Source organism: Cheilinus undulatus, linkage group 16 (assembly GCF_018320785.1).
Source record: "Cheilinus undulatus linkage group 16, ASM1832078v1, whole genome shotgun sequence".
In the NCBI taxonomy this organism is placed as follows: domain Eukaryota; kingdom Metazoa; phylum Chordata; class Actinopteri; order Labriformes; family Labridae; genus Cheilinus; species Cheilinus undulatus.
Window position 1 is genome coordinate 14,201,746 of NC_054880.1, and position 60,948 is coordinate 14,262,693.

The window sequence follows — 60,948 nt, forward strand, 5'->3', positions numbered from 1 at the left end:
TTTTTTTCATTTTGGTACGTGTTTGCGTTTCCATAGAGAAAGGGTCCCCAAAAACCAACCCGTTTTGTCCTAATTATCGGCACCCTTCCGTAGGGGTGCCAATCTTACCTAACTGTACCAAAAAGGTGGAGCTACACACACAACAATAGGGGCTGCACTGACATCACGTCAGCGTGCGACTCAGCTGCTCGCCTCCAGGCTTCAAACACGGAAGGCTGTGCTGTGAGAAGTGGGCAAAAACGGGAGAAAAATGGGCCAGTATCTGCCTAAATGGGAAATATTTGGACTCGACGGAAATCCAAACTGTCTCCTAGTCTATGGATATTGGTATCTGGCCACAACTCAAGTTTCCTGACGTTTATCTGGACCTGATTTTAAGTACACAAAGCAGAGCCCAAAGGCTCACATCAGCCTGATCCATCCGCGATGGATGAGAAACTAAATTAATGCAGAAGTTTTGTGAATACAAAGCCTTTGAATAGTTCATTCTCCTCTGTAACTAGTTATTAATCTACGTCTTGCGTTAGATAACTGGATTTCTGACTTAATCTAGCTTGATTTTAACACCAGCTGAACTTTTACTTTATTTTTAATGCAGTGAAATCTCACAGTACAGCTCTAAACTTTCATATTTTGTCGTATAAACTGTTCTAGACTAGATATATTCACATATTAACATAGCGTTAGGACTCAACCGTCTCTGTACACGTATTCCATCAGCTGAGGATCTGTACTGACAGCGGTTAACATCATTAAAATGTAGTTATTTTTTTAAAAAGCTCTTTCAGCTGAAATAAAGTTGTTTACTGCTTATTCCCGACTGATATCTGTCACTCATCCTTTCTATAACTCTGCAGCTGGAACAGCTGACTCGTGCTGTCTGTGACTTCACATGCATGCTTTTACAGCCCTGCCCACCCAAGTGAGAGCACGGGTGTCTGTGGAAACACAAACTATTTTGGGGTTTAGCGTACCAAACCATACCAAACCGAACTGAATCAAACCGGACCCCCTGATGGAAACACGGCTTTAGGGTACTGTCAAGGTGGGTAGTAGGGTTACTGAGAGCCCCTGGTCACGCTGTGGATGTCCCAAGGGCCTAAAAACTGCTGGTGGTCTCTAGACGTGTTACAGGGTCTGAAAAGGTTCGGACAAAAGAGATACAGTCGAGCTTGACCTTAGCTACCAAGTGACACGTGTCAACCCTAGGTTGTGGCACACTGAGCCTCATGTTGAATCCTTAGCACCCGACATGCCTAAAACTAATGCACATGACTGTAGATGGGCATGCTGTAGCTGTTTTCCAGGAGGCTTGAGGCCTGCTTAAGTTTCCCCTCTTTACATGTTATTACACTGACTGATTTTAAGGTGGAGATAGCATTTCGACATGGTGACTGCCAACGATAGGCTTCAAAATGCTTCTCTAGAAACCAGTATCATCACCAAGACTATGCCAATTGTTTACATTGGTTTTATAAAGTAGTGGAAGTATGCTAGAGCTAATGCTGAATGCTAACAGTATTTGTTGTCTAGAGGCAGCTGACTGTAGCTTACGTCTACAATATGTAAGAACATTTTGATGAAACTCAAATACCTCCAGGTGCCAATCTCACAATCTCAACTACCATTTTGTTTCTGATGGATTGATACTGATTAGTATAATTTCCTATGTTTAGGATGTACTATTTGAAGCAGAGTAGTAGGTGGGGGAGGAAAATGGATGCTGTGAATCTGGTACAACAGTACCACAGCATTCACTGTATAATCAAGGTGGATACCACATTACAAAAACACACTAACTCATGTTTATCTTTTGCCGTCTTTCCACTGAAAGACGGGGTTTCACACCGGTTCTGGACTTCATCTCAGTGAACCATTCTGACTTTGCAGCACAAGGATCTCTGCAACCAGTTTCTGTGGATCCAGCTGCTGAGGAAACATGTCCATGGCTGTGTCCACCAAGTTGGCACTAAAGATGGCAAGGAGCTTCTTACGGACCACTTCCCTCTGCTTCCTAATGTCACTGGGATTAGGCTGTGTCCCCTGTGGATGCTCCCAATGTGAGGGCTCCTCACGCAGGTTACAACCTGCCAGAGGATGTGCCCCAAGTGGATCTGACCAGTACTGCTGCTGGCGCCCATGGACTCTGCTGTGCTGGAAATTGGTTGGCTGACTGTAAGCCGGCACGCTGACAGGGTACGTCCCATAGCCCGCATAAGGCTGCAGACCATAGGGTGTCAAATCAGGACTGTAGTGTGGGTGGTGATGCTGAAAAGCTGCTGTAGACCCAGGACCATGAGAGCAGCAGCTGCATGGAGCACAGTACTGCTGTCTTACATTGTGGGAATGCTTGGAGCTCCCATACTTGTCACTCATACTCCATGGAGCCTCAAATGGCTGACTGTCTATAGAGCCTAAACCAGAGTCCAGCTGCTCCTGAGACCCACTGTGCTGCAGCGAACTTTGATCAGAAGATGACTTATGACTGCTCTTCTCCTTTCTGGATGTGGACCTCTTCCCAGAGCGATGACTTGTCTTCCCCTTAGCTACAGTTTCATATTTATGTTCCTTCTTTAAGGAAGTGCTCTCATGTCCCAGAGTTAGTTTCTTTGCCATATCCTCCACCAATGAGAGGCTCTGTCCAGGCACGGGACTAGAGCAGGCTGAGGGTTGTTTCTGAGCGGTGGAGGGGTGCTTAGCGTAGTCCCGAAGCTCATCAGCAACAGAGCGGTTAGACTGGATGGCACGATTAGGATGGTGAAACTTGCACTTCATTCCATAAGTACATTTCTTCCCTGAGATAACAAAACAGAAGATTAGCATCACTGATCACATCTAAAACTGACGTCTAGAGACAGTCAGCAGGTTTAAATGCACAGTAAGGTTGAGCTACGGTTGTGGCTTTTTTCAGCTTATTAAAGAATAGCTTTCATTTGAGTGACCATCTGGAGGCTATGGGCCATAAGAGCAGAAATCAAAATGATATAAATAATGTTCTCGAACTTTTCTGACCATAAGGGCATGGCTTTTTCTTCTGATTCTTTGGAAACCTTCTCAGGAAGTTCTCCAACGTTGGTCCATGTCTTCCCAGAGGATCATCAGGAGGCATAAACCTGGAGGATAAAATTCACACTTTAGACCAAACGCACGCCCACAAACACAGCCAAGAGTGCCGAGAGCAAAACTCACTTGTTATTGACAAAGGAGTACATCAGCAGCCTCTCCTCGATGAAGCGCTTCCAGTTAGGCTTCTCTACCTGCAGGTCCCGGTACATGTCGTTGGATACGATGATGCCGTCAGACTCGTAAGCCTCTTTGACGATGAAGCAGTCATCATTACAGACCACTCGTTTACCTGCGACACGCCGAGACGGGGTGAAGACGAGAAGCTTCTTCTTCTCCAGGTCTCGTAGGATGTGCTGATCTGTAAAAAACATGGAGTCACAGTAGGGAATCAATGACATGTAAAGATGGATAGCTTTGGTCACTTAGGGGCAGAATTACAGCTTTGCCATATCCTTGACTTTTAAAGCAAATAGTTGTCTATTTAAAAATCAATCAATCATGGTGGATAATTATAATGAAATTAGAGACGTTTTTGTTTGTTTGTTTTTGTTTTTAGTTTAATCAAGGAAAACTCAAAAACACTACAGTTAAATTTAAGCCAACAAAAAGTAAGTACTTTTAGTTTTTCTCTCTAAATAAACTTAATGTGCCAAACTGTAGCATTAATGTAAAATACTCAGATTAATGCACTATCCATACTCTAACTATTATACAATACTTTTAAATGTAGAAGACTAGTTTCATGGAAGAGAGGGGGATCATTCAATTCTACTGATACTGATCTGCTTATTCATATAAATATCATTACTGACAACCAAACCTTTGCTTATAACATCAATACTTAACTATTATTCAGTGGAAAGATGAGACAACAATCTGTTCTTAACAGAACTTGTTTTACTGTTTTATGTTTCAAAGAGAGCGTGCATATCTCTTCTCCAAACAACTATATTTATTTTTAGTTTGTCGCCACAACCACATTTTTCTTTTCTTTAAGTTACATTTGAACACAACATGATATTTTATCTACATCCATCTAACTGTCATTGAACTTGAATGCATCATGGCATATTACTGTTCTCCTAGCCAGGCCTGCCCTTAGATTTGGCCGGGCCCCTGAAAAACCCAGAGAACCTGTCCTCTGTTGTTGTGATTTATTTATATTTATGTGCTGGATTAGTAGCATTTGGAGCTAGCATCCCAGCTAACAGTTGCTTCATTTTAAGCTGAAAAATGTGTCAAGCCATTATTGGGTTCTGATGTTGAAATTATTTATTCAAGCAGCTTTCTTTAACCCCTTTATCATTTTCTTCCACCAATTTTTTGCCACTTTTAACCATTTTTCCTCACTTTAAACTCATTTGTACTGCTTTTAACCCATTATGTCAGTTTCATGTTTTCTGCGCCTTTTTTTGCCAGTTTTTAAACCATTTTCACCACTGTTTGCCCATTTTTGCCACTTTTAGCCCCTTTTCACTACTATTTCTTCCTACTTATTCAAACTGTAATTGCATTTTACTCTTTGTTATGCCTACTTTTTGCCATTTTAAACCCATTATGGCCTCTTGTTACTGCTTTTCAGCACCATTTGTTCCTGCCTGTTTTGGTCCCTATTAACCCATTTTTTTGCCAGTTTAAAAAGTTTTTTGCCACCTCTAACCCATTTGTGCTTCTTTTAACCCATTTTTACAACTTTGTAATCCTATTTCACTAACTTTTCTTCCCATTGTTGCCACTTTTAAGCTATTCTGCCACTTTTTAAACCTTTCCATCACTATGTCTGCACGTATTTGCCACATTTAACCTATTTTTTCAGCTTTTAGCCTATTGTCATCTTGGCTTACCCATTTTTCCACTGTAAACCACTTTTCAGCACTTTTTCTGCCCATTTTTCCAATGTTAACTGCATTTCACTATTTGTTACACCATTTTTTGCCACTTTTAACCCATTATAATTCTGTTTCAAGAAAAAGGGTTTACATTTAGAAGAAGGCTATATACTATGGCATCAATATATAAAAAACATTTGTTGCTTTATGGGCGGCCTTGTTTCTAGCTGCAGCGATTATCGTGAGTCTGAATGTTACCACCAGCTTGGGAAGAGCTGAGTTTAATCAACCAGGTAGAACATTTTGGTTTGATTTAATGAAATAAAGCCTGTGGCATATACAAAAGAGCGACAGTTTTAAACTCCCTAACAGCCTGTGCTCTCTCTGTCAAACTGCTTCATACAGTAGTGTACAAACATGCAGGCTCCTTCTGCCTTCTAAGTTTATCACAGATCTATTCTTAGTTAATCAAAGTTTTGTCTTTCTCTTGGGGAAAGGATGATTGATGAAAACTTTGTCACAGTTTAGTCACCAAACCTAGAACTGAGCAGGTGTCTAAAAACTCCTAGAAAAATATCTTGACCCTTGTCAGCTTTGGTTACTTTCTTTGTAGCTGACTATGTCTGTCTGCTGTTTGGTAATATAGAGTTGAATTTTAACCAAAACTCTAAGCAGTGTTAATTTTGTCGACTAAAACTATGACTAAAAATGTTAGTCGACGGCCTTTTTTACCATGACAAGAACTAAACAAAAACTAATAAAAATAAATTTGTGATGACTAAAACTGGCAAAAACTAAGTTTAGTTTTCATCAAGATGACTAAAACTAGACTAAAATGTAATGTAATTTTCATCAGACATTCAAAATCCATGATATTGCTCTACTGGTGGTATATCTGTTAAAAAACAATGCATCTGTAGCTATTCTGCCTCTCAGCTGTAGAAAGCAGGGACCCCAGGTTTAGCAGGGTGCAGAGAACGCACCACCATGATTTGGTACCAAATTAAAGCAGGAAAATAAGTGCTTGGACTAAAAGTAAAGACTAAAATGTGAGGACTTTTTATAGACTAAAACTAGACTAAAATGTTTTGAGTTTTCATCGACTAAAACTGAAAAGGGTAGAAATGACTAAAAGGTGACTAAAACTAAAAGACATTTCGTCTAGAGACAAAGACTAAAACTAAAATTAAAAACAGTTGCTAAAATTAACACTGACTCTATGGTATCAGGGGTTGCAAAACAATGAGCTAAAAGTTACTTTTGAACTATTTGTACCGAGAGAGAACTGCAAACTAAAGAGATAATCCTCTGTAGGTTTTGTTATTTTCTGTGAATCCATTAAATATGCATTTCAATAAGGATATTTTTATTCGTTTGTACCAAGCTGATTGTACTCTCAACGTCAATGTAATGAGGACATGTTCTTGATTACACCTGAAGATTAAATAAAGGTTCAATGAGTGAATAAACTATGACGAATCATATCACAGTGAAGCACATTTCATTTCAGGAACCACAGATGTATTTTAATTTGGGCCTTTCCCAGAAGATGAATTCAACATGTTTAATTATCAACCAGAACATCCTGCAACAAAAGCAATTTACCAGCATGAGCAATCTGTTCATCTACATAATGCAAACAAGCAGTCTGCAGTCAAAAACCACCTCAAAAATAGGCCACCAATGGCTGGAAGAGTCACTGACAGCTGGAGTCTGAATGGTTATCTTCTACCATCAAAAAAACATCGGAAAAACCCCTGTGCCTTTATCTTTTGAGCTACAGCCTCGGAGATCACGGAGTGAACAGTGAATTTACAGAGCATTTGGAAAGAAAAACCTCCATGGGTATTTCCCATGTAGAGCAGTGCTGCTGAGTTTGAGAAACAGCAGCTTCAGAGGAAACTATCCTGATTTCTTTTTAATTTTGCACTAGCTAGATGTTTATGCAAAGCAAAAACTTTTAGATAAGGCTGCAAATGCCTAATGTTTTTAATCATTCAATATCATTAGTCTATAGATATTTCTTTAAAATGTCATAAAAAGGAAGCTGTTGTTTAAGCTTCCCAGAATAACAGTTTACATATTTAGACATCATTTTGATTTTCCCATACTTTACTCAGCTTTTCAGTAATTTCTGTCATAACTACTTTTAATGAACCCTACTTTGCCTTAATTAATAATGACAGCAGTGTTGTGTGATCCAAACAGGAAGCAGAAACTAACTTTAATTTCTCATTTTCCCACCTGTGATTGGAACATCTGGCCTCGGCTGCTCCTTTCTCCATGAGGGAACAAACACTGTGATTTCAGTGTGGCCTCTTTCCAGGAAGAAGTTCACCGCCAGCTGGATTCCCATACAGGAGAAAACTTCCTTGTTCCCGTGACTGAATAAACAGAAACCATTGACAAAGAAGAGTGAGCAAGGTGTCTTAATGATGTAACTATGAACGTTAAAATTACATAATAAACACATAATCAGAACATGAGTGTGAATTTTACCATCTTAGAGGAACTAGAACGAGTGTAACCTTCTAGATCTGAAGCCCTAGACACAAACAAATAATTCCTACTGACAAGCCTAAACAAGAGAATTATTTGCTTTAAAAAGCTAAACTTGCTAGAAAATTCAATGGCTCTTCTTGGAAGGCTTTCCACAAGATTTTGGAGTGCTTCTGTGGGAATTTGTGCCCATTTATTCTGAAAAGCATTTATGAGGTCAGGATGAGAAGGCCTGGCTTGCAATCGCCGTTCCGGTTCATCCCAAAGGTGCTTGATGGGGTTAAGGTCAGGGCTCTGTGGGGTAACACTGACTTCATCAAACCATTTTTATATAGTCCTTGCTTTGTCTCGGGAACAGTAAGAATAGAAAAGGGCCTTGCCAAAACTGTTGCCACAGAGTTTGAAGCATAGCATTAGGATTGCCCCTCACTGGAGATAAGAGGCCTCGCTCAAACCCTGGAAACAGTCCCATGCTATTATCCCTCCTCCACCAAACTTCATAGTTGGCACAGTGCAGTGCCAATTAGCCTGTTTTATAAATAAGATCAAATAAACTGATTATTATGAAATGATCTTGTTCCCCTTTTTTACTTATTTTTGTTAAAGCAAAAAGTTATTTTGATACTATAATCTGATTGTACCGGATCAAAACAGACTGAACAAGACCGAATCGTTCTGTGTTTTAATGAATCCTCAGTGAATCGAATCGTAGTCTGTGAATCAAGATTCAAATCGAACTGTCCAGAGAAGGAGAGATTCACACCCCTACTGAACAACCACCAGACTGTCTACTTCTCCACTCCTCTCTCAGCTTCTTGTTGCACCACAGACGCTTGGTTTGTCTTGGAAGACTCGTTTTCATCCGCTGAGGCACTTTTCATGATGTGGAAAGATGCACTGGTGAAAAGCACCATGAGCTTACACATGTGGGTTTGCAGTGAAATTAAAGTGCCCTTACGTGGAGTTTTGAAAATATGGTCACCCTTTTCCTGGGGGCAGTAACTTCCAGGAATCTCGTCAGGAAACTAGCACAGACTGTCGGAAAAAAAGTTATCTCTCAAATGTCAAACTATTCCCGCCCTCTTCCAGGTGGAATGTATTCATTAGTTTTAATAGGTCTAACCAAGGGCTGATTTTCCTTTTTCAAATGTTTTTGTAGGCCTGAAGGCATACGTTTTACTATTCAGGGTTGTCTTGAGTATTGCTTTATGATATATGCAGTCATGTAAAAGTCTCTTTTTTCGGGGGGTTTTGTTGCAACTTTCTCATTGGCCTCCACTTTGTCCCAATTGGTATGAACAGTAAATGCTTCTTTGAAAGCATTTAACCTGAGGTGCACATGATGACACACTGTCTGTGCATATGTACAGCTGCAGAGCTGTTGAAAATATGACACTTGTCAGCTTTCAAAGTGCTCAGGGGGATTTTGAATTTGTCAAGTTTAAAGTCAGGAAAGATGACAAAACAAGGGAAGGAGAAAGCTAATGAGAGACAGGCTGTAAAATGCAGTTCAGCCTGTTCCTGATTTAATAAGATCTTTCTCTTTAAGTAGTCCTGATTTCAAGGAAACAAGGAACTCGTATACGTGCGAGCCCTGATTTGCATACAAGTTGCCTGTCTGCAACGTGCCTGAACGGGCGTGCCTCACTGGGAAAGGCAAGATGACAGAGGGGTGTGTAAACTCTGAGTATACATGCTGTACTTTTAGGCTGTCTCGCTCTCTCTGTGCTGCAAAGTGTGTGTGCTTGTCAAGGTGTGAGAAGGTGAATGAGGGAAAAGGTCGAGTGTACCCAGAGGCAGAAGTCCTCAAATTGTTGTTAATAAATCAGTTTAAGTGGCACTGAAAACCTGAGCAGGTAACAAGTTCCTGCTCAGGTTCTAACTATGACTCCATTAATGTGACAGAAAGTGGGAGAGACTTGGCACAGATGCTGCCTAAGAACGCTAAAGAGAAAAGTTAGGTGAAGCTGTAATCGTGCCTTGAATAAATGACACTAATGCTCAACAGTTCCCTGAGGTTATTTCAAAACAAATAGTGACACAACTTGCACTGCAGTTGCTCTTGAGCTCAGACAATTTTGTCAGAGAGACTTGTACTTTGGTGTCAACCAGTTATCTATGTCTGGACAATTTCTAATGGGTAGACCTTAAAATAAAAGCACTCAATTTACCTTGAGAGTGAATTTAACTACCCTTTGACCCTCTAGTTTCTTTATCAGGTCAAAGTTGACTTTGCTATAACTTCATGTTAGCACACTTCTGTTAGTATTAAGGCTAAAGCAGTACTGAATGCCACCGTGTTTGTAAAAAGGTGTGTACTTGTATTTTTTGTTTGTTTTATATCTCTGTCTACCTCTAAGCTAACCAAACTGGATTGTTAGCATGCTGCTAACAGCATTTAAATCAAAGCAGCAATGTGTGTAATTGAGTCTGAAAAAGTGAGAGGGATCTGGCTGCAGACACTGTCTGTCAGAATTGAAATACATGCTAAAAATTTCTAAATTAAATCAGATTAAACTTCAGTTTAGAGTTAGGGTTAAGGGTGAGCCAGTGAGTCACAGTAACTCTGCATTGAATCCCACTAAAAGCTTATTACACAGCTGACTGGGAACATATGGAAGAGCATGGCCTGTTCTTACCTCAAGTTAAACAAACAGTGATCCATACAGCTATTGTGGAAGGGATTACTATAATAACTACAATAACTTTGAGTCTTACATGCAAATCCAGAGCTAACACAAAGAAAGGGTTTCACTTGTTGCTTCTCAACCTTTCCTTAGGTAACAAGCACTCTAACTGGGCTGAATTCAGATAGTATTTATCATCAATTTATACCCAAAATACCATTTTTAATCAATTAGCAGTAGTTTGGTTCATAAAACTTGAGAACACCATAAAATAAAACAAAAATATAACATAAACTACATATCACTATCCTTAAGTCATCAATAAAAATTCCCTTTTTGCATTTTTAGTGAGGCACAACTGGCCAATCGCTCAGCTCCATTATCTATAGCTAAGTGATCTTCAGCAACATGGGCTTTAGCAGACTTAGATAAAGCTAACTGAGCTTGCATATTACACACGTGTATCTTACATAACTGCTTTGTGAGCTTGGCTTTAGCGACATTAGTTACATAATCTATGGAGCTATTGTAGCTATGTAACTCCGTTATCTGTAGCTAAGTTAGCTTTATCAATGTGAGCTTCAGCAAATGTAGCTAAAGCTTACATAGCAACACAGATAACGTAGATATGTAGCTTACATAATGGCTTTGTAAGCTTGGCTTTAGCTATGCTAGCTACATTAGTTACATGTCTCCATTATCTACAGCTAAGTTAGCTTAGCAATGTGCGATTTAGCAAATATAGCAAAAGCTAACTAAGCCATATATATAACATGGATACCTAGCTTACAAAGCTGGAAGCTGCACTAGCTATGTCAACTACATAACTGTGTTAGCTGTATAGTTCCATTATCATTAGCTAAATTAGCTCAGCACCATGAGCTTTTGCAAGCATAGCTAAAGCTAAGGTAATGTAGATATTTAGCTTATGTAGCTGCTTCATAAGCTAAGCTTTAGCTCTCATCTACGTTGTTTATGCAGCTAACGGAGCTATGGAAGCTACGCTGGCTGTGTTGGAGTGTTATCATGGAGGAAGAGATGTTTTCCTGCAAGCTTACTGTTTACTCGGCTTTAATAAAAGTTTTGTAGTCAGGTCTTGAGGGTCAGTTTTTTGACTTTTGGTATCCTAATTGTTACCCTAACCCTAAACAGAAAGTTAATATGATTTTATTTGTTAAGTTTTAGCAGGTATTTCTGTTCTGAGGTATACGGTGTCTCAGATGAACAGGCTGTGAGAGATGTCGTCAGAAATGAATGTTCTGCAGCCAGACTGTCGGGGCAAAGTTTGCTGCAAAGTTAAAGGTATAACCTGAAACATGTCAGTAACATCATGTTTAACATCAACTGGCATCAACCTTTGCTATGTAACGTTACTATAACTTAGTCAACCAGCTCCATTTGTTTGCTGATTACATCATCTTTACAACTTAGTACTTTAGTTCTTTGATGATTAAAAACCAGAGATAACTGCAGCTAAAGCCAGTCAAAATAGTTTTAACCAATAACAAAGCTTCAGATTTATCAATCATTCCCACTTCAGTTCCTCACCTCATGGCCACATTGCTCCCATCTATAACAATGGGTCTGAGAGCGTCTTCATCCTCTCCACTCTCCTCTCTCTGAGGAGATGATGAAGTCAGAGGAAGCTGCATCGTGGGGCCCCCAGCCTGCGTCTCCCCTCTGGGCACCAGTACAGACATGGTGGTCACTGGCCCCTGCCGGGCTCCGATCCTAACCAGCTCACCGAGGACTTTATCCGTGTCCACGTTGGGGCCGAACTTCTGGTGAACGGCCTTCACCTGAGCAGTGGAGTACCCGAGCTTGAGGAAGAAGTCCAGCTGGGTCTCTGGGTGCTGGGGGTCCGAGGATGGGTCGTGTTCACTGGGATACATTCGCTCACAGGAAAGACGGGGGTAGTATAAAGCTGTGAGGAGTGAAGGGAGGATCCATGCAGAGGTGTCAGAGTTTGTAAGGTTCATGGAGGTGTTGAGCGGGGTTTTACTCCAGGGGTGTACGACTGAGAGGGGAGTAACTTGAACATTCATCTCTTCTCACCCTGTGTAGTCCAATCATGTTCTTCCTGCTGTGACAAAATTGTAATCAATTAACAAAACAAAAATTACAAAAACCCTTGGTTTCTGTATCTGAAGTTTAAAGATGTTTTTTTTTAATCTCTCTGAAACACAGGATAGTCAAATAAATAAATCTGTGTTTGTTGTTTGGGCTTAACGATTTGAAAAAAAGGTCCTTATTGTAGTTATTTTTTCCAAAATTGCGAATAGTTTTTGAGTTCCTTGTCTAATGTATTTTCAACAAACAAAAGCAATAAATCATTCTGTACATAATACTGAGCAGATTAAACTAGGGCAGGACCATTTTAAAAATTTAACTGCAATTATTTGAACTCAAACTGCAAATTTGATATGAATTGTTGTGTTTAAGGGAATGACATTTTTTTAAGTACTTCTCATTTTGATTGAGAAAAACACCTACAAAAACAAGCCAAATCAGATTTTTTGTTCTGAAAAAAAAGCATTCATGTAACCCATTAAGTCTGTACAGTACATCATTTTTGATATTTTACCAAATGAGTTAAAACTACTGACAGACACTAAGGCTGCCCGATAGCAATAATTAAAAATGAATCTGTGACAAATGGAGGTTTCTTCTGTCTTAATATTGTTCATCTCTTACACCTTTAATGTGGTCTTTATTTACACTGTTACTTATTTCTCCTACTTCAACTAAATTTACTTGAAATTTAGTCATTATCATAAGTAATAATAACAATTCATACTATTTTAATACTGGTCTGTCAAAAGGAAAACAGTAAAAAAAAAAAGTTTGTGAAGATGGTATGGATTTATCTGGATTAATATTATAACAATTATTTACTGTGCAGCCCTTTAATGTAAGGCTAATGTTTTTGAATGTGCTATAAAAAATAGACTGTATTATTATTGTTATTATGTGTCAATATAAAATATCATTATTGCTTGTTCTTCATAAAGTCTTGAGAATATTTAACTGCTCAACTTAAATAAATTCACTGTGATGAAGATGTTATAAAGCCAAAAAGCCAAAAAGCCAAAGCCAAAAATGTTTAAAATCGTGATCTATGAAAATAATTGTTATGATTACAATTATGATTTTTGTCAAAATCGAGCAGCCCTATATAGTAGTACTTTGGTGAAAAATAAACGTTATTTCTCTTGTAAAATTAATGATCATGTCCATGATTAATCTGTTGATTATCTGATTATTATATTGTTCAAATGACTTTTTATAAGGGACTTTTTAACCTAAATTCAGATATAGTCACTTTACTACAAATAAACACACAGAAATATTGTTAATTTTCCAAATATTTCAAACGTTTTTAAAGGGTATGTAAGATGATTAGAGCTCCGAATAAGTGGCGTTTAGAAGGAAGAGATATGAGAAGTGATTCAACGATGTACTGTCTGTGATGTCCATAAATCGAGTATCGTTTCTATCCTGATCACTACTGGCTTCAATGTTTTCTCATCATTTCCCAGTCTGACTGGATTTTAGCCTCACTAATAATGTTAAGTCGATCCCTGGCTGTCTAAACTACCTGGATACAAACAAAGTGAAACGTTTACTACTTTTCTGAGCTGTTTCCCCCTCGCTGCCAGTCTGACTGAACTTCATACAAACACGTAAAGTGAAAACGCCTACCTTGAACTGCTCCTTACTTTGCTGTATGTCGTCTTTTCTTTGAGTTAAACGAGCCGGTAACTGTCACAGCTGTTCACTGCGGACACCAGAAGGATCTGTGTGAATTCTGAGCCGGTGTTAAAGGAGGAAGTTGGGTTTTTGTTCCTTTTCTTGACATTAGCAAACAACCACCTACGTCGAAGCTTGGCCAGGTCACATGATGTCGAGCCTCCTGTAGGTAAATACAGCGGTGTGACACCGCCTCTTCAGCCACTGCCTTCAATCAACTCCAGCAAATGAGGACTATCAACAGAAGCCTTAAAAAAGTGATGAAAACTTAAGTTATCTCTGAACTGAAAGAAGCACAAGGGTGCAAAAACTCCCTTAGTTTTATATGTAGGGTTACGTCTAAGACGATAGGTCTACTGAAAATGTCAAAAGTTAAGTTAGTTTTATGTGGTGTTACTCACTTAAGAACAACACATTATTGATAAATATCCTGAATTACTTGAATATACTAATTGATTCATGCATGTAGGTTGCTACATAGGCAGAGGCGGATTTAGCAATCTTAGGGCCCTATGCATACACAGGCATGGGGCCCTCCTCATCCATTGTTCTTCCACTTTTAAATTCTTTTTTTTATCAAAGAAAGTCCAAATGTAAAATTAACCAAATGACTGTTTGGAGATGTTTTTTTGTCTAAAAATTTCAAAACAGATTTCAGAATGCCCATTTGGACGGGCTATATGGACATCTAGTAACCGAAGTTTTAATATTAATTTCAATGACAAACAATTTACTCTGGTCATGGTCATGTTTTACCAACCAAAACCACTTAAAATGTGATCAAATATATTTATTTGAGCTTTAATTTATATATATTTATTAGAAAATATTTTTTTAAAATAACACAGTTACATCAAATGACTTCTTTTTGGTGTTTTTCAAATAAAAAGGTAAAAAAAAGATGTCATTATTCCCACAAATATTTACATTTCATTTACATTTTCTCATTCACAGCTGGCTTTTTTATGCCCCAATACCATGACCAAGGTTACTTATGATGTTGCACTTTTAATGGGGGTCCTCACCCCTTTTAATTCCATATGGTCAGGGAAATAATCTGGTGAAGGAGAAAAGGTTGAGTTAACTAGGTGTTCACGGGCCCCTCATAGCCCAGGGCCTCAGGTAATTGCCTTCCTCTGCCTTCACACATAGTCGTATATACATCCCGTTTATTTAGATCTCTAGAAAAGGTTACTTCTCAATATCTATTTTTATTTTGAGCACTGCAGTATTTCACTTTTTGAGGGAAAAGAAACCAACACTCAGTATGTTCTTTTAACTTTTTATTTCACATTTTAGGACAGGATGCCTGTCCCAATTTTCCATAATTAGTGAGGGCAATATATTTTACATTGGCAACACATTTTGTCTTGATTTACCCTCTATGGCAATTAGGCCTTCTCAATGGTGGTTCTTGTTTAGGATCAGATGGAAGCTTTGGCAGCAAAGGAATATGTATATCAGGTACCTCTGTTGGGAGCGGGACTGGTGGAATTATCAGGTGTGGGATTTGGTCTGGTTTCTTTGTTTCATCATCTTTATCAGTGATGGGAAGAGTTGGCAATTCTATTGTAGGTAGAAACGCTGGTAGAGTTGGTAAACCAGGAGATTGACCTGAAACCTGTTCAGGTGTTGATGTCTCTGGTGCCTGTGTTGGTTCTGGTTCTTGCCTAGGTGTTGATGTCTCTGGTGCCTGTGTTGGTTCTGGTTCTTGCCTTGGTGTTGATGTCTCTGGTGCCTGTGTTGGTTCTGGTTCTTGCCTAGGTGTTGATGTCTCTGGTGCCTGTGTTGGTTCTGGTTCTTGCCTAGGTGTTGATGTCTCTGGTGCTTGTGTTGGTTCTGGTTCTTGCCTAGGTGTTGATGTCTCTGGTGCCTGTGTTGGTTCTGGTTCTTGCCTTGGTGTTGATGTCTCTGGTGCCTGTGTTGGTTCTGGTTCTTGCCTAGGTGTTGATGTCTCTGGTGCCTGTGTTGGTTCTGGTTCTTGCCTAGGTGTTGATGTCTCTGGTGCCTGTGTTGGTTCTGGTTCTTGCCTAGGTGTTGATGTCTCTGGTGCCTGTGTTGGTTCTGGTTCTGGCCTAGGTGTTGATGTCTCTGGTGCTTGTGTTGGTTCTGGTTCTTGCCTAGGTGTTGATGTCTCTGGTGCCTGTGTTGGTTCTGGTTCTTGCCTAGGTGTTGATGTCTCTGGTGCCTGTGTTGGTTCTGGTTCTTGCCTAGGTGTTGATGTCTCTGGTGCCTGTGTTGGTTCTGGTTCTTGCCTAGGTGTTGATGTCTCTGGTGCTTGTGTTGGTTCTGGTTCTTGCCTAGGTGTTGATGTCTCTGGTGCCTGTGTTGGTTCTGGTTCTTGCCTAGGTGTTGATGTCTCTGGTGCCTGTGTTGGTTCTGGTTCTTGCCTAGGTGTTGATGTCTCTGGTGCCTGTGTTGGTTCTGGTTCTTGCCTAGGTGTTGATGTCTCTGGTGCCTGTGTTGGTTTTGGTTCTTGCCTAGGTGTTGATGTCTCTGGTGCCTGTGTTGGTTCTGGTTCTTGCCTAGGTGTTGAAGTCTCTGGTGCTTGTGTTGGTTCTGGTTCTTGCTTAGGTGTTGATGTCCCTGGTGCTTGTGTTGGTTTTGGTTCTTGCCTAGGTGTTGATGTCTCTGGTGCTTGTGTTGGTTCTGGTTCTTGCCTAGGTGTTGATGTCTCTGGTGCTTGTGTTGGTTCTGGTTCTTGCCTAGGTGTTGATGTCTCTGGTGCCTGTGTTGGTTCTGGTTCTTGCCTAGGTGTTGATGTCTCTGGTGCCTGTGTTGGTTCTGGTTCTTGCCTAGGTGTTGATGTCTCTGGTGCCTGTGTCGGTTCTGGTTCTTGCCTAGGTGTTGATATCTCGGGTTCATCTGTTGGCTCTGTTTCTTCCCCTGAATACAAAGGCTCAGTTGTGATTTTAGGCTTGTCTTTTTCATTTTTTTGCTCTGTTCCCACACCTATACCACAATTACATGGTGCAAGTTGAGTGATTTCTTTTATAAGATCAGCACTGGGGAAGTCCATTTGCAAGACACCTAAGCACCCTTGATTTGAAGAGGTCCTTTTATGGTACTTTACAGTGTTATAAATCTGCGTGTTGATTTTCTTAGCCAGTGCTTTAGGTTTTTCATGAGTTCTTGCCTCTTTGCCAGTCAAAACAATAAAGTCAGAACAGAGATGCTTCTTGATTTTCTCTATTTTGTCTTCAACATTTTCCAGCTTATCATGTTCGAAGAAGTATGATTTATGGTTTACTGTCCCTACAGGGTATGTCTTACTCCGGAGAAAGACAATCTTTCCCCGTGCCTGTTTCATATTTGGTACAGACCACTCAGTCCATATTCTATTCTTGAACATTTTGATAGATTTATCCACTAGTTTTACAACTTTGTTCCTGAAAAGTCCATGTAGCTTGAGCTTCAAAAGCACTGTTTCACTCCCATGGGCTTTCAAGAAATCAAAAATGATCTTCAGGACTTCATCAAATTTAATTCGCTTCCACAGATTCCATTTACTATTCCGCACGTACACGTGCTCCTCTTTGGGCTTCCAAAGAGCAGAATGCAAATCAAAATATCGGATTCCCACCTGAAGTTGCTTCTTTAATGTCCAAACTTGACATTGAATAAGTGGTCCCCCGATCAATGATGAGCTGTCGTGTGTTCCAGGAATGGAAATAGCAGATACTGGAGTCTCATCATGTATAGACTGCATCCAGTCTTGGTTGTAAAGTTTGCTGTCTAAAGCTGGATCATCATTGAAACCTGAACCTGAACAGGAGGCAACTCTGGTGGGAAGACCAAAGAATACCAAATTTGACAATTACTTTAAAATTTTCAATGTATCAACATTACATTTCCCACATCCAGATTAAAACAGGAAAGCCACAAAGTTATACAATGCAAAATGCTAAGACATGTGGTAGAACATATTGCAGAAAAGGCATCCATGGTGAAATAAAGATTAACAATAAGTGGCCAGTGCTAAGTTCAACTTACATAGAGAGAAGCCAGAGATAATGGTGAATCATCATTATTGCTGTGTTGGTCGGTCTTTCATCCAGCGAGTAGAATCAGAGTAGAATCTTTCTATTTTATAGTTTTTTTGTCTTCTTTTCTTTTCAAAATGTTTCATATACCTCTGAAGGCTGTTTCCTGTAGACACACCGGTTGTAAAGGTAGCTGATGTCTTACTTGAACTGAGCTGGTGTGCTCATGAGCATAAAGATAAACTTTAATTTGCATGTGTCTGTTATCTTTAATTTGAAATCAAAGGGAGTGCAGCAAGAATGAAAGACACATAGAAATGTGAGCATTGTAAAAGTCGATCATATTATCGCAGTTAAGGTTGTAAAATGGAAAGACAGACATGGTGATCAATGGGTCAGTTCACCTTTCAATCCCTGACCTATAACTCATGTAGAGTTCAAGAATGACCAAATTAAATTATCATAGTATATAAATTTCATATACATTTTTATCTAAGAAAAAAGCTGTTTGTCAATATGGAAAAATACTGGTTGGCTTAAGCCCTGACACAAACTGAAGTACAAAGTTATTACTTAGAACAGTACCTGAAAATTTAATGTTTTTCAAACCCTGCATCATTGTGTACATTCATAAACTTTCAGACATAACCAGTACCATATATACACCAGCATTTTGCTAATCATTTTAATGCCTTTCTGAAAAACAGATCAACTTCAAAATGTTTCTATCACAATTCTTACTATAACCAAAAACTAGCTGTATGTAGAACTTACTTTTAAAGTGTGATTCTATAACTGCTTTACATCATCTTTATTATGTGTCGTTCGTTTAGTGTGTAGAAAGATTAATTTCAATATCTATACATGTTTGAAAAACTGAACCATTCTATTGTTGGAAAAACGACAGAAAACAATTCTCAATATATTCTTTTTACTTTTTATTTCACATTTTAGAACAGAAAACCATTCCCTAGTTTTTAAATTTGACGACAGCTATAAAGTTTTCTTTGGCATTTTTGGCTTGATTTATCCTCTATTGCAATTACGCTGTCTCCACGGTGGTTGGAGCTTGTGGTCAATTTTGGGGTGAAAATTTGTCAACACAGGAGGATGTAACTCAGGAACCTCTTTAGGGAGAGTGACTGGTGGAATAATCAAGTGTCCATTGGGCTTTGGCTTCTCTGTTTCAGCTGTATGACCATCTTTATTGCTGATGGGGGTTGTCAGTGATTCAACATTAGGGGCTGTTGCTGGTGGAGTAGGTAAATCAGAAGGTGGCATGGTAAGATGCTCAGGGGTTGATGTCTCTGGGGCCTGTGTTGGTTCAGATTCTTGCCCAGATGTTGATGTCTCTGGGGCTTCTGTATGCTCTGATTCTTGCCGAGATGTTGATGTCTCAGGGGCTTTTGTTGGTTCAGATTCTTGGCCAGATGTTGATGTCTGTGTTGGTTCAAATTCTTGCCCTGATGTTGATGTCTCTGGGGCTTCTGTATGCTCGGATTCTTGCCCAGATGTTGATGTCTCTGGGGCTTGTGTTGGTTCAGATTCTTGCCCAGATGTTGATGTCTCTGGGGCCGCTGTTGGTTCAGATTCTTGCCCAGATGTTAATGTCTCTGGGGCCACTGTTGGTTCAGATTCTTGCCCAGATGTTGATGTCTCTGGGGCTTCTGTTTGTTCAGAATTTTGGCCAGATGTTGATGTCTCTGGGGCCTCTGTTGATCCAGATTCTTGCCCTGGTGTTGATGTCTCTGGGGCCTCTGTCGGTTCAGATTCTTGCCCAGATGTTGATGTCTCTACGGTGTCTGTTTGCTCAGATTCTTGCCCAGATGTTGATGTCTCAGGGGCCGCTGTTAGTTCAGATTCTTGGCCGGATGTAGATGTCTCTGGGGCTTCTGTTTGTTCAGAATTTTGGCCAGATGTAGATGTATCTGGGGCTTCTGTTGGTTCAGATTCTTGCCCAGATGTTAATGTCTCTGGGGCTTCTGTTTGTGCAGATTCTTGCCCAGATGTTGATGTCTCTGGGGCTTCTGTTGGTTCAGATTCTTCTGCAGATGTTGATGTCTCTGGGGCTTGTGTTGATCCAGATATTTGGCTAGATGCTGATGTCTCTGGGGCTTCTGTTTGTTCAGAATTTTGGCCAGATGTTGATGTCTCTGGGGCCGCTGTTGGTTCAGATTCTTGCTCAGATGTTGATGTCTCTGGGGCCACTGTTGGTTCAGATTCTTGCCCAGATGCTGATGTCTCTGGGGCTTGTGTTGGTTCAGATTCTTGCCCAGATGTTGATGTCTCTAGGGTGTCTGTATGCTCAGATTCTTGCCCTGATGTTGATGTCTCTGGGGCTTGTGTTGGTTCAGATTCTCGCCCAGATGTTGATGTCTCTAGGGTGTCTGTATGCTCAGATTCTTGCCCTGATGTTGATGTCTCTGGGGCTTGTGTTGGATCAGATTCTTGTCCTGATGCTGATGTCTCTGGGGCTTCTGTTTGTTCAGATTCTTGCCCAGATGTTGATGTCTCTGGGGCTGCTGTTGATCCAGATTCTTGGCTAGTTGCTGATGTCTCTGGGGCTTCTGTTTGTTCAGAATTTTGGCCAGATGTTGATGTCTCTGGGGCCTCTGTTGATCCAGATTCTTGCCCTGGTGTTGATGTCTCTGGGGCTTGTGTCAGATCAGATTCTTGCCCAGATGTTGATGTCTCTAGGGTGTCTGTATGCTCAGATTCTTGCCCTGATGTTGATGTCTCTGGGGCTGCTGTTGGTTCAGATTCTTGCCCAGATGTTGATGTCTCTGGGGCTTGTGTATGCTCAGATTCTTGTCCTGATGCTGATGTCTCTGGGGCTTCTGTTTGTTCAGATTCTTGCCCAGATGTTGATGTCTCTGGGGCCGCTGTTGGTTCAGATTCTTGCCCAGATGTTGATGTCTCTGGGGCTTGTGTTGATTCAGATATTTGGCTAGATGCTGATGTCTCTGGGGCCTCTGTTTGTTCAGAATTTTGGCCAGATGTTGATGTCTCTGGCGCCTCTGTTGACCCAGATTCTTGCCCTGGTGTTGATGTCTCTGGGGCCTCTGTCGGTTCAAATTCTTGCCCAGATGTTGATGTCTCTAGGGTGTCTGTATGCTCAGATTCTTGCCCTGATGTTGATGTCTCAGGGGCCGCTGTTGGTTCAGATTCTTGGCCGGATGTAGATGTCTCTGGGGCTTCTGTTTGTTCAGAATTTTGGCCAGATGTAGATGTCTCTGGGGCTTCTGTTGGTTCAGATTCTTGCCCAGATGTTGATGTCTCTTGGGCCTCTGTCGGTTCAGATTCTTGCCCAGATGTTGATGTCTCTGGGGCTTCTGTATGCTCAGATTCTTGTCCTGATGTTGATGTCTCTGGGGCTGCTGTTTGTTCAGAATTTTGGCCAGATGTTGATGTCTCTGGGGCCGCTGTTGGTTCAGATTCTTGCCCTGATGTTGATGTCTCTGGGGCTGCTGTTGATTCAGATTCTTGGCTAGATGCTGATGTCTCTGGGGCTTCTGTTTGTTCAGAATTTTGGCCAGATGTTGATGTCTCTGGGGCCTCTGTTGATCCAGATTCTTGCCCTGGTGTTGATGTCTCTGGGGCTTGTGTCAGATCAGATTCTTGCCCAGATGTTGATGTCTCTAGGGTGTCTGTATGCTCAGATTCTTGGCCAGATGTTGATGTCTCTGGGGCTTGTGTTGGTTCAGATTCTTGGCCGGATGTAGATGTCTCTGGGGCTTCTGTTGGTTCAGATTCTTGCCCTGATATTGATGTCTCTGGGGCCTCTGTCGGTTCAGATTCTTGCCCTGATGTTGATGTCTCTGGGGCTTCTGTTGGTTCAGATTCTTGCCCTGATATTGATGTCTCTGGGGCCTCTGTCGGTTCAGATTCTCGCCCAGATGTTGATGTCTCTGGGGCCTCTGTCTGTTCAGATTCTTGCCCAGATGTTGATGTCTTTAGGTTGTCTGTATGCTCAGATTCTTGCCCTGATGTTGATGTCTCTGGGGCTGCTGTTTGTTCAGAATTTTGGCCAGATGTTGATGTCTCTGGGGCCTCTGTTGTTGGTTCAGATTCTTGCCCAGATGTTGATGTCTCTGGGGCTTGTGTCAGTTCAGATTCTTGCCCAGATGTTGATGTCTCTGGGGCATCTGTCGGTTCAGATTCTTGGCCTGATGTTGATGTCTCTAGGGTGTCTGTATGCTCAGATTCTTGCCCTGATGTTGATGTCTCTGGGGCTGCTGTTGGTTCAGATTCTTGTCCTGATGTTGATGTCTCTGGGGCTTGTGTTGGTTCAGATTCTTGGCCGGATGTTGATATCTCTTGGGCTGCTGTTGGTTCAGATTCTTGCCCAGATATTGCTGTCTCTGAGGCTTGTGTCGGTTCAGATTCTTGGCCAGATGTTGATGTCTCTGGGGCTTCTGTATGCTCAGATTCTTGCCCAGATGTTGATGTCTCTAGGGCCTCTGTATGCTCAGATTCTTGGACGGATGTTGATGTCTCTGGGGCCGCTGTTGGTTCAGATTCTTGCCCGGATGTTGATGTCTCTGGGGCTTCTGTTGGTTCAGATCTTTGGCCAGATGTTGATGTCTCCGAGGCTTGTGTTGATTCAGATTCTTGCTCAGATGTTGATGTCTCTGGGGCTTGTGTCGGTTCAGATTCTTGGCCAGATGTTGATGTTTCTGGGGCTTGTGTCGGGTCAGATTCTTGGCCAGATGTTGATGTCTCTGGGACTTCTGTTGGTTCAGATTCTTGGCCAGATGTTGATGTCTCTGGGGCTTGTGTTGGTTCAGATTCTGGGCCAGATGTTGATGTCTCTGGGGCTTCTGTTGGTTCAGATTCTTGCCCAGATGTTGATGTCTCTGGGGCTTCTGTTGGTTCAGATTCTTGCCCAGATGTTGATGTCTCTGGGGCTTGTGTCAGATCAGATTCTTGCCCAGATGTTGATGTCTCTAGGGTGTCTGTATGCTCAGATTCTTGGCCAGATGTTGATGTCTCTGGGGCTTGTGTTGGTTCAGATTCTTGGCCGGATGTAGATGTCTCTGGGGCTTCTGTTGGTTCAGATTCTTGCCCTGATATTGATGTCTCTGGGGCCTCTGTCGGTTCAGATTCTTGCCCTGATGTTGATGTCTCTGGGGCTTCTGTTGGTTCAGATTCTTGCCCTGATATTGATGTCTCTGGGGCCTCTGTCGGTTCAGATTCTCGCCCAGATGTTGATGTCTCTGGGGCCTCTGTCGGTTCAGATTCTTGCCCTGATGTTGATGTCTCTGGGGCTTCTGTTTGTTCAGATTCTTGCCCTGATATTGATGTCTCTGGGGCCTCTGTCGGTTCAGATTCTTGCCCAGATGTTGATGTCTCTGGGGCCTCTGTCTGTTCAGATTCTTGCCCAGATGTTGATGTCTTTAGGTTGTCTGTATGCTCAGATTCTTGCCCTGATGTTGATGTCTCTGGGGCTGCTGTTTGTTCAGAATTTTGGCCAGATGTTGATGTCTCTGGGGCCTCTGTTGTTGGTTCAGATTCTTGCCCAGATGTTGATGTCTCTGGGGCTTGTGTCAGTTCAGATTCTTGCCCAGATGTTGATGTCTCTGGGGCATCTGTCGGTTCAGATTCTTGGCCTGATGTTGATGTCTCTAGGGTGTCTGTATGCTCAGATTCTTGCCCTGATGTTGATGTCTCTGGGGCTGCTGTTGGTTCAGATTCTTGTCCTGATGTTGATGTCTCTGGGGCTTGTGTTGGTTCAGATTCTTGGCCGGATGTTGATATCTCTTGGGCTGCTGTTGGTTCAGATTCTTGCCCTGATATTGCTGTCTCTGAGGCTTGTGTCGGTTCAGATTCTTGGCCAGATGTTGATGTCTCTGGGGCTTCTGTATGCTCAGATTCTTGCCCAGATGTTGATGTCTCTAGGGCCTCTGTATGCTCAGATTCTTGGACGGATGTTGATGTCTCTGGGGCCGCTGTTGGTTCAGATTCTTGCCCGGATGTTGATGTCTCTGGGGCTTCTGTTGGTTCAGATCTTTGGCCAGATGTTGATGTCTCCGAGGCTTGTGTTGATTCAGATTCTTGCCCAGATGTTGATGTCTCTGGGGCTTGTGTCGGGTCAGATTCTTGGCCAGATGTTGATGTCTCTGGGACTTCTGTTGGTTCAGATTCTTGGCCAGATGTTGATGTCTCTGGGGCTTGTGTTGGTTCAGATTCTTGGCCAGATGTTGATGTCTCTGGGGCTTCTGTTGGTTCAGATCTTTGGCCAGATGTTGATGTCTCCGAGGCTTGTGTTGATTCAGATTCTTGCTCAGATGTTGATGTCTCTGGGGCTTGTGTCGGTTCAGATTCTTGGCCAGATGTTGATGTTTCTGGGGCTTGTGTGGATACAGATTCTTGGCCAGATGTTGATGTCTCTGGGGCTTGTGTTGGTTCAGATTCTTGCCCAGATGTTGATGTCTCTGGGGCCGCTGTTGATCCAGATTCTTGGCTAGACGCTGATGTCTCCAGGGCTTCTGTTGGTTCAGATTCTTGGCCAGATGTTGATGTCTCTGGGGCTTCTGTCGGTTCAGATTCTTGCCCAGATGTTGATGTCTCTGGGGCTGCTGTTGGTTCAGATTCTTGGCCAGATGTTGATGTCTCTGGGGCCGCTGTTGGTTCAGATTCTTGTCCTGATGTTGATGTGTCTTGTGCTTCTGTATGCTCAGATTCTTGGCCAGATGTTGATGTGTGTGGGGTTTCTGTATGCTCAGATTCTTGCCCTGATGTTGATGTCTCTGGGGTGTCTGTATGCTCAGATTGTTGCCCAGATGTTGATGTTTCTGGGGCTTCTGTATGCTCAGATTCTTGGCCAGATGTTGATGTCTCCTGGGCTTGTGTTGGTTCAGATTCTTGCACAGATGTTGATGTTTCTGGGGCCGCTGTTGGTCCAGATTCTTGGCTAGACACTGATGTCTCTAGGGCTTCTGTTGCTTCAGATTCTTGCCCAGATGTTGATGTCTCTGGGGCTTCTGTTGGTTCAGATTCTTGCCCAGATGTTGATGTCTCTGGGGCTTCTGTAACCTCAGATTCTTGCCCAGATGTTGATGTCTCTGGGGCCGCTGTTGATCCAGATTGTTGGCTAGACGCTGATGTCTCTTGGGCTTGTGTTGGTTTAGATTCTTGGCCAGATGTTGCTGTCTCCGTTGGCTTAGATTCCTGCCCAGATGTTGATGTCTCTGGGGCTTCTGTAACCTCAGATTCGTGCCCAGATGTTGATGTCTCTGTTGGTTCGGATTCTTGCCCAGATGTTGATGTGTCTGGGGCCTCTGTATGCTCAGATTCTTGGGCAGATGTTGATGTCTCTGGGGCTTCTGTTGGTTCAGATTCTTGCCCAGATGTAGATGTGTCTGGGGTTTCTGTAACCTCAGATTCTTGCCCAGATGTTGATGTCTCTGTTCGTTTAGATTCTTGCCCAGATGTTGATGTCCCTGGGGTCTCTGTATGCTTAGATTCTTGCCCAGACGTTGATGTGTCTGGGGCCTCTGTATGCTCAGATTCTTGGCCAGATGTTGATGTGTCTGGGGCAGCTGTTTGTTCAGATTCTTGCCCAGATGTAGATGTGTCTGGGGCTTCTGTAACCTCAGATTCTTGCCCAGATGTTGATGTCTCTGTTCGTTCAGATTCTTGCCCAGATGTTGATGTCTCTGGGGTCTCTGTATGCTTAGATTCTTGCCCAGATGTTGATGTGTCTGGGGCCTCTGTATGCTCAGATTCTTGCCCAGATGTTGATGTCTCTGGGGTCTCTGTATGCTTAGATTCTTGCCCAGATGTTGATGTGTCTGGGGCTTCTGTATGCTCAGATTCTTGGACAGATGTTGATGTGTCTGGGGCCTCTGTATGCTCAGATTCTTGGCCAGATGTTGATGTCTCTGGGGCCACTGTTGATTCATATTCTTGGCTAGAAGCTGATGTCTCTGGGGCTTCTGTTGGTTCAGATTCTTGGCCAGATGTTGATGTCTCCGTTGGCTTAGATTCCTGCCCAGATGTTGATGTCTCTGGGGCAGCTGTTGATCCAGATTCTTGGCTAGAAGCTGATGTCTCTTGGGTTTGTGTTGGTTTAGATTCTTGGCCAGATGTTGCTGTCTCCGTTGGCTTAGATTCCTGCCCAGATGTTGATGTCTCTGGGGCAGCTGTTGATCCAGATTCTTGGCTAGAAGCTGATGTCTCTGGGGCTTCTGTTTGTTCAGATTCTTGGCCAGATGTTGATGTCTCTGGGGCTTCTGTTGGTTCAGATTCTTGCCCAGATGTTGATGTCTCTGGGGCTTGTGTTGGTTCAGATTCTTGTCCTGATGCTGATGTGTCTTGTGCTTCTGTATGCTCAGATTCTTGCCCAGATGTTGATGTCTCTGGGGCTTCTGTATGCTCAGATTGTTGCCCAGATGTTGATGTTTCTGGGGCTTCTGTATGCTCAGATTCTTGGCCAGATGTTGATGTCTCTGGGGCTTGTGTTGGTTCAGATTCTTGCCCAGATGTTGATGTTTCTGGGGCCGCTGTTGATCCAGATTCTTGGCTAGACGCTGATGTCTCTAGGGCTTCTGTTGGTTCAGATTCTTGGCCAGATGTTGATGTCTCTGGGGCTTCTGTTGGTTCAGAATTTCGCGCAAATGTTGATGTCTCTGGGGCTTCTGTAACCTCAGATTCTTGCCCAGATGTTGATGTTTCCGGGGCCACTGTTGATCCAGATTCTTGGCTAGACGCTGATGTCTCTAGGGCTTCTGTTGGTTCAGATTCTTGGCCAGATGTTGATGTCTCTGGGGTTTCTGTATGCTCAGATTCTTGCCCTGATGTTGATGTCTCTGGGGCTTCTGTATGCTCAGATTGTTGCCCAGATGTTGATGTTTCTGGGGCTTCTGTATGCTCAGATTCTTGGCCAGATGTTGATGTCTCTGGGGCTTGTGTTGGTTCAGATTCTTGCCCAGATGTTGATGTTTCTGGGGCCGCTGTTGATCCAGATTCTTGGCTAGACGCTGATGTCTCTAGGGCTTCTGTTGGTTCAGATTCTTGGCCAGATGTTGATGTCTCTGGGGCTTCTGTTGGTTCAGAATTTCGCGCAAATGTTGATGTCTCTGGGGCTTCTGTAACCTCAGATTCTTGCCCAGATGTTGATGTTTCCGGGGCCACTGTTGATCCAGATTCTTGGCTAGACGCTGATGTCTCTAGGGCTTCTGTTGGTTCAGATTCTTGGCCAGATGTTGATGTCTCTGGGGCTTCTGTTGGTTCAGATTCTTGGCCAGATGTTGATGTCTCTGGGGCTTCTGTTGGTTCAGATTCTTGGCCAGATGTTGACGTCTCTGGGGCTGCTGTATGCTCAGATTCTCGCCCAGATGTAGATGTGTCTGGGGCTTGTGTTGGTTCAGATACTAGTCCTGATGTTGATGTGTCTTGTGCTTCTGTATGCTCAGATTCTTGCCCAGATGTTGATGTTTCTGGGGCCTCTGTATGCTCAGATTCTTGCCCAGATGTTGATGTTTCTGGGGCCTCTGTATGCTCAGATTCTTGCCCAGATGTTGATGTCTCTGGGGCTTCTGTATGCTCAGAGTCTTGCCCAGATGTTGATGTCTCTGGGGCAGCTGTTGGTTCAGATTCTTGCCCAGATGTTGATGTCTCTGGGGCTTGTGTCAGTTCAGATTCTTGCCCTGATATTGATGTCTCTGTTGGTTCAGATTCTTGCCCAGATGTTGATGTGTATGGGGCCTCTGTATGCTCAGATTCTTGGCCAGATGTTGATGTCTCTGGGGCCGCTGTTGATTCATATTCTTGGCTAGACGCTGATGTCTCTTGGGCTTGTGTTGGTTTAGATTCTTGGCCAGATGTTGCTGTCTCCGTTGGCTTAGATTCCTGCCCAGATGTTGATGTCTCTGGGGCTTCTGTATGCTCAGATTCTTGCCCAGATGTTGATGTCTCTGGGGCTTCTGTAACCTCAGATTCGTGCCCAGATGTTGATGTCTCTGTTGGTTTGGATTCTTGCCCAGATGTTGATGTCTCTGGGGCCGCTGTTGGTTCAGATTCTTGCCTGGATGTTGATGTCTCTGGGGCTGCTGTTGGTTCAGAGTCTTGCCCAGATGTTGATGTCTCTGAGGCTGCTGTATGCTCAGATTCTTGCCCTGATGTTGATGTCTCTGGGGCAGCTGTTGTTTCAGATTCTTGCCCAGATGTAGATGTGTCTGGGGCTTCTGTAACCTCAGATTCTTGCCCAGATGTTGATGTCTCTGTTCGTTCAGATTCTTGCCCAGATGTTGATGTCTCTGGGGTCTCTGTATGCTTAGATTCTTGGACAGATGTTGATGTCTCTGGGGCTGCTGTTGGTTCAGATTCTTGGCCAGATGTTGATGTCTCTGGGGCTTGTGTCAATTCAGATTCTTGTCCTGATGGTGATGTGTCTTGGGCTTCTGTATGCTCAGATTCTTGCCCAGATGTTGATGTCTCTGGGGCTTCTGTTGGTTCAGATTCTTGACCAGATGTTACCTCAGATTCTTGCCCAGATGTTGATGTGTCTTGGGTTTGTGTTGGTTCAGATTCTTGTCCAGATGTTGATTTCTCTCTTGTTTCAGATTCTTTCCCAGAAGTTGATGTCTTTGGGGTCTCTGTTGGTTGATATTCTTGGCCAGATGTTGACGTCTCTGGAGCTGCTGTTGGTTCAGATTCTTGTCCAGATGTTGATGTCTCTGGGGCTTGTGTTGGTTCAGATTCTTTGCCAGATGTTGATGTCTCTGTATGCTCAGATTCTTGCCCAAATGTTGATGTTTCTGGGGCCTGTGTTGGTTGATATTCCTGCCCTGATGTTGATGTCTCTGGGGGCTCTGTAACTTCAGATTCTTGCCCAGATGTTGATGTCTCTGGTGCTGCTGTTTGTTCAGATTCTCTGCCAGATGTTGATGTCTTTGGAGACTCAGTTTGTTTGGATTCTTGCCCAGATGTTGATGTCTCTGGGGCTTCTGTTGGTTCAGATTCTTGACCAGATGTTGATGTCTCAGGGGCCTCTGTTGGTTCAGATTCTTGTCCAGATGTTGATATCACCTGTCCTTGTGTTTGTTTTGATTCTTGCACAGTTTTTGAAGACTCTGTTGTTGTGTGAGATTTCACTGTGTCTGTACTACAATTGCATGGTGTAAGTTTTATGATTTCTTTTATAAGTTCTGCACTTGGGAAGTCGAATTTTAAAACACCTAAGCACCCTTGATTTGAAGAGGTACTTTTATGGTTCTTCACAAATTCGTAAATCTGCTCATTAATATTTTTAGCCAATGTTATAGGTTTTTGATGTGTTCTGGCCTCTCTACCAGTCAGAGCAATGTAGTTGTTACAGAGATTTGACTTGTCATGATCTATTTTGTCTTCAACATTTTCCAGCTTATCATGTTCAAAGAAGAATGATTGGTGGTTTACTGTCCCTACAGGGTATGTCTTACTCCGGAGAAAGACAATCTTTCCCCGTGCCTGTTTCATATTTGGTATAGACCACTCAGTCCATATTTTTTCCTTGAACCTTTTGATGGATTTATCCACTAGTTCTACAACATTGCTCCTGAAAAGTCCATGTAGCTTGAGCTTCAAAAGCACTGTTTCACTCCCATGGGCATTCAAGAAATCAAAAATGATCATTAGGACTTCATCAAATTTAATTTGCTTCCAAATTAGCCAGTTACTATTCCGCACATACATGTGCTTATGGGTGGGCAACCAAAGAGCAGAATGCAAATCAAAATACCGGATTCCCACCTGAAGTTGCTCCTTTAATGTCCAAACTTGACATTTAATAAATGGTCCTCCAATCAATGATGAGCTGTCGTGTGTTCCAGGAATGGAAATAGCAGATACTAGAGTCTCATCGTGTATAGATTGCATCCAGTCTTGGTTGTAAAGATTGCTGTCTAAAGCTGGATCATCATTGAAACCTGAACCTGAACAGGAGGCAACTCTGGTGGAGAGAAGACCACAGAGTCACAAACTCTTTTATCGGTTTGGATTTTTAAACAATTTTATAACACATTTTAAGACACACATTAAAACAGGAAAGCCAACAAATTTACACTACAATAAAAAAACAGTTTAACTTACACACAGAGAAGCCAGAGATAATGATGAATCTCCATTATAGGTATGTTGGTCGATCTTTCATCTGTTGAACTGGATCAGGATCTTTCCTTTTCTGTTAAGGTCAACATTTTTCACTCAGTTGTTTTACTTTCCAAAGTTCTTTGCTATAGACATGACTGTTAAGAGGCTAGTTAATGTCTCAGCTGAACTGGGCTGGTGTGAAGGTGAGTATGAAGATAACCTTTAATTTGCATGTTTCTGTGGCGTTATCTTTTATTTGACATTGAAGGGGTAGAGAAAGAGACAATGGAATGAGAGCAGTGTAAAAGTTCAGTCCTCTATACACTTCATGTAGAATTGTAAATATGATTAATTATCATAATGTATGGTTTTAGAGAGAGTCATTTATGTCAAAATTGTGGATATACTGTTAGTTGATATTGGGAAATATAATGATTGACATTTTACACACTTGTTTACTGACTCTCAACATAGAAGCTTCAGTCAGCTTAGGTTTACAAAATGACTGGAAACAGGAAGAGATCTAGCCCTGCTCCTTGCAAATTAAACTAAATTAGTTTGACCGCACTTGAAATGAGAAATGAGACACAGAAATGGAATGTTTCTTGACTGGAAACAGTGCATTCCTACAGAAACACACATACTGTGCAGACTCAAATGTTTGTAAAGCTAATCAGCCTCTGGCTCCAATGGCATTATTACTGTATATATTTGATAGTATAATTGATCACACATGTAACTCAGTAAGACAGCACAGAAATAAAAAATGGTATTTTAGTGAACAGTTGGCCTCTATCAGAAGCAGTTGCAATGCTTATTACTTAACTTTGCACAAAAAGTAAGGAAATTTGTGTTTGGTAGATTACTTCTCTGTTGTAACAATGCTTCTCGGCAATCCCTTCTTGGCGATCCCATGCATTTGTGGGATGAGCAGCAGAGCTGAGTTTGTGGGTTAAGCCCATGAAAAAAAATGTGCCAAATCTTCTCTGCTAATGCCAAACAGCTTACTCTGCCATTGACTCTTGTTTGATGGATTGGATGTTTGAAGTCTGTCGAAATGCAACAATTAAAAGTGTATTCATTCAACAAACAGGAATCTCAGTAGCATGTGGAAGGAGCATACACAGCCACAACAACCTGGCACCTCCTCCTCATTGCTGGTCACCAGCCTGGTCACTCACTGGTGTGGGATGGCACCCCACTCTTCAACCAGCATGACAAGGTGCTGACAAGTAAGGAAGCATAGTGCCATCTTCTCAGTACGCCCACTTCGCGGCCTGTCTCTGATATCCTTTGTTATGTGGAACTTGGCCATCAGTTTGGATATGGTACTAGGGCTCATTCCAAATAATGCTGCAACTTGGGTTTGCAGAACACCAGCTTGAAGTTGACCTGTCACCTTATTGCCACATGGAGGCACCAGAAGCTCAAAACAAGAGTCAGTAGCAACAGCAAAACAAGCTGTCTGACATTGGCAGAGAAGATGTGGACATTTTTTAATGGGTGCAACCCACATACTTAGCTCTGCTGCTCATCCCACAAATACATGTTCCTTAAAAATGTGGCACAGTCTTAAAGGGAAATAAACAGGCTTTCCAGTGGTATATGAGTTATTGCCTAGAAGCATTGTTAAAACAAGCATTGTTACTTTTTGTGCAAAGTTTGTTTTGCCTTTGTACATGGTATTTTTAACAAGGAAATATATTTTTTTGTGATGAAGACCTTTCTTGCATGCACAGAGTCTAAGCTTTACTCTATACCTTTCAGTTGGAGAGGATCAAGCCACTCCTAACCTGGCAAAATAACCTCTCAACCTCACTAATAATCCTGTGGCTGAATTGGATCAATTCCCAGTAGCTTGGTTTGAAATCCTTGTGGAGGATGCTAAAGCTGCATGTAAATACATTGCTTTCATGAGATTTTTCACAAGAACACATGGGTTATATAATTCAGTACCCATATGTAAACACTGTAAATGCAGAATGTCTTTATTGTAGGGATTATCATGTAAATAAGGTGTCAGTCTGCCTCTTGAAAAACATTTTTGTGTGGTCTAATAGTTTGGTTGTCTGTTACCTGAAATGGCACAGATACACATACTGTGGCTATCATCCTTCTGTGGTTGGGTGTAGTTTGCTGACACGTCTTTCTGTCCCGGCCAATAAGCTTGTATGTGGCCTTGGCTGATCCTCTTCCTGGCCACCTGTTACATCTTAGTGCTACAGGTTATCTACAGATTTGGGATCACATTAGACTTTAACATGGACAGTTTGTTAGCAGTAGTGATTCACGACAGAAACCGTTGGATAAAGCCTTTGAAATGACAACAGGGCTATTGATCAACAGGAGGCACAGCGGTGTAATGTTTACGTCTGCGCCAGCTTTAACCTCTAGGAATTAACCCCTACTTTCTGGTTGCAAGATGTCTGTGAGAACTCTCCCGCTGGTTTTCATTAACCTCGGTGGAGAGATGCTTTACATATTGGACCAACGCCTGCGAGCTCAGAACACGTCTGAGGACAACTCAGAGAAAGGTAGTGCTAAATAGATTGACAGGCCTGTTAGGTGTGTACATGTTTAGCCCTGAGTCATCCCTCCTCCTGACAGCCGTGGCTGTCAGACGTCAGCTTATGAACTCAATGTGTGCATTATAACCTGTCATGTGCAACACTCTGAATGACAAGTGTATTTTTCTCCTTTCTTTCTTGGAAACCCTCCTGGGATGCAGGAGTGTGGTCAGAGTATGACAGGAAACGAGGTATCCAGGACATATTTCAAATTTTTATGTTTAACCTTTCTGTCTTTTGAGCTGACATATATAGTACTTAAAAGTGAGGTCAACTGTGAGTTAAAGATCAATCTATCTATCTATCTATCGATCATAGCAATGACTACCTGTAGGGCTAGCTCGCCCTTTTGACAGATTTTTCTTGTGTTAGCTAGCTAGTATTGTTTTTGTTGAATTTTGAAAGTAGGAATTAAACTTATTTATCCCTCTATTAATTTATTGAGATAGAATGAATGAAAGCTAGCTTGCTAGATAGTCGGATAAATAGATAGTCCTTGTTCATTTATCACTTTCAAAGTTCTACAAAAAGATTACTAGCCAGCGAACACAAGAGAAAGTGCTAGCAAGCCCCAGAGATAGCCATTGCCATGAGCTAAACTAAATATGCTGACTCATTTTCCCTTAGCTGATATACTGTGATTTTTAGGTGGGGAATAATTTTTAAAAATGTTCAAAATTCAGTGCTTACTAACTGCAGTGATGAACCCTGTGTTTTTTGGGGGGGGGGGGAAAACTTGTCAATTCTTGCTAACAGATGCTATTCTTGCTAACAAATACTAACAGATAAGCACTGCTGTCACAGCTATTAGGAGTACATTTGAAGTGAATCTATCTATCTATCTATCTATCTATCTATCTATCTATCTGAGATAGAATGAATAATATACATAGCTATAGCTATAGCAATCTAGCTTTCTAGGTAGCTTTAGACGATAGATAGATAGATAGATACAAATCTAAATTCAGTGTCTATTGCACATAGCAGTAGCTAAACCTGTGCTTTTAGGGAAACCTTGTCAATTCTTGCTAACAGATATTAGCTTAGTGAAGCAGGCTAGCTGTTCCACCTCTGTTTCTATCATACAATACTTTTATACAATGTGGTTGGATTAAAAACCAAAGTTTTAAAGTAGATTTTCATTTTATTTCATTGCAATGACTGCGTAACTGCAAAATTACTGTTTTCTGTTTTTGCAAAGTTGCCTAGTGTAGAAAAATTTGAACTCATGGTTGCATTTTCTGAGTAGAACTACTCACCTGACTCACCACGTCTGATTTCCTTTATTATAGTTATCAATGACGTTGTTGGTACCATGTTTAATAAAGGCTTTATGGACGAGCTTCTCAAACCTCAGCAGCTGTATTCTCACAGGACTTTGAAAACAGTGCTAACTCGAATAGCACATGCATCAATCATGAGGCTAAACCCAGCAAGCATGGATAGGGTAAGTACTGAAAAATAAGCAGTTGTAAATAATGAAGTTTTTATAGGAATGTACAGATAAAGTCTTACAAATGAGAACATGACATGAAATCAGCACATTTTTTTCAAAGCTTTGACAGTGCTAAGACCATGTTTTTACCACTAAACTAAAAAATACATGAGATTATTGACACTCAAAACATACCCAACACTTTAATAGATTCATTTTTAATTTAAGAATTTTGCCAGATAGGTTTGTTTTCTTTAAGGTGCTATGGCACCAATTTTCTGTCAAAAGAAATGTGTACAGATTTTTACTAACAATTTGGGAAACATGCAAAGAAACTTGTCAGTTAGGAAGCATAAGAAGCTGTTTTAGTGGATCTGGGTGACCTACATAAATGTCTTCTATTACATGCTATTGTCTTTGTTCTCTTGTAGCTTTATGAGCTGATGATCATGGCATTCAAATATCAAGTCTTCCTATGTCCACGGCCAAAAGACTTGCTCCTCATCTCGTACAATCATATAGATACCATCAGAGACTTGGTAAAGGAAACTCCTGTGGCTCTTAATCAGGTGGAAGAAGCACATAGGAAAATCATTGAGGTACATAGAGAGTAGTTCTTGTTGAAATGTTCAGGTTCAAGTACAGCTGTGATGCATATTATCCCAGTGTGATAAAAACAGTCTGTACTCTAAGTCACTCCATCCTGTGTAGATTCCAGCTGTCAGCTTTTATTATCTGTAGACTTAGCCCACATCCTGCGTGACCAGTTTTTGTTCTTCCTGCTGCAGGTTTACTCATCGTTATCAGAAGGTGAATTCCAGCTTCTGCGGCAAACACTGCTCATTTTTTTGCAAGATAACCATGTTCGAGTGAGCCACTTTGCTTCTTACTTTATGCAAATAAGATGAAAACGTAGAAAATATTTAAAACCAAAAAAACCTTGTAATTTCTTTTCTCCTCTCTTAGGTATCACTTTTCATGAAAAATAAAGTCCAGAATCCAAATGGACGTTTTGTCCTGACAACATCAGGCCCAGTGCCTCATGGGATGGAGGTTCCAGGGCTTATTAGGTAAGCATACGATGACAAAAAGCATGGCATTTCATGTGTTTAAATATTTAAGAATTGTATCAATCCACCCAAGTTTTCACTAGACCAATAACATGTTAACAAGGAAACAAAAACTGTGGTGTGTTGGCAAACATCATTCATGATCCTTCTTTCCTTGCCTTCTTTATCTTTCTAGCATCCACTCCAGTGGCATTAATCATTAGTCAACTACTAGACTCAGAGTATTTGATAAGAATCAGAGGTTAATGTTTGCAAATGTCTTGTAAAATATTTCCACATCCACTGGATGGATGGACCGAAATTTGTGAAATAGTACCCACTTTTTCTCATGTACAAAGCCACTATAGGGGGCATGGGAAATTTTAAAAACAGTTTTAGGCTCCTCACTGATAATAACTTGAACCTTTAGTAAACTTTGAAATCAGTACTTTTACTTTTCTAAAGTAACTTTAAACCAGTGTAACTGTACTACACTTCAGGACATGAATCTTGTATTTTTCCATTTCTATTGACTACACAGTAGCCAATACAGGGTTTAACATTTCAGAGTTGATTTTAACTCCCAAAGTGTTATTTTAACTCCATTCTAAATGAAATGGTCTTCAGTGTTGGGATGTGTGATTTCCCATCATGCCCTTGGGCAGAGTGTTGAGATGTTGCCTGTTGCACAGTGATCCTTTCTGGGGTCCCTCTGGTCATGTTTGGCCATAGATTGTTGTTGTTTTTTATGCGAGACACATTTGCACCATGATTGAGGTTCTCCACTGAGTTATGGTTCCTGTCTGTGACTTTAGATTTTCCTCATTGGATGCATAAGGCATATTCTTCATTGGTATCTCTTGCATTGCTATGAGGTTGACTCTTGCCAGACAAGACCCACCTTGCCACAGATTTTCAAGAGTTACTTTAGCTTTGTCAAACTGTAAAATAATTAAACTCCCTCATCTTGCATGTTTCTACAGTACCACAGAAGGGACCAAATAACAGAAATCCATTTTATAGAAACACTAGTTGCTACAATCAACCCAAAAATTAACATTGCAATCTAGAATCTGGTTGCTTTATGGAGCTAATATTCCCCAATTTTACATACTGCACCTTTAAACTTTATGTAGTGTGGAGCAACATAGATGCTTTTAAAGTGTTAAATTCAACTCTTCGTGTGTTAAATTAACTGTCAATTTTGCTGTGTATTTCACTTTATTGTAGAGGTGTGACTTTACCTGAACAACCTGGTTGTTCTTTTCTCTGGCTGTTCTCTTGTTGTCATTGCCAATAAGGAAAGATCATGTTTTACTGTACCACTCCTCAGTACTTTCTCCATTCTCTATCTTACTTGAGTAGATTTTAACCAAAGTAACTGTGCTTTTGCTTGGGTACAGTAGTTGCTTAGTTTCTTCCACCTCTGTGATTTACTCCACATTCATACACTGATGGCAGAGGTTGCTGTGGAGAATTGGCCATCAGTATTAATCCCATTCATACACATTTACACACCAACGTTGACCAACACACCCTCTGTGAGGCTGATATCTCAGGGAGTGTCCATGGGGACACAAATACTTTATTCTAGGAGCAAAAGAAATTTTCTTCCTAGGACTAGTTTAATTTTGGAACACCAGATTTTTTTTATGTCCCTAAAGCTTAATTTAATCTCCATTTTTTGAGTTTCTCAATTCAAATTTCCAGGGTGTCATTATGTGTTTCCTGTTTCCTCATGCAGGACGTTTGACAGTATGGGTAGAGAAGTAAACCAAAGTGAGTTCCCTACAGGAGGAAGTTACAACAGCCCCATCAGAGAGGGATCTTTTGAACTACACGGAGACAGAGTCATCAGACTCGGCCTCAACATGTATGAATGAACTCTGCGTCACACATGTTTGAGTTTTTATGGGTGATAAAAATAAGAACATAAGAAGATAAAAGTGCTGTGTTCTTTTTCTGAAATAAAGGTACACTGCCAACCATCCAGAGGAGACACACACATCCAAAACTGCATCTGCCAAGGTATTTAGTTAAATCTTATTTGTTTATTTCAAGGTGTCATTTATTTCATTTGTGTCTATTTACCACCAGTAAGTGGAGTAAATTGAAGTATTAAAATATTTGTGCATGCTATGTTGACTGAGAAAGAGGAGTTTTCATTTTTGGTTGCATAAAAGAAGCGTGCCTTATTCATTTTATGGTGCAATGATAGCGTTAGGCTTTGTTTACTCTAATTAATGAGACCAGACATACTAATGCTGTAAATTCTGAAAACTAATAAAATAAATATTCGGGAATGATTCATTTTGATTTAGTGGGCCAAAAAAAGACATTATGACAATCATCAAATTATCATCTTAGAAATTATCAAGTAAAATCCCACCTAATTACCAGAAATGTGCCTCAATATTAACATGCTCTAAGTTAGCACCCAGGGCTGTTACTAGACCCCTTTAAGACCTCATAGGCTCAGAAAAAGTTGTTCAAATCTCTCCAGTTTTCACCATAAAATCTTCTTCTTTTTTCTCCTCACTGGCTTCCAAGAAATGGCGTATCTAGAGCTTTTCTTATGTTTTCTTCCTTCTTATGATGATGATGCTCTGGCAGACTGTGCACTCTTATTCAATAAAGTGCATGTTATTTAACAGCACAAACCCAGGGTAAAAGACCTCAGGTGGCCTCATATCCATGTATAACTATTCCAGTATGTGACATATTTCTCACTGGAAACTCTAAAAGATAAATATAAAGTAAGAAAGTTATGATTGTTTGTTTCCTCTCTGTAATTAAAGCTCCCAGTTCCTTCAGACAACAGTTCACCTACATTATAATCAATGAAAAGAAATAGCTCAACACTCAGATAATAAGGCCTAGCAGCATTGTTTGCTAACAGAATTACTTTGTATGATGAGTATGAAATTGTTTCTATGGAAATGAGGTTTACATGATTAGCTCTGTAAAAGACTTATGTCGTGTTCATGTTTAAGTGACAGCTGATATTTGGGTGAACCACCGCAGAAAAATATTGTGTCATTGTGTGACCTATAGAGTTGTTTTATAACCTTTCTTTGCTAACACACCAGTACAAAAGAAACTTTATCAGGTTGACTGATTTATCTAGGGCTTTTATATACTGAGCTTCACAACTGGCCTCTTATGCACACCACTTTGACTCGAGGGAAATTTCTCTTCCTGATTCATTTAATCATTCAGCCCTAATAAGGAATATCAAGCAGCTGCAGAGTTTTGTGGAAACTGCAAGCAACCAAGCAATCACATCTTTGTTTTCAGAGTTTAGCTGTTGATGTTTGGCTGCAGATTCAGCCTACCTGCATGCAGGACAAAGACTAAAAAGTTCATTTGTTCCTGGCTGCCATGGGATATTTGGCCCACTATTTGGGTTGATACTTGTTTTTTACCCATTATATTTATCTGGTTTCCCTGTATCCAAGTTTAACTGTGTTCTCCTGTCCTGCTGCAGACGGATGACACTCCAAACCTGCTGGCTAAAGAGGAGCTGAACCAGCTGGCTCGTCTGATGGGCAGCATGAAGGCCGAGAACCTGCCCAGATCTGAGCCTTATTTCAGGATCAACCTGTTTATGACAGATGAAGAGGAGGAAATGGAGGAAGAGTGAGTGCTCCTCTTTATTCATTCAGTCAAATAATGTTCCTATCTGACTTTGTTTGTGTCTCCAGGAGAACAACAGGTGGCGCTGAGGAGCCTTTATTTGGAGTGATAAATATTCAAGCCATGCAGGTGAAGTACAGTCACATATTTCACTCTAAATCACCCTTTTTACCTGTTAATAGACCCTCAAAATATGATGAAACCAACTTTCTGAGTTACCCCATACCACACTTTGTTATTGTACGTACATTTTCTCCTCTACAGATTTATGATAACTACTAATCAACCACTTTCTGTACAAGCTACATGAATGCCCTTTAATTATTTACTAATAAAGACTTGACATGGTTTGGTATTGTTTCATTCAGGATGAACAGGTTGCGACGGAGCTGGCTCGAATTGCTGGACAATTTACAGAAGAAGAAGAAGAGCAGCCAGAAATTCCCAGCAGCAGCAACAACAAAGGAGACGACCTGCTGGCAATGATGGACGACCTCTGATGTTGTTTAGTTTCAGTACTGGATCAGACGTAGTTTCAGGTTCAACTTAACTGCCTCACTCAGGATGAGAATTTCTCTAAAGGAAATTCCCATCATCGGTCACTGTGATCAAACTATTCATGAATTAAACTGTACACTTGATTATTTAACATTGCAGCAAAGTAAGAAGAGCATCTTATGACTGACAGGGAAAGAATAAATATTTATATTGTATTTTACTGTATCTGTAACTAGAACTTCTATATTTGATATAAAACTTAAAGCATATTCTACAAAGTTTACATATCATATGTCTTTGTTGTTAATAAAGTATTTATTCATATGATTTAATCCTTTCTATTACATGGTGCAAGAATAAATGAATCATTGTTAAAGAGGGATCTGATAGGACTCCTCCATGGTTGCCTGTATAAATGCTGAAAATATACTAAAAATATCAAATGTTGGGAAAAAAACTAATAAATATGTATAGTTATTTTTCTCTTTATGAGAAATTCATCAATATTACATATTCCCTCTGATCTAATTGATGAAGACATGAAATTTCAGCTTTCCTACAACATAGAAATCATTTCAGCTGTTGGAATTTGAGACAAATGTCCTGAATGTCCACTGAAGTTTAAGTAATTTGTTTGAAATGTTGAGAGAATTTGCAATGAAATTCTCTGAAATTTTCATGATAAATTTCAGGAATTGGTGAAGATAGTTTGGGTATATTTATGTTTGTTTGTTTGTTTTTTCATTTTCACAGAAATTCAGGAAATGTATTCATAATTTGGAAGGATTCGGTTTTATATTTTTTTTTTTGGGAGGGGGGGGGTTGCCAATTTTTAGGCATTTCATAGAAAATTGCGGAATTTATTTGTAAATGCTGGGGTATATAATTGGTGTTTTTAAGGGATAGTGTGGAGGTGTCCTTTGAAATTTTCGAGAATTTTCATGGAAATTTCTGGTAGTTTTTGATGTATTGGGGGAATTTTCTATCATTTTTATGGAATTTGTACATTTTTGTTAATTTAATTCAAAAATTTGGAGGAAATTTGTTTGAAATTCTTTGGGAATTCACATTCCTTGGGAAACAGTATCGCAATGTTTAGGCTTTTTGAAAAAAAATATTACTGGATCATTTGGGGTGTATTTTCAAAAATATATTATTCAAGATATTCTGAACTTTTGGTGGAAGTTGTGTTCATTTTTGACCATTTACAAGTCCTTGTTAATAAATGATAAATAAATTAAAACACTACTTTTATTAATAATAAAAAATTATAACAATAATAATAAATATTATTATTATTATTATAATAAATGTGAAAATGGGAATACCATACCTCTCTTAATGATTAACACAATGTTTCATTGATTAAAGACCCCCAACAACTGACCAACAAAGCCAAAACATTTGCTTACAAACCTATCTAGTGATGTATTTTCTGCAGAAACATGAGGTTGTGGAGATTTGCAGACATAATTTTTGGTATTAATAAAAGATAAAATTATTCCTGTTCAAAGGCAAGGCTGAGGTTTTAAAATGATCAGGTCTTACTTATCCCAAAATAAGTGGAAGAAACTAAAAATGCTTTCACAAAAGCTCAGCTCTCAGACGGTGAAACTGTAATCCTAATTAATCTCTTAAGAAGCCGTTGATTCATCATATTTTTATCCAACATTGATTTACTTTTTTGTATGTGTGACTTCACCTATCTATGGATCAGTAATCAACCACAGAAAATTTAAAAAACAGTAAAAGAGTGATGAGAAACAGCTTGTTGTAAGATGGTGGCTAATTCCTTAAAACAGCCAGCAGATGGCACGTTCGTTCCTTGTGGAAATATCCCCGACGTAGAGTGAAACGTCATCACGCTGCACTTCCTGTTTCGAACTTGTTGCGGGAAATTAAACTCATTCTACTTGTTTGAACGGTTTACACAGTCTTCCAAGGTAAGTACGTGGGCTTTTAAAGCGGAATAAGGCTTCAGCTAGTACAGGTAAATGTAAAGTATGTCTTTTGTAACATTAGCTGCATCGTACGTCATCTTTTAGGCGATTTTGTATCATTGTGTCGCAGCTAGAGCTCAGTTTAGCTACCTAGCTTGCTGCGTGGTGTATCATAAAAGTTTTTACTTTAATCAAATATTGACTGGACGGATTTATATGCATTGCTTGTAAAATCAGACATAAGCATATTTGTTACACGTGTTTCCCACCCTCTCCTCAGTAGAGACAGTCAGTGTATTGTCTTCAGGTGTTTGAGGATGATTTCGTGCCTTGTTGGACGGTCGACTTACTGTTAAGGATTTATATTGGTAGTGAACATTTTTTGACTCATAATAATGGCGTGATAGTTGTTACATTCATTGAATAAATGTCATTTTCCATGTTGGATTTTTGTTAGGAAATGTTTTGTCTCTCTTACATTAGCTGAGCTTCTTAAGTATTTCACCAGCTCTTGTGCTTCTTCCTTTACATGCAAAATACTCACGTTAAGATGTCTGCCAGTATCTTTAGCTGAACATAGTTGTGCTAATATTGCATGGTTGTTCAATTCACAATGCACACCCAGAGTTGCCTCATTTACAACTTAATTACAGAAATGCATGCTACAAAGTATGTTTCTGCTGTGTACTTTTAAGCCACATCAGCCTTATTCACAGCTGATTAAAAAACAATCTGAAGGAGCAAATTGAAAACTTTTTGTACCTGTTATGTGATTTTTACACCAAGCTATCCAATATGCGTACATAAAGGGCAAAGGCAGAGTTGGAAAATATCCAGAACTATCACAGAAAATGTTGGTTTTCTAAGAGGTTGTCCAATTTGTTAAGCTTTTCATACTTGATGATATTGCAAGTTTTACAACATTATGATGGTCAGAATGGTCTCAATCATTGATAGTATAAAATGCCAGTGCAAACACATGTAAAAGTTTCCTTAGTTGTTGTATCATCAGAGTAATTACTCATGTTTGTACAAATTTCCACAGCACACCTAGACCAGTGTGCCTCACCACACCTTTGAGAACAACTTTGTGGTTTCAGTTGTGATACAAGTGAAAATCCCAGATTTCAATACTGAAATTTCAACAGTGTGCAGGAGTTTGGTGGCGTTTTCTGATGGACTCATTCTCCCCCAGTACATCTTCCAGCTTTGGAGCTTATTGATACTTCCAATCATTGAATAACAGATTATAAGTCTTTTTTTTTTTTTTTTTAAACACAATATTGTAAAGTGTTGGACTATTGAATATTTGGCAATGTTTCTAACTCGGAAATATTTTATATTTCAGTATTTAGTGTTGTTAGACTAACTGACAAGTCAATCAGCAGAAAATTACATTTCTATGGCTTAAATTACTGAACAGGTGAATGATCTTTTCAGGCATTTTTCATGTAAAGAAATGTCAAATGTTTGCTGGCTCCATCTTTATTGTAAAGACCTGCTGCTATTTTCATTATCCCAGCTATTGATTAAAATGTCCTTAATTCCAGTCCTAAATTGCATCGGGTTCGGATTCACCTTTCAGGACTAAAATTAATTAAAAAAAAAACATTTAGTCAAAAATTGAAACGGTAGGACTGGACCAAATATCTTTTTTTCTGAATGACAATACCTGACATACAGTATACCTTGATACTGTTTTCTGTAAAGAAATAAGAAATTGTTGTCACAGTACCAAAATTGTAAACTATGACATGATTACAGTAAGAATCATCAAATATTGAAATCTATATTGAAACCACAGCATCATAAATAGAAGTCATAGACACCAAATATTGGAAAATTTTAGTTTTCAATCAAAAATTGCAGATAAACTCTCAAATGTTGTCCAAATTGGCCAAAAGTATTGGCAACATTTTCGTACATCTCCACTATTTCTGAGCACAAGATCTTCAGTAGGGCTGGGTATTGTTAAGAACCTCACGATTCAATTCGATTTCGATTCTTTAGGTTGCGATTCGATTCGATATCGATTCAATTCGATTCGATATTGATTTAAATGCTTCAGTGTCGATTCAGTAAGAAGTAGAAATACACAAATAACCTGTTGACAATTTTTTAATAATTATTTTCATGCCCATGTGAATGTATTTGGTAAGTCACCTCACATTTTTGAGCAGTAAAACATCTGAAAATAAAAATTTACACAATAATAACTTATTTGTGCATATGGAGTACAAAAGTAAAAAACATGACAGTTCTGTATAAACACTGAAAAAGTAAAGTGCATGTAAACTTAAATAATATTTCTGTCCTCTTGGAAATTGTGATAAACCTCACATAACATGGTTATGGTTAGTTGCTGTTTGGTCGAGTGCGGCCTTCGTCCACACAACGTGAATCACACGCACAGTGACCCCCACTGGCCAGGGGTTGAATCGATTCAGAGGATTTGCTGAATCGATAATGAATTGGGGGAGGAAATATTGCGATGCATCGATTAATCGATATTTTTACCCACCTCTAATCTTCAGTCATATTTCCAAACAAAAGGGAGGGAGAGAGCAAAGTCTTGCAGAAACATGTTGTCAACATTTGGAAAAGTGGGTGGACCTAGCAAGGAGCCTCGTTCTTGCTACTTCTACCCACTTTTCCCAACTCTGACAATGGAGTTCTGCAATTTAGACAGTGTGCAGAAGTTTTCCTTCAATTTGGTTCATTCAAACAACAAATAACTCAATTTTAGTAGTCTAGGACTTTGTTTCTATATTTTATTCAACTAATAACATAAAATTTCTTAATTAAAAAAAATGACATTCCCAATTTAGACTAAAAATTTAAATAGGGTATCTTGTAGCCAGTAAGCATATTCCTGTAAGTGGTTGTTACACTATCTCTTATATCTAGCACCTGTTTTTGTTTCAAGAATTAATTTATTTACCATTGCACTCATTAACAGCCAGAAGAAAGTTGGATAGCACACAGCATAAACCATGCTGATATAAATGATATTGTCTTACCCATGATTTATTAGAAAACAGTGTATTTCAAAGCCCTAGTTTATAGTTTTTCACTGTGTGGACAGATATACGTCGTGTTGTATGTCAATATGTATTAAAGTCATAACATAGCATAACAATGAACAGTTTTGTCTGATCCTCCTCCTCTGTACAGGTATCTACAGCTGACCTTCAGGTATTCATCAGTAATGGAGTCAGAGGGGGCTGGATTCCCTCCGTCTGGCTCGGGGCCAACTGAAGTCTTTAACTCCATCCGTGAGCGCACCATCGCAGAGAACAGCATGGTGGTCCTGCTGCAGGGCCTGCAGGGAGAGGTGACCACGGTGGACCTGAGGAACGAGAGCTCAGCACGGGGCCGCGTGGTCAGCGTGGACGCCTTCATGAACATCCGTCTGAAGGACGTGGTGTACCGGGACGGACGGGGTCAAGTCACACAGCTGCAGGACCTTTTTATCACAGGCAGGAACATTCGCTACGTTCACATCCCTGACCACATGGACATAATGAAGACCATCGAGAGCCAACTGGCCAAAATCCACAGAGTCCGCAACTTTGCCAGTCAGGGAGGAGGCAGAAATGAGTACAAGAAAAAAACAAAATGACTTTTTTTCTTTTTATAGAAGGATATAAAACTGCTGGGTTCGGCTTGAGCGAGGTTTATTTCAGTCCAAACTCCCAAAGAGAGTTTCAAAATGCTGAACACTTTTACTCTTTCAGGCCTCTAAAAATCCTGAAACTGAATGGTAATCTGTAACCTTGTCTTTTCTGAGTTTATATCAGACATTTAAAAAAAAACCTGTGCTGAAGGGTTAGATGTGACCTTACAGCTGAAATGAGAAGTTAATTAGGTTTATGACTATCAACATTCTCTGTCAGATACAGATCTAGTCTTGTACATTTTCCCAGGTTAAAGAAAGAAACTAAACATTTTCTCAAGTATCTGCTACAAACAGAATCTTTTCTTGTTTCTCTGTAATAATCAGCTAGCTTCAGCATCGATAACAGTATCTGATTTCTAGAGAGGAACCCTGGAATCGTTGAACACCATGTGTTTGTGTTTTGGAAATTATATTTTGGCCTTATTGAACGTTAACAGTTACATTCAGTTTCTTTTACAGAAATTAGATTTATGTTCAGAAAATGCACACAAGACTAAGAAATAAACATGCAAATGTTTCACTGTTCAGGCTCAGGTTTGTAACATCCATTATGACAGAGGTCACATGAAACAAACGGGAAGAATGGAAATTATTCAAAACCAACTAAAAGATGAACATGACCACCCCCCCCACACACACACACACACAACCCCACAACCCACCTCTGAAAGGACAAAACGGGCTAAAAACAGTTAAAGAAAAAAGAAAAAAAGGCAAAGATGGAAGTGTCTCCACCAATCAGGGCATAAAAGTGATCGCTAAGTATAAACAAATAAAATAAAATACGAAAAGTAACTCTTAATTAAACCTGGGTAAAAAGATGTTCAAGACTCAAATGTAAGAATAAATCATCTATAAACTAGAAAAGCACTCGGAGAGCGCAGACCCCCGCCATTAGCCCTATCTCCCAAAAGTGAAGAATCCTTTAAAAACATTCCTGGATCCAGACGGTGATCCGGATCACTCCCAAAATGTAATTCGCTGATTACTCCCTCCCCGGTGGGGTGGAGACACAGTGAGGCTTCGCTACGTGTGAAAGTCATGGCAGTCGTGGCACTATTTCCTGCATGTCTCTCCCTGCTCTCTTCCCTGTTTCCGACTCTATCCACTGTCATATCAAATAAAGGCAAAAAAGCCAAAAATAAATCTTAAAAAAAAAAGCCAAACAATTCAAAGCAACTGCTCCCAAAAATTCCAATGAAACTCTCACCTATAAAAATATGTACTAAATTCTACAGGAAAATACCTGAAAGTTTCCAGGGAAATTTCTTAAGTATCAAAGCAGATTGAGTAGACATTTAAGACAACAATCTCAAAAATTCTAATAGCAGAAATTATGACTATGTTGTAGGAAAACCAAATGTAATGTCCTTATGTGTACATGCATGATCTCAGGAGATCAAAATGCACTCCTCTTTGCAAACAGTTGAGTTGCCCCCTGCTGGCTCAAAAGAAATCAGGTTTAACTCAGTTTTACTTGTGGCGCACCTTTTTCCAAGCATGAATCCCAAAACGCTCACTAAGGAATGACAGATGGGAAATAAAATCATAAACTTTGTGTCATCAGACCCCTAAAAAATTATTATAAACTATAAAAAACTAAACAAGAAAGATTCTGATAACATAGTTGTTAAAATTAAAAATGTACTTAGTAAAATCCCCCCAGAAAATGTAGGAATCAATAAGATAACTCCAAATAATTTGGACTAAACTCAACTTAGAACAAAAAGTAAGGAAATTTGTGTTTGGTAGCTTCTGGCAGCCACAGGTGCTGACAATCAGGTGGCTGACTGCCACCTGATTGTCAGCACCTGTAGGCATAGACTGCTAATGTGGTCTGTAGGTGTCTGCTCCTAGAATCAGCATGTCCTGTTTTATTGTTCAGATGAAACCTGTGTGATAAAACTTCAAGCTGGTGTTCTGCAAAACCAAGTTGCAGCATTAGCCAGGTTTAAAAAGATAAAGATATGAATTACAGTTTAGGGGCATAAAAAAGGACCTAAGTGACCTGACTGGGATATAAAGAAGATCAATGATACATGTGTAAGAAAGGATGTGTATAACTTTAAAAACAAGTATGAGAACTAAATAATAAATTCTCAGCAAAAAGGAGCAGTTCAACTTTTAAGGATCTTCTTCACTGACTTCATCTTTGAAACCAAAAGGCTGAGTCCACTCCTTCCACAGCCTCTTCTTCCCACACATACCTGCTGTTAGACATAAATGATACAGATAACAATTAACAGTAAGTTTAGGTCAGGCTTGGTGAGTGTCCAAGGAGTTGTCACGTCTTGCAGCACAAAGCTCATCTGTCTGTCCGTCTGTGAAAGCAGCCTCACAGTTAATAACTGCCCATACGTAGGAAAACATTACTCATGGTCAGTGCCAGTCTGGTGGAGGGAAAAACAAGCGGGCATGTTTCCACAGCCTCCGCCTCACAAACATCTCTGCTGCATGCATCAGTGAGCTGTCACTCTCCGCTCTGACAGCCAGCCGAGCAGGATGGGACTCTGCTGCAGCCAATGAAAACGAGCTGAGCGAGTGAAAGGGAGAGAGTGTTTCGCTTGGAAACTGCCGATACGCAAATAGGATTGGGAATTTGAGGAATTTGCAGAGGGGTATGTTATTCCTGCAGCGTATCAGGAAGAGGACAGGCCTGACACAACACAGGCGGAGGCAGATAAACTGGGTACCACAGAGCCATATCATCATTTAAACTGAGTGAATTAAACTGAGAGCAACATGCACACAGGAATGCCCCTAAGTGGTTGGATTATTGTTTTGGTTGTGGCCTTGGTGTGTTTTTAGGGACATATTTTTCTCTTGACTGCTTTAAAACCAACCTGGAGAGTGTCTGAATGAGAGCAGCCACATAATGACTGCTTACTGCTGGGCTGAAAACACTACCAAGCGCCACATCAACGCTCATTCAACTCAGAATAGCACTTTACAGAGGCCCGACCGCATAAACAATTCTTAAACAATACATCACACAGGCTGGTTCAGTGTCACAGACTTCACCAGTATCTTAAAAAAGTTCCTAGAGTAAAGTTAAAGAACCTCACACAAGGAGAAGTTCTGGTTTCTCATCTTACCACTCCACCCCTACTTCTCTGAAGACTCCTCATGTCTTCTGACCAGGGTCTACTTTTGTCTCTCTGGTCTCTCTGAAAACAATGAGATGCCCTGACTTCGGAAAACTATTCTACTGCAGCTGCACTCAGAAGCATCTGCTGATGCCTTCAAAAAGAAGCTTTAGATAAAAATTTTCAGACTGGCTTTCATCAGTGAATGTGCTATGTCTGTCTTATTTTGCATCATTATACTTCACTGTAAAAAACTCAAATCCATCTGAGTAATTTTTAGTCCAAAACAGGTCATTACACTTCCAATTACAGCCCATTTTATTAGGTACACTTGTACAACTATTGATTACTTGCAATGCCAAAAAAAACATTAGATGCCTGACTGCACTGTGCCAGCTGTGAAGTTTGGTGGAGGAGGAATAACTGTATGGAGCTGTTTTGGGTTTGGACTAGGCCCCTTATCTCCAGTGAAGGCCAATCTTAATGCTTCAGCACACCAAGACCCTTTGGACAATGCTATGCTTCCAACTTTTTTGCAACAGTTTAGAGAAGTCCCTTTTCTATTCCAACATGACTGTGACCCAGAGTTCAAAGAAAGGGCTATAAAAACATGGTTTGATGAGTTTGGTGTGTGAGGAACTTGACTGGTCCACACAGAGCCCTGACCTCACCCCATTGAGCGCCTTTGGAAAGTATTGGAATGGAGATAGCGAGCCAGGCTTTCTTGTCCAACATCAGTGCTATACATAATGAATGGGCATAAATCCCTACAGAAACACTTCAACATCTTGTGGAAAGCGTTCAGAGAAAAGTGGAGGCTGTTATAGCTGCAAAAAGGAGGGTCAAATCCAAATTAAAGTGCATGTATTTGAAAGTAAAGTCAATGCAAGATTGTCTTTTATACTTTTTAGAGATGCACTGATCGTAAAAATGGATGCTTATTTCATCAGGGGCTTTTTTTGGCCAACAAAATAATGCCAACATTTACTCATATTTGACCATGAAAGCAGATCACAGTTTGTCCAAGAGGTCACATCTTCAGCCCTTTAATAAATATCTCTGAAATAACCTTTAAGTGTGCTAAATGCCAGCATCATTTAATAGATACCACAGGACAGATAAATATCTGCTACTGGTATCAGTTTATGCCCACATTATCTGCCTTTGGTTGATGTTTGTCAAAAGGGCCGATAAAAGACCAACCTCTGTGCGGCCAAACCACCAGGCTGTCTGCACCCACTCAAAGTATATTTAAAACTAAAATTCAGCATGGAAATATTTTTTTGACAATACATAAAAACATACTAAACACTGGTTAAGATGCAGTTAAATGGTGTAAGCAAAATTGGTGAAATATAACGGAAAAGAAGTATAAATGAACATTACAATAATAAAGACTTTACCCAGTCATAATAAAGGAGTAAATATGCTACATAACCTTTCACCTAACAACAGCACCTGCTGCTGCTGTGTTGGCTTACTAAACTTTGTTGGCTCTTTTCTCCTTTCTTAATGCTCAGATTAAAATACAAAGGGCTCAATTAATCCATGAGCCCTGGGGAGCAGCCCTGCGGCAGTGTGCCCACAGCAGTCGACAAGTTATTTCCTGTCCCACCCTCTTGGCTTAACAGTGAACAGAGCTTACTGTGGTGGGTTTGTGGCCGGCAGAGGAGAGATCACCTCCCTCTGGTCAGCAGTGAGGCTCAAATCTGCACAGAAGGGTTCATTTCTTTCGAAGGTATGTCCCTGTTGTTGCATTCAGGACTTTTATTTTGTAGTCAGATGCTGTGAGTGTCTCTTAATCTCTCAGGAACAGGAAACACCTCCTCTTCAGCTGGACCGCTCGAGGCTGGTCCTCCTCCTCCAGAGGATGACAGGGAGGAGATCATATGGGAAGCTGCTCCCTCTCCAGTCCAGCAGCTACATCAGCTCATTTGCGACAAGCTACAGCAGAGACTGAGTTTCAGACAACCTCACTTTACACCTCTGACAGAGCTATGGGATTTCATCCACTTTTTGCCTGACAAATCACGTCTAAATTTGGAATTAAACTTTTTGCTTTGCAGTGAAAAGTTTGTTTGGCTCTTATCCAAATCAAGGTGAGTGATGGTCTGACTACTGATGTATTGTCTTCTTTTATTCTCTTCTTCAAAAATGTATTGAATTTTTATGTTCATCAAGCTTTTTAATCACAAAATACAAAGGGTTTCTGTGAAGACACTGACAGTAAGACATTTATGTAAGCGTAGTCTTTTTTATTTTGAAAGTACACTGCAGTTGCTCCACTGTCAGGCAATAAACAAGGCAACAAAGTAGTTTATTAGTAGCCATGCACCATGTTTTTACAATGCCACAAACCATAAAACTCTTCAGAGGTGCAAGCAGCTGCAGCATGCTCAAAATCAACAACACATCTGATGCAAATTCAAAGAGAGAGCAGAGTTTGTTTCATGAGCTCTACAACTTTCATAGCTCTCCGTCTCATGCTCTGGAGGGAAGTATTTTTGACAGCACTCCTCTCAGAGACTGTAAACATGTAGTGAAAAGAGGGCTGCCTACTGTAAAATAACAAGTGTGGTTTTCAGTGGTTTCAGGTTTCATCTTTTGACTTAAATGGGATTATCTAAGCAGGAAATGTGGGAGGGTTGAATGGGAGTGCATTTTATGGGGTTACATAAACAGCTACAGCTGCCGGGCTTTGCATGTGTTTAGTTAAAGAACACAAGTTATTGGATTTGTCTGGAAATGTTAGGTGTTAAATGTGTCTGCCTCAGGACTGCGGCTACATAAAAACGGACATTTGTCTCCCTCTGGTATTGCTGTTCGGCTTCCAGCTCAGACAAACTCCACCACAACCCGTCTGTCATGAAGTCACGAGGGGCTCTGCATAAAAACACAAGTATAGTTTTATTTTGTGAGAGAAAATATAACAAAAAAAGTGAGTGTGCCCCTGAGATTACATCATCTAAAAACTTTTTAGTGTTGTTTGGACAATAAGCTGACAGCAGGACCACAGAAAGTCTCCAGCTTAATCCCTCTGCCTATAATTAAGTGCTAAGACTCTTATTTTCCCAAAGACATAAAAAATCCTTTGAAGCTGTTGGACGATTTCAGTCTGTGTCCCAATACAAGTGTGAAGACACCCTTTCTAATTTTACCACTACCCCTGATGCCTTTCTTCAAGTACCCTCTTGCTCCACAGTTAAACAGAGTAGTGGTGAAATATTCCCCTCATGATTTCAAGGCCCTGATATATCATCAAAAGATGCAATTTCTAATATGCTGTCTTCAGTTGTGGTTATTTCTCTTCATGGGCTTTTGGATTCCTTTGAGGGATGTCAGCAGCAACTTAGAAGAATGCAAGACCGTCAAGCATAAATTGAGAAATTACGATGTAATGTCAGCTAGTTAGCAATTAACACACAAAAGGGGTAACCCTACCTAGTTTGTTAAAAACAATGATGACACAATGTTTAAGTTTTATTAATGGAGAAACTACACATCTTTTGTCAGTTGAGCAGCCATCTTGCCGATTATTCACCAGGAAGAAGGGTTGCATCTATCAGCGTATCTGTTAAATCTCTGTTTAAAGGACTTCTGACAAGAAGTGGGATACCCTATCCCTAAATGTGAACATGCAAGACAAAGGGTAAAAGCTAATAGTCAGAGCAAGGGCTGTATAGGTTGTTTGCAACCACGTGATCCTGAATGCCTGATGAGGGGCAGGAAGTGGGGGGCAGCCATTAGAAATGAATGGGAACAGAGGAAAGTTAGTACTTTAAAGCTCTAAAAGGAAGGGCCCCCATAGCCGAGCAGCTTCACCCAAGCCTCACATCAATAAGTCCAACGCCAAGTGTCAGACGGAGTGGTGTAAAGCAGTGGTTCTCAACTGGTCTAACCTCAGGACCCACCATTCTCTCTTACGACAAATGGTGACCCAAATTTCCCCCCAAAAATTCAAAAATTCATATTAAGGTAATTTAGTAAGCCGCAGTTCTGAGCATGATTGGACAAAAATACATGATATGAAAAATAAAGGGACAAAACTGACCTTTTCCCATCATTATGTGTTTATTTTTGCCAATTTTGCAGAGATCTTGAGAAATAACATAATTATCATAAGAAAAATAGCTTTATTCATTGCAAGAAAACAAGACGAAGTAATTGAAATACTGACCAAACATTTAAATGTACCCAATTTCACAGTAAAACAGGGTAAAATAAAAGGTATCGATGCACATCCACTAAGGACTTCAGGACTTTAAGATATGTATTTTTGGGCTTTATCATGCCTTTATTCTATAGAGAAGGACAGTGGATAGAGCTGGAAACAGGAGAGAGAGTGGGAGAATCAACAAAGGGCCACAGGCCGGATTTGAACCCAAAACTTTAATAATTAATAGAAAATAAGAAATCCAGAAATAATCCGCTCATGAAATATAGTGTTTTAAAACCTAACATGTTGTCAGATTTGTTTTGAGAACTACTTATCTACTCCTATATACTTACAGTGGCTTCTCTTAAGACTAGAAAGAATGGCTTGATTTGCTCTGAACTTTAACTTCATTATTGTAAATTGGTTTTAAATGAGTTATGAGTCAGATTTTGCTGCCTGTGACAGTGCTTTACTAGCCGATAAACCCTTCAAAGCAATGCTAATCTGGGCTCCCTGTTGCTGGATTTAGCTTTCTGTTTTGTTCAGACATGAGAGGGTTAACAATGTTCTCATTTCAGGTTCATAAAGTGTCTATAAATAACCAAAACAGCATCAAAAGCCTAAAGATACCAAACTGATAAGAAGTCTGATAAGTGGGCATGTTGAACTACTGGGTGTAAAGATTAGTCTGTAATTGAAACAAACACTGTTTTCTTTAGACCAACTGAACCAAAAACTTAATTAGTCACTTATGCTGTTAAGGTCTGGGGGCTGCAAATTGAGGGTGCAGATGGAGTCGTGCTTCTTGTGTCTGTGACTTAAATGTCAAACAGAAGGCATCACTGGTTCAGATCCACTGGTTCCCATGAGTCAGTGAACCCTGAGTCAGCCTCTACCAGTGTAATTACCCCTCTAAAAAAACAAAAATTAAAGCCTCTGAGAGTATTCAGGGTCTGCCAAGAGTCACCAGGATAAAGATCAGGGTGGGAGAGAGACTCAAGCCCCCAATGGCAGCGATTTAAGCAGGGCATGATTTTGTTCTCCCTGGAGAAAAGGCACCAGAAAGGAAACATTCAGCTCCCACGCACATTGTTGTTGTAATGACAGGGAATGTGAGGGGGTGGAAATATCAGTCATCATGTTTACATCAAGCTTTACTGTAACCGTGGGACCATTTGTGACGGGGTTCATGCTAAATCCCCCATTTTAGCCTTGTGTAACCCTCCGTTTGTAAGGTAATCTCTTAAAGGGCCACCTAAAAAAGCTTTCAGTGCAGTTCTTTGCTCTTCTTTTAATAAAGAAATATTTTCCAGTTCTGATAAAACTATTATAGCTGCAGCCACACCATTCTCAAGCCTAAGTTTACAGGTTTGCAGCAGAGTCACCTAACCGTGTGTGGAGCTATTTCCTCATTCTCCCTAAGTGATGCTAAATGGTCCATTCATTCATTCCGACTGGGCACAAACATTTCAGATTGGAGCTTTGTGAGATGGATCTGCCTAATGACTGACATGGAATCTGGCTAACCATCAGCTTTATAAGGTTATGTGTTTAGTCCAGAATGAAATATCTCAACAAGCCTTGAACAAACTTTTGTTTTTTACTTTTGTCCATATAGTTTATCTCACATAGGGAGCATACATATAACAACTAGGCTTCCAGCATACCCCAAAATCAGAAATTGTATATCCCTGATGATATATCGCAAGATTTTTTTCTTAACAAAGCAAATAGATCTCACTAAGGCGTGCAGGCTGGCTTCTGTTTGACTTCCACCTCCAACTACCTCAAGGAAAGGATGTTGATGTGCCAACATTTTCATTACTGTTAACAAATCCGATGAAAAGGCAAAAACCTGGAAGCCTTACAGGCTCCTTTAACTCTGGTTTTCAGTGCCTATATACAAATTCAACGCATTGTCATAGGAAAACTAACAGATTTATCTCTAGATAGTGGCAAAAATAAGTCAGAATCTCTAGAAAACAGCCACAAATTAGTTATTGAATGACAACTGACACAATAAAATGTATGAATGGCAGCGTGCCTGCTGAAAAACAGCAATGTACTTGTGATTTATTGTGGTAGTGTTTGCACCTTTATTCAACCTGAAGAGCCCATTAAATAAATTAATACATATCTAAGAGAGAGGTGAAGTCTTCTAAAAAGTTCCTAAAAACTAGACACTCTTGTCAGCTTCAATCATGGCATGCAAAAAGGTCATTATTACACCTGCCAAGCATCTATTGTCATTTTGACTGTTGTTGCAGGAAGTCTACAGTCATACATCATACTCTTCTATTTTACTCTAACTGTGAGGGGGATTACACAGGGCTGAATCAATCAGTGCTGTGCCAGGTGTATGTGGCTGAGTCAATCAGGGCTGGGCCAGGTGTGTGTGGCTGATCAGCACTGAGTGAGACCAGGTGTGGAGAGCTTATATATGCTCTGGGGTTGCAGCTCTCAGTGCAGACTCATTATCTCACCTTCAGAGGTACTGAGAGCATCTCCTTGGGATTTTTCCTGTGTCTTTCTATGTGAAGTCTCTCAAGCACTGTTGACTCTTTTCTCAGAGCTTTTTTCATTTAAATTACTAGTTACCACAGAGGTAGTGGTTGATGCTGGAGGTATAACCAGCTTTTCTTTGTTTCTCTCTTGAACCCCAGTCTGGGCATCTTTGAGTTTCTTCTGAAGACAGTTGTCTCACTCTCCCTACAAGTCAAAGTTTCTTTTCAGCTGCACGGCGGCAGTGGTTCAGTTTCTCTTTTCTACTATTAATTAGAGCGGGAGTTATTAGTTGGGCTTATCATTTTGCTTTGGTATTCTCCCCTTTCCCTTTTATCGCTTGCGATTTAGTGGTTATCCTTCTAGGATAACTTTTTGAAACCTACGGTCTGCATCTGTGTCCCACTGCCCCTCCCCCCTGACAGAAACAGGATATCTCACGTCTGTCTGTGCATTAGGTCATGTCATTCACATTAAACTCGTGGTTTTTTTTAATGTTAAATCTTGTTTTCTGAGGGGACCCCGGCAGCTGTTTCACCAACATCCTCAATAAGTGTAATTATTTGCAGCTGTGGCAGATCCTCCATCGCATTATGGGACAGCAGTGTCCTTCAACAGAAAAGCCAGTACTTTTCCTCAGTTACTGCATGTTAACTTCTTGACTACTTTTTTTCTTCACCCAAACCCTCTGAGACAGTTATCACAGGAAATGCTCAGAATAAATCAAAACAAGAATACACCAACTACTAATAAATGTTTCAGCTGAACTTTCTCCCACAGGAAACGTCTAAGCAAACATGTGACTGTCACTGTTTCTGTGGGAAAATAAGAAACCCGTTTGCTCGAAGCCGGAAAAGATGATGTCATAAATATAAACATCCCTATCAGACACACAGAGGGGCCCAGATTGCCGTCCTGACTGCAGGCTGGGGTGTAAAACACTTACGAGGAACACAATGTCCTTGTCTCTTGACCTCTGACACCAGTTTAGATCAGAGGAATGATGGGAGGGTGCGGACGCTTTCTGTAGGACTTGAAGCATCTCTGAATGAGCTCAGACTTTCCTTGTGGGTTTATGAGAGACATCACTTACATATATTAGGTTACAACATTGACTCATGTGTGTTTTTCCTTTTCTTTTCTTAGTAATGGTCATAGGTGAACAGTCCAGGAGTTTGGTGTGTAAAAGAAGAGCTTGAAATGTTTGGTTTTTAATACACAGTGAACAAGGATGGAGCCAATAAAAAAAGACATGGAGCTGCTCAGTAACAGTATGGCCACATACGCTCACATCAAAGGTAATGTATGAATGTAACTGCCAGACTTTATCAATGTAAAAAAAAAATTAAAACTGGAAATATGTTGCTGCAAATTATGGCACATCCCTCTGAGCTTTAGCCAGTGTAGCTAAATTAGCTACTTAGATAACATGGATACATAGCATACGTAGCTAAACTAACTTAGCTATGTAGATAACATAGATCTGTAGCTTTGTGCTTGTAACTTTAGCTTTAGCTATGTTAGCCAAGTATCACCATTATCTACATAGCATGCAGCTAATGTCGCTACGTAAGGTAGGCTTGCTGTGCTATATTTTAATGGAAGAAAAGCTTTTTGTCAGACTCACTCCCTTTCATTAAAAGTTTTGTAATGAGGCTTTGTAGGTCAGGTTTAAAACTTTTTTTTATCCTTACTGTTACATTAACCCGTACCCTAACTCTAAACAGCAGTTTAATTGATTTTATTTCAGAGTTTTGGCCCTGGCTACTGCCATCACAGAGGCGTATAAACTGATATTTTAGAAGCCTTTAACAGGACTATTATTTGGTTTGGGAATTTTAATAGTTACACATTTTGCATCAATGCAATAAAGGCTTGACAGTTTTTCAGAGATTATCCCTCTTAGGTTGAAAATTTGAAAGAGACTGTGTTATTCTTTAAACTCTCAAGTTTTTTATCATTCTTTTTTGGGGCCTTTTGTCTGTATTTAGATGGGCTAGCTGAAGAGAGACAGGAAACAGGGGGAAGAGAGGGGGGAAGACATGGGCCAAACAGCACCGGGAACTGGGAATCAATCATGAAATTTGTGCACTGAGGGCTATAGCCTCTGTATACGGGCGCCTGCTCTTCCTACTGAACTAAACCAACGTTTCTGAACACATCAAATGAAAAGATAAATGTCTATTAAAGAAAGCTTTAAAGGTATTGATAGTCAGATTTCTCTTTCTTTTCTCTTGCTGTTAGAGAGTGAGGTTTGTGTTATTCTTAGCTGGGATAACTTTCTAGAGGCTTTTACTCCAAATTTGAAATACACTTAAGACATTAGTGTCAGGAAACAGAGATAACACTTTCCCAGGCCTGTTATGAAGCAATTTTCCAACATATTATGCTTTGACAATATGTTGGCTGTTACTGTTTCTCCTGTGTGCATGCATAGGAGTATCAAGACATTCCTTTAAGAGTAAAAACACTGAAATCTTGGGTCCATACTGCTGCAGATCCAAACAGAAGACTTTTGTTTTGTGCTTTAAGAATTCCTCTCACTGTCTAGTCTGAATCATTTCCAGGGACTTCGGTGTCCTGTTTTCTTTGGCTCACATCCCTGCAGTACTCGGACAGAGAATCTGCTCACATAGTTCAGTACAGTACAGTTTCTTCAAAAAAGTAGGCAGGAGAATAACAACGGAGGTGACAGATTCTGTTTCGGGTCAAGCATTACACCCACAAATCTTTAACTTTCTGTGGTGAAAGAGGGATCTAGAACCTTTATATAAGTTAGATATGAAAACAGATGCAAAACTAGTCCATTTCATGTGAAAGCCTGAACCAAAAGCCAATATTTAAGGTATATAAGTTTTATATAGGAAAACAAAGAATAGATGAAGATAAAAAAATGCCTATGTGAATAATATACTTTTTGTTTCTTTTATCATTAACTGATACATCAGCAGTATCTAACTGGAGTAGTTTTTGGAGATTGCTGCTAGTTTGACTAAGATTGTTTATTTTTTCTAGTGTTTTCAACATGGGAGGGTCAAGCCCTTCCAGGGGTCACAGGACAAATGTGAGAGGTCATGAGATGACAAATGTGAAAAGAAACGAGTAAAACAAAACAATCAAAGGTTTTTAAATATACAAATATAAGATGTTTAGAGGGGAAATGCCTCTTTGACAGGAGAAAAAAAAACAACTCAGAGATCTGAAATGTAACAAAATGTACCAAACTCTGTTTGAAAGCCAAAAGGTCCATGGTGGGTGACCCTGTTTGTATAATTACATTATTTCAGAAGTAAGAAAAAACCAAAGCTTGTATATAATGGAGGGGAATTCACTATCTCCCTATGAAATGTAATGACGTTGAGTATCAAACTAGTATAAAATTGAAATTCCGCACAAAGCAGAAGTAAACTAAAGTTTGTTGATGGGGCAGAAAAAACGAACACCAGTATAAAAACACAGGAGGTAAATGTGCAAGAGTTTAGTAAAAAAAATGATACAATACTTATTGAATTTGCTCTCTACTTTTTTTTACTTACCACTGATGTGCTTTTCTTTGTTCCCCACACTCACAGCCAATCCTGAGAGCTTTGCCCTCTACTTCATGATGGGCGTCTGTTTCGGCCTCCTCATGGCTCTCTGCCTCCTGGTGACCGGCATCGCCTGCAGGACTCGTCGCCCCCACAGGCCACCACCTTCCCCTGAGAGGAGACAGCTGAAAGAGTCCAGTGAGGAGGATGAAGAAGATGAGGAGGACAGTATGGTGGAGGAAGTTAGGGAGGAGGCAGAGATCCCCAAAGTGACAGTGGGGCCCCTGAGTGAGCGCAGCAGCCAGTCTAACGGGACTCTGAGGAGTGTGAACGTGTTTGCGTCGGCTGAGGAGCTGGAGAAGGCTCGGCGACTGGAGGAGAGGGAGAGAATCGTCAGGGAGATCTGGAGGAACGGACAGCCGGATATCCTGGTCACAGGGACTGGGACTATTGGACGAGTCCATTACCACTAACAGATACTTTGACTGAGAACAATGAAATCAAACTACAGACCACAGAATACAAAAGGCAAGACGCACAGTGCACAATGATGGAAAGATTTTTACCACAATTTGTATGATGGACCAAAGTGTTAGACATTAAAAAAAGGAATTGTTTTGACATTGGTATGTTGAGTGTTTAAAGACACAAAATAATGTAAGTCCTCTTTACCCTTCGCTCAACCTAAAGAAAACCACAACTACAGCAAGCCTTTAGAGAGAAAGACATTATGAGAAGAATCTGGTACAAATCACAAAATACTGATTAAATTTTCAAACATTACAGGGACATCACTGACATCTTTACTGAAGCCCATCCTGCCACTTAAAAAAAAGAAAAAAGATGAAAGTAAAGCAATAAAAAAGGACAAATCCTAATTAAAAGTACAACGAAAAAAGTAAAAAAAACAATATTGGATAAACAACTCAAAATGATATGATATACTAAGTCCTAATTATAAGATAAAAAAGTTGTAATTGTGAGATAAAAACTCAGAATTATGACATAGAAAGTTATAATTATGAGATCAAATAAATTCCAAATTATGGGAGAAAAACTTATTGTTATTAGATACATGTTCCTCATAGTCAGGGATGGAAAGTAACCAGCCTAATTACATTTACCCAGATAACTGTAATTGCGTTTTCTGTAGTACACTTTGAAATCAATATTTCACTTCTACTCAGTAAGTTTTAACCAGAGTAACTGTACTTTCACTTGAGTACCATACTCTTGTTTTTTTCCATCTCTGTTGACAACACTGCATTTCAAATCTGGGGGGATGCGTGGGCAGAGTTCCTCATTATGCCCCTGGTCAGGGTGTTTAAGTGAGTTTTATATGTTTTTGGTTTTGTCAAGTTATTGCCTGTTCTACAGTGATCACTGCTGGGGTTCTTTTGGTCCTTTTTCAAGAGGAATGTTGCTGTTTTTGTTCGCAAACACATCTGCACCATGAGTGAAGTTATCCACCAAGTTAAAATTCCCATATGCGACTTTAAGTATTCCTAAAAAGGTATTCCTATGACGCAAAGTGCATATACTTTTCTGCTTTGTTCTTGCCGGAGGAGACCCACCCACCACAGATTTTCAAGAGTTACTGCAGCTCTGTCATACTGTGAAATATTCAACACTTTGAAAGTGTATTTTAACAATATGTTGTGTTGACTGATATCAACACTTCAAAGTGGTGAGTTTTGCTCTATTTGACTTAAATTAACATTGTCATTATTTCTGTGTATTTCACTTTACTATAGAGGTGTAACTTTACCTGAACAACCTGGTTGAAGATTTATTTACTTGTTGTTCTTCCCAATAAGGAAAGGTTATATTTTACTGTACAGCTCTCCAATACCTAATCGATACTCTGTACTTAAAGTAAATTTTAAAATATTTTTACTTGAGCAAAATTAAAGACAAATCTTTTTACTTGTACTTCAATACATTTTTACCAGAATAACTGTACTTTATCTTGGATAGAGTAGTTGTGTAGTTTTGACTTGTTTATCTTATAATTTCAACATTTTTACCTTTTTGTCTTTTACTCTACTATTTTTTCATTTTTAAGTGGCGGAGATGGGCTTCCATACTTCTTAGACTAAGGAAGAAATGTAAACACAATACCAACAAAAAGACTCTAACAGTGAAGAAAAAGCTTCATAAACTAAATTAACATTTTTTCACAAAATAAAAAGATCAATGTGTCTGTAGTCATTCATTGCAAGTAAATTCATATTATCTTAATAACTGAATAAACTTCTGGTCCCTACAGTCAGGGTTGCCAGGTCCACAGTTTTCCCGTGGAACTGGGCTACTTTCAACGTACTTCAACGTACGATTTTTTGTCCGTGGGATGAGCAGACCCATTTTTTATGTCTTGTGTATGAGTATTTAATTTCTGTAGCAGAACAAACTACTCTATTCACACTCAAGTACAACTAAAACAACGAGCAGAGAGGCAGGAAAACATGGAACATGGCACACAGACATACATGCCACCCACAGAGAAGCAGAATGTCTGCAGGCTATCAAGCAATATGCAGCATGGCAGAGATTTTACTGTATTATTTTGAATTTTAGCATTGGGCTTGGTTTTGGGCTAGTTTTTATCGGCCATTGGGCTGGTTTTGTCACACAGACCTGGCAACCCTGCCAACAGCGTTGGATTAAAAGCGTGTGATGACGCCCATGATTTTTTATATGCATCACAATTGGATTCATCTGTAATAGACTGAATCTTTTCATTGTTAATAAATGAAAGTTTAACCACTTTTTAAATCAAAAACGTCACATGTTTATTACATTTGGTTGTTTGTGTAAAAAAGGGACTGTTTCATGTTCTGCTGAGTAAAACCATGGTGATGTCTGTGTGGTATGTGCGTAGCCCACTCACTATTTACAGGAGCAGAAGTGTCAAGTAACTACACAAGTACAAATACTTCATTACCTTACTTAAATAGAAATTTTGGGTATCTATACTTTACTGGAGTAATTATTTTTCAGCCTACTTTTTACTTCTACTCCTTACATTTTCAAGCAAATATCTGTAC

The 60,948-nt window shown here is 40.2% G+C and overlaps 4 protein-coding genes across 7 annotated transcripts; 3 read left to right on the plus strand and 1 right to left on the minus strand.

Moving 5' to 3' along the window:
- Window positions 1-979: 979 nt before the first annotated feature.
- Window positions 980-13,885, minus strand: si:dkey-206d17.12 (uncharacterized protein LOC563108 homolog). 2 transcript variants are annotated; one of them, XM_041809500.1, is made up of 6 exons: window positions 13,724-13,885; window positions 11,570-12,101; window positions 7,140-7,279; window positions 3,190-3,424; window positions 3,013-3,113; window positions 980-2,795 (listed from the first exon to the last, which is right to left on the minus strand). In XM_041809500.1, exons 2-6 carry the CDS (start codon window positions 12,064-12,066, stop codon window positions 1,861-1,863), a joined length of 1,908 nt encoding a protein of 635 aa, XP_041665434.1. In that variant the 5' UTR covers window positions 12,067-12,101; window positions 13,724-13,885; the 3' UTR covers window positions 980-1,860. The 2 variants fall into 2 exon arrangements, with proteins under 2 accessions (XP_041665434.1, XP_041665433.1); XM_041809499.1 differs by having other exon boundaries at window positions 11,570-12,104.
- An 18,363-nt stretch (window positions 13,886-32,248) lies between these two features.
- oscp1a (organic solute carrier partner 1a) lies at window positions 32,249-39,013 on the plus strand. Its single transcript, XM_041809887.1, has 11 exons — window positions 32,249-32,360; window positions 32,555-32,584; window positions 33,686-33,840; window positions 34,260-34,427; window positions 34,617-34,697; window positions 34,795-34,898; window positions 36,622-36,750; window positions 36,851-36,905; window positions 38,365-38,516; window positions 38,585-38,642; window positions 38,882-39,013. The coding sequence occupies exons 1-11, from the start codon at window positions 32,249-32,251 to the stop codon at window positions 39,011-39,013; spliced, it is 1,176 nt and encodes a 391-aa protein (XP_041665821.1).
- Window positions 39,014-40,876: 1,863 nt separating this feature from the next.
- Window positions 40,877-45,147, plus strand: lsm10 (LSM10, U7 small nuclear RNA associated). Of its 2 annotated transcripts, none has more exons than XM_041809415.1 (2): window positions 40,877-40,954; window positions 44,126-45,147. In XM_041809415.1, the coding sequence occupies exon 2, from the start codon at window positions 44,160-44,162 to the stop codon at window positions 44,571-44,573; it is 414 nt and encodes a 137-aa protein (XP_041665349.1). In that variant the 5' UTR covers window positions 40,877-40,954; window positions 44,126-44,159; the 3' UTR covers window positions 44,574-45,147. The 2 variants fall into 2 exon arrangements, with proteins under 2 accessions (XP_041665349.1, XP_041665350.1); XM_041809416.1 differs by having other exon boundaries at window positions 40,909-41,001.
- Window positions 45,148-49,385: 4,238 nt separating this feature from the next.
- On the plus strand, window positions 49,386-60,683 carry eva1bb (eva-1 homolog Bb (C. elegans)). 2 transcript variants are annotated; one of them, XM_041808388.1, is made up of 4 exons: window positions 49,386-49,454; window positions 49,527-49,815; window positions 55,521-55,672; window positions 57,947-60,683. In XM_041808388.1, the coding sequence occupies exons 3-4, from the start codon at window positions 55,606-55,608 to the stop codon at window positions 58,372-58,374; spliced, it is 495 nt and encodes a 164-aa protein (XP_041664322.1). In that variant the 5' UTR covers window positions 49,386-49,454; window positions 49,527-49,815; window positions 55,521-55,605; the 3' UTR covers window positions 58,375-60,683. The 2 variants fall into 2 exon arrangements, with proteins under 2 accessions (XP_041664322.1, XP_041664321.1); XM_041808387.1 differs by lacking the exon at window positions 49,386-49,454 and having other exon boundaries at window positions 49,537-49,815; window positions 55,597-55,672.
- Window positions 60,684-60,948: the final 265 nt, after the last annotated feature.

Coding starts and splice junctions, on each gene's coding strand:
- lsm10 (XM_041809415.1), top strand. CDS start 44,160: ATGGAGTCAGAGGGGGCTGGATTCCCTCCGTCTGGCTCGGGGCCAACT.
- eva1bb (XM_041808388.1), top strand. CDS start 55,606: ATGGAGCCAATAAAAAAAGACATGGAGCTGCTCAGTAACAGTATGGCC. Junction 55,673..57,946: donor CACATACGCTCACATCAAAG/GTAATGTATGAA, acceptor CCACACTCACAG/CCAATCCTGAGAGCTTTGCC.
- si:dkey-206d17.12 (XM_041809500.1), bottom strand. CDS start 12,066: ATGAATGTTCAAGTTACTCCCCTCTCAGTCGTACACCCCTGGAGTAAA. Junction 7,280..11,569: donor GGGAGCAATGTGGCCATGAG/GTGAGGAACTGA, acceptor CTGTTTATTCAG/TCACGGGAACAAGGAAGTTT. Junction 3,114..3,189: donor TACTCCTTTGTCAATAACAA/GTGAGTTTTGCT, acceptor TTTATCCTCCAG/GTTTATGCCTCCTGATGATC.
- oscp1a (XM_041809887.1), top strand. CDS start 32,249: ATGTCTGTGAGAACTCTCCCGCTGGTTTTCATTAACCTCGGTGGAGAG. Junction 36,751..36,850: donor ATCAGACTCGGCCTCAACAT/GTATGAATGAAC, acceptor TCTGAAATAAAG/GTACACTGCCAACCATCCAG. Junction 38,517..38,584: donor GAGGAGGAAATGGAGGAAGA/GTGAGTGCTCCT, acceptor TGTCTCCAGGAG/AACAACAGGTGGCGCTGAGG.